Consider the following 72,089-nt stretch of genomic DNA (forward strand, 5'->3'; position numbering starts at 1 on the left):
ATCATCGAGCACATCAGAAGTAACAGGGCCTCCATCTGGACAGAGTCTCTATGACAAGCTGGAAAATCTGTTTTATATTAAACATGAGATAAACCATCTCTTCGAAGTCCAGCAAACTTTTATAGATACACTGAAGCTGATGAAACACTGATAAAGATACAAAGACATCAGTTGCCTACGGAGGATTGGTGGAAAGGAATGATAGAGACATTGCTCAGGTAATTTTGTTTATTAATTCTTTTAATCAGCCACAGGTCAGCCAATATAGAGGCACGGTCCACCTGTCAAAGGGAAGAGAACAACAAAAAAGAAAAAATTGAATGGTGACTATAGCTCGTTAATGTAAAGAAATCAAGCACCGATGATAAAGGCCAAGACAGTGACAAACAACATAGCAGCATCAAGGCAACAAAACGCAGAAATCAATGCATAGTGACCAGCCGACTCACTCAGCCCAGATAGTCAAAATACCTCTGACAAATTGGACAGCTAGCACATTCATATTTACTACAGTATTTATTCCCTCATTTACTACTTATCAAGAGTTGGTAAAGGAAGTTATGAGTTCAATACTTATCTTCATGATATTTTCTATCTTCTTTTTTGTATAAATACCCCCCCATAATATGTATTTGAGGTTGGTGATTTTCTTTCTAGACTGCGCTATAATTTTTGAGACTTTCTAATACAAATGGCTGTTGAAGTTCATGGTTCTGCACCGTCTGAATGTGAAAATGATGTTCTGGGACCTGCTACAGAATTCCTGCGTCATTCAATGGAACAATAAGTTATTCTAAACTGTGTTTTATGTTTTCTGTGTTGGCAAATTTCATATGTATTCCATAATCTTAGTAACAAAGAAGAAGAATAGCCCAGGATTTGTTTAAATCCAGCCTGTGTTCAATCTCTGCTATTAACTATGTTTTCTTCAGAATTAGCCATAAATATGAATTCTTAACTGCTCATGTTTGCACTAATTCCTTCATTTTGAATACTGTTTAGGAATTCTTAATTTCTCCTGGATAATATTCATACACTTTCCCTCTGCCAGCATAATGAAAGATTCTTGATTGCCTTTCATTCCCTGACTTCATTCCATCAATCTCCATATTTGAAAATTGTTCCATAACTGCCTATCTCGCTCTGTAGCATTACCATTTATTCAAGAAACAATTTCAGCAGTACACCATCATTGACTCCATTGCCCAATGGAACAGACTGTGTTAGACTTTCACCCCAACTCTGCCTGAAATCACCATCCAACAAACTTAAAACAAAACCTTGCACATCATAACTATCCCAAAATAGTTCAAAACAAAGCTAAATTACAAAGAGAGAGCCCTCTCTGGTTGCAGGTAGGCTAGGACCTGCAGCTAAAAGATTGGTTAGTGGTTACCTCAGCCATATTCCCTTTAGGAGGCAGGGAACAACCTGAGTGATAGCAAATAGTACGCAACTTGAAAGGAACATGTGAGTAGAATGGCATCACAAGCTAAAACGCAGAATAGTCCACAAATTAAATTTATAAGTTAATCCAACAACACATATTCAACATGATTCGTACAAATGCATACAAAGTAGTTCATAAGCATATGCGTAAATTAAATAACATACATTTCTAAAGAATCTAGAATAGTCCAACTGCATTAACAACATATGCATGAAAGCGCGTTGGCTCTGATATTATTATTATATGTGAAAGTTCCATCCATACATACACCATTGATGACCAATAGCCCAAATAGTGGAAAATTACAATCAGGAACACCTTCTCCTCTAAAGAAGTATACTCGCTCTACACTATGGAGAAGCCAAGGCTCTTCACAATACTCCCAAGCCTTCTCTGAGCCTAAGCCTAGCCAAAAGCCCATTCTATGAGTTATGAGGTTCTATTTATAACAAAGGGCGGGGTGACCCTTGACATTCCCCTTTGTGACTCTTTGACTACCCTCATGACTCTTCAACTTCCTTACAAGTAACTCATTACATAACATGATGACCTTTCACATTCCACTAATGACACTTGGAATTTCACTTACAACATATTTACAAATAATATTACATTTTCCATATGTACCCATGTAAGACAAAATAGGCTAGAGACAACCTAACAAGGAAAAACACTATGATTCCTAGGTTTGGGGAAATACAAACTCAACAACCTCCACTTGAGGCTTCTCGGTCACATATTGATGCCAAGCTTGGTACTATATGATGGTGTCCCCAAACCATTTGATGGTGTCTTTCTGAAAGCATACCCTTGCCTCCACGACATCCATGTATATGGTCTTGGAACCTATATCCAATTCATTTAGAAGCATGTGCAGCATGGTGTTGACCTTGATAGGACCACTGATGTACTTCTGCATGTTGTGTGCATTCAACTCCAAGTTTTCCCTGGTGGTCTCTCGTCTTAGCTGCTCCATGTATTCATTGATATCTAGTTGGACTTGGTTCTTCGGTTTAACATCGGTGAGGGAATCGATTGATGGGATCCTGTGCTTTCTCACCATGACATCCAAAATATTATACAACAACACATATGAGGCATGTATGCTACTGATGAAAGGGGTGAGCTGCTCACAGTTCTGGATTAACATTCAGACCTTTGCCCTCTCTATCTCTTCTTGTGGCTTCATATTCTTTACTAAGTCAAGTGGAATGTGGTACACTCTTGTACATGGGAGATGGAAATATGTATGTTATTGAGAGTTTGAACAAATTCTTTTCTCCACTGCTATAGGTCATGCACACGGACAACTGCTTTATACACAGTGACAAATCCATCATAGAGCTTCTACATGGTACCCTTAAGTGTTGATACTTCAGTGAGTATCACTTTCCTCATTTCTCCTAATGCGGAAACTGCATTCTACGTTGATGCTCGAAGTTGTTATACCTCTTTCTTGGAAGCTTGCAAGTTATTTTCAAGTTGTTCATTCTCAGCTGTAAGGTACTTAACATTTGAGCTTGTTTCTCTTGCATAGGCCAAACTGGCTTTGACAAGAGTAATTGGATGCTTCCTGGTGTCTGACGTTATCACCCTTTCCTTGATGAATGCAGGTGATTTGTGATCCTCCGAAAAGTTCTTCCTTCATGCCTGTACAATATTCTTTTGCAACTCATCAAATGATAGATTGTACACACCCATGATCGGATCATCATCAAGGAGAATAATATCTCCTTGCTCACTTGGGATAGGTTCTGACAATGAAGGTGGCGGAGACTGAGAGATTACTTCTAGTGCTCTCGGCATAAGGTCAGTGTCTTCATTCTATGGCTCCTATTCTAACTCCATGTCTGTCACTTCAATCAGTTGCTCAATCTACTGAGCAAGCTCCCGATCTTGCATCTGTTCACCCTCTTCCTCCGCTGTTGGTTGTTCTCACTCATCAACCCGTACGAGAGATGTTTGCTCCATCATCATGCCTTGCCTTTTTTCTTCTTACTATTTCTTCTTCTCTTATCTTTCTCTCCTCCTCAGCTCCTGTTCTTCCTTCAACTTCTTTTCTGTTTCCTGCATATTGAGTTTTTCTTCCTACAACCTCTGCTTTTCTCTCTTCGTTCACTCTACTATCTTCTTCCGCTACTCCCTCTTTACTTTCACTGCCAAAGACGCCTTCTCCAAGATAGGATATACCTTCATCTTACAACTTTTCTCTCCCCCTAGGTCCTCAACAATCTTCCTCTTTCCCTTGTCTTGCACTAGATTACTACCTATTGTTGTTGTTGTTGTTTCTTTTGAAGTTGTTGCTGTCTACAGAGGAACCTTCCAAGTTGTTGTTATACTGATCGACTCATGGAGTTTGGAGGCATTGTAATTGATGAGCTAACAAATATGACTAGTTGAATGGTTTCCCATCACTCACCAAATGGTATAGAACAAATACCCACCCTTCAGGAAAGGTTTCTGTGTTATCTTGACCATATATTCTACAAGAAAAGATGATCAAGAAATGATAAGCCTTCCACAGGGACTCTTTCACCCAAATATTAACAATGTCTCTAGTGTTCACATGGCTATGGGTGGAATATAAAAGTGAGTTCATGCGCTTCTTTGGCTCAGGCAAGTGATACATATGCTGAAAGTTTTCTTCCCTAAAGGTGGCAAGCTCTCTCCCACTAGCATTTCTCAATGTCATAATTTGTTCATTTGTGTGTGAGACAATCCGACTGATGATGTCCGCACATGGGAAGGCGGGGTACCTGTATGCAACCTTGTATAAGCTTAACTGCTGGATACTAAGATAAACTTGTCGTTCCTCTAAGTCTTCCTTGAAGTTATCTACAAAAGTATCTTTGATTTGCTGCCATGTTAGTTTTGAGCCCTTCTCAATGGACAACTAAGTATTTGCATAAAATGTCAAATCAACTAATATCTACTCAATTGCTTCCTCAATACTGCTCTCGACAGTTTCCTTTGATGCAACTCTCTTGGATGTGATGTTAACTATAAATGCTAGAGAGATGCTCAACAACTACTATACTCGTGGGACAGAAAGGCCACTCATGGCAAGCAAATGTCCGCTTAAAAACCAAAGAAAATTCAAGACAAGATCAAGCAACAATCCAAGCTCATGAAGGGAAGGATTGCTCAATTATCGCTAACAAAGGTCACTGGCTGACTGTGGGAACTACTTATTTTGCAGTCATAACAGTTAGTTGGGAAGCTTGATGACTGGAACTATGCAATGCGTAGTTTAGTATGGGCCAAGGCCGAAGAGACTACACATTGTGCAATCTCACTGGCCATGCTAGGAGGCTAGCTCCTGGAACTGCTCAGTTGGATCCAACCCAGGACAGGCTCTGCACAATTATAGAAGCCAAGGAAGAGGCCTTGACCTCCCAGATTGTGCAGTGCATGCGGTGAAGTGTGAGATCTGGGCAAGGGGACTCAGATATTCCCATGGAGAGTGTGAAAATAAGAAAATATGAAGGATGATGTGATGTTGAGTGTATATATTACTAAGTGTTGATGCATGCATGTGAAACAAGTTCAGGAATGAATTAAACTAAAGGAAAATGAAGTATGTGAAGAGAGTCACTGCAACGACGAATGTTGGTACAAAAACGAGAAAACACATGCGACACATGGGGAAGGTAATCTAAAACTCGAAACAACACTTCTACAAGATAAAACAAGTTAAAACACCAACAGTCATCCAAAGACTAGAAAAGAAAAACTTATTGGAAAAGCGATGACGATCGCACCGAAGGCTCCTTGATCTCCTCGGGAACGTTAGAGCTCCAAGATTGAGTGTACAAATGAGTTATAGTAGCGCCCATTAAAAATATTTGGTTAAGTTAGGATTTAGGACCCGCATGCCTAAAATCAAGGAAAAAGTGACACTTGGTGGAAGTTTCCAAAATAACTCAAGTGCCTCCTTCGGGTTGCTAAAAATATATCCCTATTTTTAAGGATGCTTTTTGCTTTTTTATTTTTATTTTTTTTAATTTTTCGGGAAAAACTACCATGCATTTCTTGGAAGGATTGCTCAGTTCTAGGAAGGACCAGGCAACTCTCTGGTTCATGCACTAAGCAGTTTTTGAGCACAGTGGGTTTTGCGCAATTTCTAGGCTGAGTGGATTTGGGCTGCCTCTCCTGTCTGCCCAATTTCCTGGCTAAGGCTGGATGCCATCTAGTACTGCACATTTCTTGAGCTCAAGGCTCACTGGTAGTCATGACTACACAATTCCCAAGAGAAAGATTAGTTACCTTCAAGAATTGCGTAGTTCTCTAAGGAAAGCCTGGAACTGTCAAAGACCAAGTCAAGATATCAACTTGTGGGTTAGAAAAAGAACTAATTGAGCAACCGCAATCCATGATGAAAAGAATACATCTCATTTGAAGCACAAGTACTTGGATCAGTGCAAGATGAGCTGTTGTGGTTTAAAATGGAGTCTCCAAAATGAAGCATAGGAAAAATTTTGGCAGGTGGTTGTAGCTGCTACAACATTGGCAACACACTAGTAGAACTCCAACTCTCTGTATAGACCTTGTCTCATGCAAAGTGACTCTAACTCTTTCAGAAGTATTGTTCAATTCTTCGATTATCATAGCTTCTTCACTTAGATTTAGTTTAAGATGTAGTCCCTACCATTCTCTTTATCGAAAACACACATACGAAGCCAAGCCAAACTGAGTTGTTTCAATTGGGGATGAGGGGTATATAGATGCACAAGTAAAATAGACCGTCAAAGTTTTAGTTTCATCTTTGGTGTTGCTCCACTGACAGCAGACCTAGACAGTACCCCGACGGAGTCACTTCAGGAACACAAGCATTTCTCCACTACCAACGAGCCTGGACAATACCCCGGTGGAGTTACTTGCTTCACCTGTCTACGCAGGAAGCCTTTCTCTTATTTCACTCTTTTTATTTTTTTCATTTTCATTTTTCAAAGAACTGTGCATAGGCACTTATTTACTTCATTAGGAAAAAGAGGGATCTCAACTCATTGAGAGCATAAGAGGTTGTCCCTTCAAACAAGGATATATATATATATATATATATACATATGACATACTTGCTAAGGTTTCCCCCCTCTCCTTACTCTACTTGAGTGAGTTGACAAGGGTTAACCGAATATAGAAACCTATTAGAGTAGGTAGTAGTAGTTAAGAGTGCAAGCACCATGATTTCACCATGAATATCTCTAAAAGGAACATATTTTCCCTAAGGGTATCATCGACTAGAAGAAATGAAATATCAACATAAATAGAGGGAATATACAGATAACCAAGTGTTGATAGCTATACAAGTTCCTCTTGGATTTCCCATTTCTTGTCCAAGAAGCCAAACACCATTTCATGTGGAAACTAACCTATAGGTGCAAAAGAAAACAGACAAAGGAAAGAAGCAAGAAAAAGTAAAACAAATTAAGAAAACTAGGACACAACAAGAAAATAAAACACTACACCTACTCCTAACCTAAGTAGAACATATGCCAAATCACGTAAAGTGTTACATCCAATGCAACCATTGGTGCATTGGTTGGCCCATGTAGGTGAGAGCATGATCACCAAGAAATATATGCAAGCAAACCAACAGACAAAAAAGACAAAACGATGCAAACCAATATTTTCAAATCTTGAATGCGTCCATAGAAAAGAAGAAAATAAAAGTACATGAAAGGAGATCTGCATATGTAGATCACCTAAAGAGATTCGTTAGGTTATTTTCACAATTTTATTTATTTTTTTAAGGGCTTTACAGTCATAAAGAATGAAAGCACGACATAATTATCTAAACAGGTGATCAAAAGAGTGTATAGAGGTTGCAGGAAATGTGTGACACCATTGCTTTGCACACCCTTCGAATGTGAAAGTGAACGACCCATAGGCAATATCATCAGACGGTACATCATGCCTATCATAGAAGCCAGCAAAAGCAACTGTGTGCCTAAACAAGGTTGTTCCATCATCGCCATTGAACTTATATTTAGATAAGTCATCTACAATGCTCGCCGACACTTCAAAATCAACAACGTGAGAAAAACATGTCAGTATTATGAATTGGACATAAGTCATGAAATATGTGCATAAATTCAAAACAAAATTCAAGGGCTTATCTTGTCAATTGGCCCTCCTTCTAGTGCCAAAAATGTTGACAGTGTTGGATCCACCAACATTCATGGGATCTCCCCTATATGAATTCCCAACTAGACCTCAAACCATTTGGAGTAAGAGTCCCAACAGTGGGTGGTAGTGTAATGCCTTCACTATGGTAGTGTGTAGAGATAAGTATGATAACTTTGGGTGAGAGCAAGTGTGTGACCCTGCGAAGAGTCAAGTGAGATGCATGAAGGTTCTAAAACATAGAGGGGAAAAGGAAGTGCACCCCTTAGAAGCCTGTAATAGTATACATCTTAAAAGGAGCACACAAGCGGAATGGAATCACAAGCTAAAATGTAGAATAGTCCAAAAATTAAATTGATGAGTTAATCCAACAACACGCATTCAAATGGATTCGTACAAATGCATACAAAGTAGTTCATAAGAATATGTGTAAGTTAAATAACATACATTGCTAAATCAACCATAATAGTCCAACTACATTAAAAACATATACATGAAAGCGTGCTAGCTCTGATATTATTATTATAAGTGAAAGTGCCATCCATACATACACCATTGACGACCACTATCCCCAATAGTGGAACATTACAGTCAAGAACACCTACTCCTCCAAATAAGTATACTTGCTCTACGCTATGGAGAAACCAAGGCTCTTCACAATACTCCCAAACCTTCTCTAAGTGTAAGCCTAGCCAAAATCTTGGCTCCCAAAAGCCCATTCTATGTGTTATGAGGTTCTATTTATAACAAAGGGTGGGGTGACCCTTGACCTTCCCCTTTGTGACTCTTTGACTACCCTCATGACTCTTCAACTTCCTTACAAATACCTCATTACATAACATGATTACCTTTCACATTCCACTAATGACTCTTGGAGTTTTCCTAACAACATATTTACAAATAATACTACATTTTCCACATGTACCAATGTAATACAAAATAGGTTAGAGACAACCTAACAAGACAAAACACTATGATTCCGAGCTTTGGGAAAAGACCAACTCAAAAACCTCCACTTGATGCTTCTTGGTCACATATTGATGCCAAGCCTGGTACTGTATGATGGTGTCCCAAAACTGTTTGATGTTGTATTTATGAAAGCAGACTCTTGCCCCCACGACATCCATGTATATGGATTTGGAACCTGTATCCAATATTTTCTGAAGCATGTGAAACATGGTGTTGACCTTGATAGGACCACCGATGTAATTCTACATGTTATGTGCATTCAAATCCAAATCTTCCTTGGTGGCCTCCTGTCCTAGCTGCTCCATGTACTCATCGATCTCTAGCCATACTTGGTTCTTGGGTTTAGCATATGTGAGGGAACCGATTAATGGGATCCTGTGCTTTCTCACCATGACATCCAATTTATTGTACAACCACACATATGAGGCCTGTATGCTGTTGATGAATGGGGTGTGATGCTCGTAGCTCTGGATCAACATTCAAACCTTTGCCTTCTCTAGCTCTGCCCGTGGCTTCATATTCTTTACTAAGTCAAGTGGGGCACCTTTGTACCACATTGTCCACTCTTGTACATGGGCGATGGGAACATGTATGTTCTTGAGAGTTTGAATAAACTCTTTGCTCCGCTGCTGTAGATCATGCAAACAGAAAAATGCTTTATGAACTATGACAACTCCATCATAGATCTTCTGCATGTTACCCTCAAGTGTTGATACTTTAGTGAGTATCACTTTCCTCATTTCCCTCAATGCAGAAACTACATTCTACGTTAATGCTCGAAGTTATTCTGCCTCTTGCTTGGTAGCCTACAAGTTCTTTACTAGTTGTTCATTCTCGACTGTCAGGTACTTAACATTTGAGCTTGTTGTTCCTGCATAGGCTAAGATGGCTATGACAAGAGAATTTGGATGCTTCTTGGTGAATGACACTATCACGCTTCCCTTGATGAATGTAGGTGATGCGTGATCACCTAGAAAGTGCTTCCTCCCTGTCTATACAATATCCTTCTGCAACTCATAAAATGATATATTGTACACATACATGATTAGATCATCATCAAGGAGAACAATATATCCTTGTTTGCTCGGGACAGGTTCTAACACTAGAGGTGGTGGATATTGCTGGTTGTTCTAGCTCATCAACCTGTATGGGCACTGTTTGCTCCATCATCATGCCTTACCTTTGTTCTTCTTCATATTTACACTTCTCTTCTCTTTCTCTCCTCCTCAGCTCCTGTTCTTCCTTCAACTTCTTTTCCGTCTCCTTCAACTTCAATTTTTCTTCTTGCAGCCTTTGCTTTTCTCTCTTCCTTTGCTCTACTCCCTTCATCCATGAGCCCTCTTTGCTTGCGCTGCCAAAGCTGCCTTCTCCAACCTTCATCTTACAACTTTTCTCTCCCTCTGGGTCCTCAACAATCTTCCTCTTTCCCTTGTACTGCATTGGATTGCTGCCTATTGTTGTTGTTGTTGTTGCTTCCGGAGTTACTGTTGTTTGCAGAGAAGCCTTCCAAGTTGTTGCTATACTAATTGGCTCATGGAGTTTGGAGGCATTTAAATAATACCGCCAAGGGTCCTCCTCTGGACAAAGACATGCCCCATGGATCCATGGAAAGTACACTCTCGCACAATGGTCCTTGCAATACCATGGGGATCTGTTGAAGGTGCTAGACCTGCCAACATTCAGGGGATCTCCCAGATAAGAAGTCCCAACTAGAACTCAGACCATTTGGAGTAGGAGTCCCAACAATGGGTGGTAGTGTAATGCCTTGATGTGGTAGTGCGTAGAGGTAAGTAATATAAATTTGGGTGAGAGCAAGTGTGTGCCCGTGCAGAGAGTCAAGTGTGATGCATGAAGGTTCTAACGCACAAAGGGGAAAAGGAAGTGTGTCCCCTAGAAGCCTATAATAGTACACAGTGTGAAAGGAACACACGAGAGAAATGACATCACAAGCTAAAATGTGGAATACTCCACAAATTAAAGTGAAAGGCTAATCCAACAACACACATCCAACAAGATTCATACAATTGAATACAAAGTAGTTCATAAGAAAAATGTGTAAGTTAAACAACATACATTGCTAAAGCAACCAGAATAGTCCAATTACAATAACAACATATGCATGAAAGCGTGTTGGCTCTGCTATTATTAGTATAAGTGAAAGTTCCATCCACACATACACCATTAACGACCACTAGCCCTAACAGCGGAACATTACAGTCAAGAGTACCTGATCCTCCAAAGAAGTATACTCTCTCTATGCTATGGAGAAGCCAAGGCTCGTCACAATACTCCCAATCATTTTCTAAGCTTAAGCCTAGCTAAAAGATTGGCTCCCAAAAGCCCCTTCTATGAGTTATGAGGTTCTATTTATAACAGAGGGTGGGGTGACCCTTGAGATTCCCCTTTGTGACTCTTTGACTACCCTCATGACTCTTTAACTTATTTACAAATAACTTATTACATAATATGATGACCTTTCACATTTCACTAATGACACTTGGACTTTCAGTTACAAATATTTATAAATAATATTACATTTTCCACAAGTACCCATGTGAGACAAAATTGGTTAGAGACAACCTAACAAGACAAAACACTATGACTCTGAAGTTTGGGGAAAGACCAACTCAACAACCTCCACTTGGTGCTTCTCAGTCACATATTAATGCCAAGCTTGGTATTGTGTGATGATGTCCCCAAACTGCTTGATGGTGTCTTTATGATAGCAAAATCTTACCTCTATAGCATTTGGGTATATGGTCTTGGAACCTGTATCCAACTTGTCCTAAAGCATGTGCAACATGGTGTTGACCATGATAGGACCACCAATGTACTTCTGCATGTTATGTTCCCTCAACTCCAAGTCATCCTTGGTGGCTTCTCGCCTTAGCTTCTCCATGTACCCATCGATCTCTAGCCGGACTTGGCTCTTGGGTCCAGCCTCGGTGAGGGAGCCGATTTACGGGGTACTGTGAGTTCTAAGCATAATATCCAAACTCTTGTACAACTGTGCATATGAGGCATGTATGCTAATGATGAATGGGATGAGTTGCTCATAGTTCTGGATTACCATCCAGACCTTTGATTTCTCTAGTTCTACTTATGGCTTCATCTTCTTTGGAAAGTGAAGCGGGGCCCCTTTGTACCACATTGTCCAATCTTGCACATGGGCGATGCCAGCATGTATGTTCCTGAGAGTTTTAACAAACTCTTTACTCTGCTACTTTAAGCTATGCACACAGAAAAATGCTTTATGAATGGTGAAAAATCATCAAAGAGCTTCTGCATGGTAGTCTCAAGTGTCGATACATCAACACGTATCACTTTCATCATCTCTGCCATTGCAGAAATTGTGCTCTGTGCTCTGAGTTGTTCTGCCTCTTGCCTGGAAACTGACAAGTTCTTTGCCATTTGTTCATTCTTTACCAATAAGAACTTGACATTTGAGCTCATTGCTCTTCAATAAGCCAAGGCGACATCAGCAAGGGCAACTGAATGCTTTATGCTATATGACACTATCCCCCTTTCTGTCATGAATGCAGGTGGCATGTGATCATCCAAAAAGTGCTTCCTCTGCACCTGTACAATATTTTTCTGCAACTCATCAAATGATAGATTGTACACATCCATAACCAGATCATCATTAAGGAGAACAACTTCTCCTTTCTCGCTCGGGACTAGTTTTAACGTTGGAGGTGGTGGAGACAGAGAGGCGACCTCTGGTGCTCATGGCATAAGGTCAATGTCTTCATTCAATGGCTCCTACCCCAACTCCATGTCTGTCACTTCAATCGGTTTCTCAATCTCCTGAGCAAGCTCCCGATCCTACATCTATTCACCCTCTTCTTCAGTTGCTGGCTATTTCGACTCCTCGATCTGTATGGGTGTTGTTTTCTTTGTCATCATGCCTTGGCTTTATTCTTCCTCCTCTTTCTACTTCTCTTCTATTTCTCTCCTCAACTCCTTCTCTTCCTTCAACTTCTTCTTTGTCTCCTATAACTTTAGTTCTACTTCCTGCAACCTCTGCTTTTATTTCTTCCTTCACTCTGCCCTCTTTATCCACTGATCCCTCTTTTCCTCCACTACAAAATCTACTTAGTGATAATATCTACTCTCATATTGTAGCTTTGCTCTGCCTCTGGGTTCTCAACAATCTTCCTCTTGTCAATGTCTCACACTGGATTGTTTCTTATTGTTGTTGTTGTTGTTGTTTCCTGTGCTGCTACTACTTGTAGAGCAACCTTGTAAGTTGTGGCTATACTGACCAGATCATGGAGCTTGGATTCATTGTAATATTACTTCCAAGTGTCCTCCTTGTGCCAATGAAATGTCCATTGGATCCATGGATAATACACCTTCGCACAATGGTTCTTGCAAATATTGTGGGGATAATACAGATTAAAGTCTTTAGTGCCAAACTCGAACTTCAATATCTTCTTAGCTTCGAAATCTGCATCCTTCATGCTCTTAATCTCATATAACCCAATCCGCAAAGGAAGAGTGGGCCATGGTGCTTTCTTATTCCTATGCAGTCTTGCTGATAACCGCATGGAGAGGTGATATTGTTACGGATCCATTTGGTCACATCAACTCCTAATTACAGATCGATACTATTAGGGCCCATCAACCCCTAGTGTAGTTGTTATATTCCCTAAATAAGTTAGTCATCAGAATGCCTCACTTCCCAAGAAGTTCCATCACTAAAAACATCCAAAAACTACCTCTAAGAAGATCAGCGCAGGTAGGCCTTCATTTGGGTGTGCTGCAATGCAAACCACACACTGAAAGGGTGCTATGCAGCGCACTTGGTCCCTCTTTGGCTTGCGCTGAGCAAATTTGAGCAAAATTCCGTGAGGGTTTAAAGATTCCTTGTCCATTGGAAGCCTATAGAAGTTTCTCAATGCCACCTACACCTTTGAGTTCGCATTTGAATGAGGAAGGGAATGAGGAAACATCAATCCCCTATCCCTTCTTCCATGGAATTGATTTATAAATTTGGAAAGGCATTCATTATCACCATTGATGGCATAACCTCCTTCACTCACCTATAAAAAGATCACTCATCTAAGAGATCAAGGGCTGAAAAATATTGAGTTGTAAGGAGATGTTGGTGATATGAGATTAGAATTGAGTGCAAGTATTGTAATAGTGTTGGAGTGTCTTGCTTGTCATGAGGTGAAGAGGGATTGAATTGGAAGAGTGTCACTGGATCGAGCACATATGGGTTGTAATCTTTCCTCTTATCAATAAAGTTTTCAAGACTTTTTCCTTATGCTTGTGTTATATGTTAATGCTTTCATATGTATATCATGTTCTTGATTCCATGTTATTGATAAATAATAGATCATTATCATTTGCCTTGATGGGTTTTTGTTTCTGTGTTTGTGCAGGTACTTTCCAAGTGGCTTAAGTACGGAAAGGAGCAGCAAGATCGGTCAAGGGAGACAAGGAGCTAGCGAAAACTACAAGTAGGTTTCTCTTCTCTCTTGTTTTATCTGTTGATTATAGGAAAGTTTGAGATTACTTTGTTCGTTGTTTCTAGACCTGCTACTAGATCTAGAGGGTTAGGCGTTTGTCCAAGAACACTAAATATTCCCGAAACAAATTGGTGACTCCACTGGGGATCGTTTATCCTTCTTAGTAGCCTATCAGCCTCTTAAGACATTCTTCCATACTGTACTTGTGGTCGTTTATTAATTTCAGTCCTCTTTCATTGAAAATTGAGTCGAAACTGTGACAAAATTGCCTTCAGAATATCTTACTTTCATCAACGCAGTTTGATGAAGGACACAGTGTGCTGCAGTGCACTTCCCACATAGGTTCAGTGCAATTCATCGCATTGTCTCTAACTGCTGCCTACGCTGATCTGTTCAGGGTCAGTTTTCCATCTAGGAACATAAAGTTTTTGCCAATTTTCTCTTGTTTGAATGAGTTGTTGAATGTCAATGATGTTTTGTCTCTGAAAACAATTTTTATCTCCTTATTCGGCCCTATTTAGACTGGATTGTTGGATGTTTTTTTATGTATTTGTTTTATCATTTGCAATCCACTATCGAAAGGTAGTTTTGATCGATTGTTTTGTCGATAGAAAAGTGTCGTAAAATCGTCATTTTCTTCGAAAAATGAAGTGTCGTAAAGTATTCCTTCATAAATAATTGATTAATTCATTTGTGCATTTGATTTGTATTTTCATTTAAAGTGTCGAAAATATTCATTTCTTTAAAATCGAAAGTGTCGTACAGTCTTCCTTTCCCTTTTAAAAGAAATTGTCACAAATCATCATTTTTTATGAAAAGAGTTCTGAATCGTTTGTGCATTAGTTTTTCTTATTGCATCATTCACATTAAGAGAAACTGAAAAGAAATACATGCAATTTGCATTTTAGAGTTTGAGTTTGTGTGTTCAAAAGGAATGGTTTAGGGAATTGCATTAGTTTGTGCTCTTTGTTGCTTGTTCAAAAAGTACTTGTATGCTCTATCCCTCATAGCTAGGATTTTCATTGCTGAAATTAAATGGAAAGAGTGCTTCTCATTCTAGTTTAATTCTTAAGAATTTCAGAAAACATCTCGTGGTGAACCTTCAAAGGAAATTTTTAAGCAAGATCAACCTAAAATTTACATCAATTAATCTAATAACACATTGGAACTTAACGAAAAACATCTAGAGGTCTAGGCTAGAGACGTGTTCCGACGTCTTTAAACCTAGTGGCTGTCGTTTTCACTGAGGTTGGGTGATTCCTCCTCTCTGATTCGATAAGTGCTAGTATGGACTTGTGCTCCCTGTACCGTCGAGTATATGGTGGGAGACCCCAATAGGTTGAAATCCTTTATCCCTAGGAAGCCGAGTCTGCCGCCTTACCAATCGCAACGCACTGAACACAACATTCGAGAAGATTGACTACCGTACGTAAAGTCCTTGGTCATTTCTCTTTCATTTATCACCAAGGTGTATATTGCAGTTTTGCGATTTGTCTGGTAAACCCTCTTGTCTAGAATCTCCAGAGCAGTCACTTTCGTTCCTTTTCAACTCTTTAAAAGTAAAAGGATCATCTGAGCACTTGTCCTTTCAGGCTCATTAAACATCGAAGGCAACTAGAGTCATCTTTTCCTTTTTATCGAATCTTTAAAAATGAAAAAGTGAAGTTGTGTTCCAGTGTCGTAAAAATTAATTGACCACGAATAACATCCTCATTCCTTAGTTGATTTTAGGTTGATATAATCAATCAGTAATTGTGCAGGAACATCAACCCAAACCCCGTCGTTTTGAGAGAAAAACGAGCCAACCGCCTTTGCCTCTCGAAGCAACACCAATTCGGACAAAGTGGTCTCATTTAACTGAGTCTAGTACATCCAGAACTCCTAGTTCTTCATCTGGATTACCTGAAGCATTTGTTTCAGTAGCTACAGAGACTCCAGTTACTCTGACTATTTCTAGTACATCCATTCCTAAAGAAGAAGTTTCACAATTACCTGAGGACATTAGCACTGATCCTAGTGAAACGGTAACCGAGGTTGTCCAACAACAAGTTGATACTCAACTTGAAATTGTTCAACAAGAAAGTGCTTCTAAACTTGAAACAACTCAACCAGAATTTATTCCAGAATCTATTCCAGTTCAAATAGAAGTTACATCTGAACCTGAAATTGTTCAGGAACCTCCCTTTGAAACTGTTGTTCATTTACATGAACATCTGGACTTTGAATTTCAACATTCAGAATTTGTTACCCCTCAGACATCAGTTGTTGTTGAAACTACACTTCCATCAACACCAGAAATCTTTTACGGACCTGACGGTCAAGTTCTTCCACCAAATTTGATTTCCATAGAGGAGGAATTAGTAGAAGATTCCACACTTGGAACCCCGTTTCATTTTGGAATTGGGCTTAATCTTTATCCTACTACTCCTGATTATTCTACTTCATCTGATCTTGCTTCTCTTCAAGTACCTGTCGAATCTTTAGGACAACTGTTGGGCCAGTTAACTATGGCTGAACAACCGTTAACATCTAAGACTGTATCATTTTATGCAGCTGCAGCAGAATCTTCTGTTGTGACTCCTTCGATGTTTTCTACCACACCTGAGTCACACCCGTATGGTGAATCTTCCGTCCCGATTGGTAACTAATCATTGTCTGGAACCCACTCGGGGGTTGCTTCTGCGCCATGGTCATCACCCATGTCCTCAACCAGAATTATACCTAGTTCTTCTCTAATGGGAACTCAACAGTTTGATCCTGCACATCAGTATCATGCTGGGAAATCTGGTCAACAAAGACCTGTGTATCCATTAAATACTGGATTGCCACCATATGGAGAGAAATATGCTTATTCATCGTATCCTCCTTATTCCAGAGGACAACCATATGGTAATTTCCCACAATATTCAAGTCAAATTGGAATTAGAGTTTGTCAATGGCAACCAGTAATGCCAACTCAACCAAGGCTTGTGTATCCAACACAACCAATGCAAATTGTGTCATCTATTCTTACTACACCTGTTGTTACTACTGTGCTATAGTCACAAGCTCAAACTATTGTATCTCAACCGGTACAAACTAATCCTTCTCTCTTGCAACCACAATTTTCAAATCAAGAGGTTCAAGTTTCTCAAGTTTTTATACAACAACCACTTGTTTCTGGAGCTCAGCAACAACCTCAAGTTAGTATACCTTTATTTGGACTGACCCAGACTTACACTGGTATAGTTGATTCACAACCTGGTCAACCTTTCATTGCTGGGAAACAACAGTTGGTTCAACAACTATGGCTGCCACAATTCCAACAACCCCAGTTCCAACAGTTCCAACCTCATTTTGGACTTGGTTCACAAGCTCAACCTGGTTTTGGTCAATATCAAGCTTACCAAGGTCCTGGGCAACAAGGCTTTGTAGGTTATGGAAAACCACAATTTCAATCTGGTTATCAACAACCACCTTATACTGGTTTTGTTCAACAACCATACCAAGGTTACCAAATGCAGATGCCCTATGATGGTTTGCAAAGACCTATTGTACAGACAATTCAATCATATCTTGGGTACGCACAACCTGACTTGAATCGACAGTTGCCATTCGTAGCAACTTTAGAATTACCAAATTTAAACCAGCTCACCAATGATCCAATCGCATATGTACCTTGGTGGCTGGTAATTCCGCACAAGTTACCATCTGATATTCCGAAGTTTAATGGAAATCCTGGAGAAGACCCATCGAATCATGTTATGACCTTTCATTTATGGTGTTCATCCAACACTTTGAATTTTGATTCAATCAGACTTCGTCTTTTCCAAAGAACACTTACTGGTCCAGCTGCTAAATGGTACATTGAATTACCAAGAGCTTCTTTCGGTAACTTCACCACTTTAGCCACTACCTTTTTGACCCACTTCCAGTTACCTATCAGATACGAGACTGGAATGAAAATCTTAACCAACTTTAGACATCTTAACCAACTCTTAGTATCCTGACTCAACAATCATCATAACATCTCTCAATACTTAGACACCCCTTCCCATGGTTGGACTTTAATGATCAAGGTGATGACTAGCCTCAAAATGACTTTCTAGACAATACAAGGTCAAACTTATAACAATGATAATGTTTATGAATTTGACCCCCTCCAAGACAACAAAATGATTGTTCGAAGACCTTCGACTAATCAATTAACCTACTCCAACACTACCAATTTGTCATCTAGTTCCATCATAATGGAGGTTGGTTTTAATGTTGTGATCCCAAATATCCCACAGGTTTCTACAGTCAATATGTTTATTTTAGCTCCTAAGTCCACTAAGGTATTTGGGAAGTTATGACCCTGAATTTGAACAGTAACAACTGGGTTTCCAAGGTCATCATATTTAATAGGTATTTTCTTCCCTAAAATAAGATTGGAAAGTGTCCCCAAAACATGGACTCTAGGAGAGTCTTTTGGTTTTTTCCCAATCTTTTTGACACACGTTTATTTGATAGTTTTAGCATATATCGGGACATCCCGAATAGCCTGGAGAAGAGGGATTTTAATACATAATTTTTTTAGTTCCCCTACGAGATCGAAATCAGAATAGACTACTGGTTTGATCACAGTAAGTCTCTCAGGGAATGGAGGAGCATCATTCATAGTTTTAGTAGACTCTTTTTGTTTGGTTGACTTGTCAGGTTCCTCTATTTCGGCAATAACTACGATGGGAGGAGGGTGTTTTGGTAAAGGCTACTATTTAATAATATTTTCATTTCCTACCTACTCTCGGTTTACTTTGCTATCTTCAGGAAATATATTCCGTCCAGATCTCGGCCACAACTCATTACATTCAAAGGAAGTAGAACCACAATATGAATTTTCAAAAATCTCTAAATATTGGATGGGTCTATTATTCAGATTAGGATTCGGTTGAGTAGGTAATTGAGGAAGCAATCAAGGTGGAACATTTGGGGGGATTGAAGTGGGGCTTGCAATGGTGGTTGTGACTGAGGAAACATTTTGAGAGATGGATTAACCAATCCCATGGGACACTGCCAATTTCGAGACCACATTGGTCCCTATGTAGATGAGTTTTCCCAATGTGAAGGGTATGGGTTATTTGATGGGTTTTGCCATGAATATGTAGGATACTATTGATTTGGCCATAAGGTTCTAGCGAATGGTTGATTTATCCAAGGTGGTGCAAAGTATGGCTGAGATTTCCAAGTGGTATTAAAAGGTTATTGGCCCTACCACATTGATTTAGGAATCTATTCTTGGAGAACTCTTGGAGGAGTGCGAATACTTGGACTTTTGGACTAAGAAGGAAAAGGAAGAGTAGGAAAGCACAAGTGGATATCGGGATCAACAACTACAATGGGTTTTTCTTGCAGGAACTGAGTTGCATGTATGTTTTCCTCACTAGTTTTGGCATACAAGGCATATTCATGTGGTTTATTGGTTATAATATGTCATTGGCATGAAGGATTTCCTAGATTGACAATGGATTTTAATAGGCCTGCCATTTCCTACATATCCATGGTGTTGTGGGTTCATTTATTTGTTTTTTTGGTTGGTTCTCATGTTTCATTTAGCTTGGGTTGAGTTACTAGTTCCTGGAAGCCCTGGTTGGACAAACACTCTGGAAGCCCTATAACAACTTGGGTTGAGTTACTAGTCCTCTAAAGTATTTGACACCAGCATAAACCAACCTTATAATAAAACCCCAAAGAAAGTCAAAATTTCACTACTTAACCAATGAGTGAGAAACATAAACAAACATGAGATAAAAGGGAGTCATGGTCACAATAATACATCAAGGATATGGGTCTTGAAACTCCATCATAAAAAACTAGGATATGTGACATGACTCTGGTATCCCTACACAACCCTAGACCAGATAAGACTCAACACATATTTCCTTCCTCTTCCATTGAAGACACATGGATGATTGATACAAGGCAGGGGATAAATCAAGTAAGCATTCTAATAGGCCAACACAAAGAATGATTGAACGAGAAATTCCAAAGATCATTCACCCCAAATGGTCCAAAGGCACCATAAAGGGGGATTATAATAAAGCTTCAATGAACATAATAGATTCACCATCAAGGCAATGGCTAAGAAAAACAAATTGAAAACTACATGAGACAATTAAGTGTTGTAATCATAAAAATATAACCAGTCTCAGGGGCCTGAGACTTCACCATTAAATAAAAAGTGAGTGGCTAGATACCGGGTCCTCCACAAGCCTCGGAACAACTTACACAACAACAAAAACTTCCTTCCTTGCGCATTATAGATGCTGACAACCCTACAAAAAGAGAAATGAAATATAACAAAACTAGAACTAAGAAAATAAAGGATATTACGTACAAGCTAGTGGTTTTGCACCCTGTGAAGAGAAAAGGCCACCCCACTAAACTAGAAAATTGGTTGTTTTGCCTCTGTCTCAACGTACTCATATCCCAAACTAGCACAATTGCACCACCACTAAAACATAATTGCATCTCCTTTCACGTTCACTGCCCACAGCAGGCTATGATAGGTAGGCAAGTGACAAGCCACAAGAAAGAATGTTTTGCATGGAATAAACCATGAGGGAGGTCTTGTTAACACCCTCTGCCACACAAGTTTCAGGGTTGAGAAACATGCGATACATCCACCATCTTTGTTCTTCTATATTTCACTTAGCCATATGATGTCCCATTAATCATAGGGTCCTACGAATCATCAATTTGCATTAAAATTTGTGGGGATGTGCTGCCATGTCCATCAGTTCTTCAGCAAAGTGGGATAGTGGTAGTTTAGTTCCCTCCCTTCCGCCACCGCCCCTTGAACTAGTGCAAATACATCGCCACCAAATCAAAATCACATCTAAGTTCACCTTCACTTTCCATGTTGAGCTCTGTAGGCATTTAAGTGGCAAGCCACAGGAAAGAATGTTGTGCATGGAATACACCATGAGGGAGGCCTTGTTAATTCCCTCTGCCACATGAGTTTCAAGATCAAGAAATGTGCAATACATCCAACACCTCCGCTCTTCTGTATTCCACTCAACCATATGATGTCCTATTAATGATATGGTCCCACAGACCATCAATATGCATTAAACTTCATGAGAATGTGTTGCCACATCCTCGGTTCTTCAATCAAGGGAGACAATGACAGTGTCTACCACCCCTATATGTCTTGAAAGTCACACCTTCTAGAACATTATTTTTATTTAATCAAATATATATAATTAATATTTAATCAAATATACATATAGTTAATATAAATTATTACTACAATATTTTTTAAGCACTTGTAAGATTAACCTATGATCTCAAAACTTGTGATATCTATTCTATTAAGAATGAAACCCTCAGATTTATTTATACAAAAGTTATAAAATGACTTAATATAGTTCAAAGTAGTGTCTTTACCTGTGTTAAAAAGTCAAATGTCTCCACCATTATATCTGTTCCTTAGTTATTTACACTAATTGATTTTTAGTTGAACGAATCTACAGTTTCTTAAATGTCAATTTAATTATTAAAAACCGAGTTGTGATTTTGATTATTAATCTTGCTTCGATTCGAAATTTGATAAACCAAAAATTGCTAATATGAAAACCCATTAGAATTTTCAGAAATCAAATTATGCCAACGTCAAAGACAAAACTTGCTTTAAGAAAATAAGATGCCTTACAGAACCTTTAATATAGTTCAAAGCAGTGTCTTTACCTATGTTAAAAGGTCAAAAGTCTCCACCATTACATCTCTTCCTTACTTATTTACACTAATTGATTTTTAGTTGAACGAATCTACAGTTTCTTAAAGGTCGATTTAATTACTAAAAACCGAGTTGTGATTTTGATGATTAATCTTGCTTCGATTCGAAATTTGATATACCAAAAATTGCTAAAATGAAAACCCATTAGAATCTTCATAAATCAGATTATGCCAACGTGAAAGACAAAACTTGCTTTAAAAAAATAAGATGTCTTACAGAACTCACTGTATATATCCCTTACACTGTTCACTGTATCTCCCTGTGGCAGAGTCAGATATAGAGAGAAACAAATAAATAGAGGATAATGACCTTATCTCGATCACTGCAAAAAAAAAAATCAAACTGCAAGCATTGTACGTCACTAAGGATAATGACCTTACCTCGATCACTTTGTGAAAAACCAAACCGCAAGAGTTGTAGGTTCATTATAAGAGAGTCCACTGGATCTTTTACAAATCTAACGGAGTTCCCGATGGTATTTAAAGGCCTAAAGGTTGAAGTCACCTTATGCTTCCTTAGGATACTCGCAATCTTGTAATTGGTCCCTTGGATAAAAGAAAGATGAACACTAGAAAATTGATCCTTGATATCTTTCTTAGTACTAGGACCTTTTTCAGCTCTAAGGAAAGCCTTAGTACATTGGTGTCTACTATATCCATTATTAAATAAAACACTTAGGAGATGTGCTTTCTCTTAATTGAGATGGTTGTCATCAGAAACACTTAAAGCTCTAGTCGCTAAGGTGTTGGGAACACCAAGATTTTGAGCTGGGAAATGATGAGAATTAGCATGAAGATATTGTTCCGTATGAGTTTTTTTACAAGATACTTGATGAGAAAAAGAGCCATCACCATTCCTTGAGAGGAAAATGTCAAGGAAGGGCAGACTACCATTACTTTCAAATTCCATGATGAACTTTATGAAACTAGATTGATTGTTAAGATGAAGGAAAAATAGTTCCAACTCTCCTTTACCATGGGACCAGAGGACACAAGTGTCATCCACAAACCTTATCCACATCTTAGGCAGAAGACGAGAAGAAGCCACCAAGGCCTTTGATTCAAAATCATCCATGAATAGATTAGCTACCACAGAGGAGAGGGGGGAACCCATGGCGACACCGCAAGTTTGCTCATAGAATTCCCCATTGAATGAAAATAAAGTAGAAGTAAGACAAATACCAACTAAATTAGTTGTGTCAAGATCCTTAATGCGCTTGGTGACTTCAGTTACCTCGTTGATAGGGATATTAGTGTAGAGGGAGACCACATCGAAGCTCAAAAGCTTGTCATCTAGATCAAGCTTGAAACTCTTCAACTCATTGACAAATGATGCAGAGTCCTTGACGAAGGATTCTGTATGGTCAACAAGGGGCTTAAGCTTCTGGGCTAAATATTTAGCAAGAAGATAAGTTGGCCCTCCTATTGTGTTAAAAATGGGTCTCAGAGGAGCCATTTGCTTATGAATCTTTGGCAGGCCATAGATTCTGGGGTAAGAGGGAAACTTTCTATAAGCTTATGATTGAATGAGTTGACCAAGCTACTAGCCGTTATAGCAAAAGCCACACTTTTGGAGATCTTCTTCAGGGGATCCTTGTAGGGTTTCCTGTAGCTCCCGCTATTATGGAGGTAGTCCAACATCTTCCGACGGTAATCATCTTTAACAAGAATAACCACAGCACCACCTTTGTCAGTTTTGAGAACAACAATATTCTTATTATTGTTTAACGATTTGAGAGCGTTAAACATAGGTTTGTTGATGTTATTCTTGGGGGGTTGTCTTTCTAAGGACAACCGCACAATGTTGACGAATGATATCTTTAGTGATGTCTGGTAAGTGTCTAATAACATATTCAATGTCAAAGATGATATCATCGACCACGATATTTCTAGGAACAAGAGAAAAATTTAAACCTTTCTCCAAAAGACTAAAAACGGGAGGATCAAAAGAAAAGCTAGAAAGATTGACAACACTATTACTAAAAGAGGAAATAAAATTGGGACAAACATTATTATCCAAACCTAGAGCCTTATTACCAATCCTAATATTATTACAATTATCAAAATTGAAAAAAATCACTAACCTCATTCTTATTATTATGCGAAATAATATTATTATTATTATTATTACCCAAACATAAATTATTATTTATATCCTTAATATTAATATTTCTATTCAAATTGAAAATAAAGTTATTTATTAGTATTTTATAAGTGAGCACAACTTTTTCACTTAATTCAATTTGGAAATAATGTTTTTTTTTTAATTAATTTATTTATTTAGAAAAACATAAGTTTTTTTTTTTTTTTAATTTTAGGAATTATATATTTTGCTTATAAAATTTTGAATTTATTTATATATTACATTCTAAACCATAAAAAATTACAATATCCATAACATTTATATTAATTAGACAAGTGTCATACTTACTTAGATTAATAGTAGATTGATTTCACAAAATCATTACAAAAATTATATTAGTTAAACAACGCCCATAATTATTTAGATTAATGATGATAGATTGATTCCACAAAATCATTACAATAGAGAACTCAAAGCTGTTAATATTTGGACAATAGAGAACTCAAAGCTGTTACAATGAAAATAGGCTGATACTGATTAATATTTGGACAGAAAAATACAAAGTTACTGTTCTGTCTACATGATATCTAACAGAATCCCAAAAGACGGAGTTGATTATAAGACTTGCTTTCTTATCACTGGTATCTTTTTACACTAGAAGCTTATGAGTAATACCTTTAGAAATTTGACACACGGTACAAATTAGAACATGTAAAGAAAGCATCGGTTGCGAAAATAAGAAAGCGGCACACGGTACAACTTAGAACATGTAAAGAAAGCATTGGTTGCGAAAATAAGAAAGCGGCAGGGTGCAGCCTTGTCACTCCTCGGCTTCATAGAACAACTGTTCTAGAGTGGAAAGCTTACCCTCAATGTTGGATAAGCAATCAGCGGAACTTGCCTTGGAATCGAGGACCCACGCACTTCCGTCATATCGAGCTGGGACGGATCACCTTCAACTCTCCAGTTAAAAATGTGCAGCAGCTGAGCCAATATAATTTCAATGGTTGGAATAGCCATGAGTGCCCCTGGGCATCCTCTCCTTCCTGCACTAAACGGAATCATACTGAAGTCTGATTGATCTGCTGAATTGACATGTTCATCCTTCATGAATCTCTCCGGCTTGTATTCGCAAGCATCTGCCCCCCACACATTGGGATCCCTTCCTATAGCCCACACATTCACAAGCAACATTGTTTTCTTAGGGATATGGTATCTTCCGACTGTCACAGCCTCTACAGATTCATGAGGAACCGCTATCACCGCAGATGGGTATAATCTGAGCGTCTCTTTCACCACGCAATGGAGGTATTTCATGCTTGCTACATCAGATTCATTAACTTTTCGATCTTTGCCAACCACACATTCGATTTCTTCTTGCAAACTCTTCATCACATGGGGATGTCTGAGCAGCTCACTCATTGCCCATTCTAACGTAGTCGATATCGTCTCCAAACCAGCTGCCGCCATGTCCTGCACAAATACGAATTTAATCAATGCAAAATATTGAAAGATTCAAGGATCATAAATGAGGATAGAATGGCCGAGACATATATACAAGCACGACAGCCTTCACAATTTCCCGCGTCATTTTGGAGTCGGCCTCAGCTTTCTCGAGCAACACATCGACGAAATCTTTTACATAGGGCGCTTCCTCTTTCTGCTGATTCGAGGTCGACGACGCCATGTGATGAGCAACGTGGTCGTCTAATATTTGCTCTGCAAATGCATTGAATGCGTTATGCATCTTCTTCATGCGCCCTTTGATACCTTGCAGATCAAGCCAATCCAGACGAGGAATAAAGTCTCCGATGTTAAAAGCTCCTACTGTAGATATCAGCTCTACTATTAAATCCTTAAAACTTTCGAAATCGCCACCCAAATCATCGTCACTAAATTTCCTCCCGGCCAGCACCCGCCAAATTATGTCGGAGTTGAGAGTAGCGATGGCCTTGCTGACATCCACGCCTTTTATTCCGCTCTCACTCTCCTTCCAGATTGAACGGATCACCGCAGACAACTCTTCCTCTCGCACGGGCCTGAAGGACTCGATTCTTTTGGCATTCAGGAGTTCTGATACGCATATTTTTCTCATTTCCCTCCAGTGATCTCCATACTGAGCGAAGATCACATCCTGATAGTTGAAAAATATATATTTCCCGGAGGATGTTAGAGGCCGGCCGGAAAACACCAGGTCATGGGTTAAAAGAAAGAGTTTGGCCATCTCAGAAGAAGAAACGACGATAGTAGGGACAGAACCTAAACGCAGAGAGAAAATGGGGCCATATTTGTCAGCAAGGGCTTTAAGAGTACGGTGAGCGGGCTGTACCAATTGGTGGAGATTTCCGATTATTGGCCATGGAAAGGGTCCTGGAGGCAGTCTCGCCCTAATTCTTCTCTCCTGCAATAGCCATATGAAGACCAAACAGAAAAATAAACCAACAATTGCTGCTGTGACAGATGTTACGGGCAGACGGAGAGACAGAATAGTGTTGGAATATTAATTCCAACTGCACAGCGGCAGGCGGACGTGGGCAGCCAACTTAGCCAGCACGCTGCACCCGAAACCGCCAGAACGAAACCACCCTCTTGTTCGCACCACCTTTGGCAAAAGGCTGTATCCGCCGGAGGGGCTCCGAACACATTCACTTGCCGCCACGCGTCCCATGTACGAGCACTGAAAAACCACTTTCCCCGGACGGTAAAAGTCGTGCTGGTTGCGGAAGAGTGGTGTGCGAATTGTGTTGGATCGGGTCTGCAGGCTCAGATCTCCGAGAAGCTACGCAGACTTTATCGACTGGGCCCGATGCACTGTGGTGGCGACACGTGGCACCGGCCCGCGTCAAATCAAGAATTTACGTGGAGTGTTAGTCTTCTTGGTTTGACCGCCGTATGGAAGAGTTAATGAGTTTAATGTCTTTACGTATATTTTTGGTGGAGGCCCTTTTAAATGGTGATGGGCATATATTATTATATATGTTTTTTTTTATATACGTTTTATATATGTTGTAAAAACAAGAAAGTGTGTTATAGTTTTTTTTATGTATAGTAGTGGCTGCGCGTGCGTTGTTTTTTTTATGGTATGGTATTGTATTGCACACGAGAGGAGATAAAACAAGTGGTGCGCTGCAGTGAAATAAAATCAGAGGGTGTATGCACAGCAGTGCAAAGATATGTATTTTTGTATTTTGTAATGTTTTGGTTTTTGTAGTGTTGACCATTGTAAAAAGGAACGATGGAGCAGTAAAATAGTGTGCTCTGTATTGTGTTAGTTACACATGGGAGGTATGTAAGTGTGAAGCAGAAAAAGAGCAAGGAGCAGCGAAAAGCTAAGAATGATTGCACAACAGTGCATATGAAAAGTGTGGAGCACATATGAATGTGTAATGTTATTGTTGCATTGTAAAACGAAGATGCAGTAAAAGCCAAAAACCATGTGTGGTTTTGCACAGGAGTGCATAAAGAAAATGGTTGAGCGAATTTTTGTAAGTTTGTGTAAGTTTTGTTTTTACAGCAGTGTGTAAAAATTTGTTTTACAACAGTAATGTAAAAATGGGTTTTACAGCAGTAAACCCAGCGCAGTGAACTCTCAGGTGGAGAGAAAAGACAGAGTTTTTTTTTGTTTTTGATGGGTGAATGTAAGTTTTGGTAAATCCCTCTCAGCAAAGAGGATGAATGTTGTTTCAGGCTTTATATGTTAATCAATAGAAATATTTTATGGATGTGTAATGGACTGTTCTGAGTTAATTTATTTAAAAGGGCTTCCATGTGCAAAAGATCCTGGAACATTGGAACAGTGGAAACAGAGCATTGGCTCTGTGGTGTTTGTGTGTTTGGTTTTTGGTATTTTCTCCATTTAAAAATACCCAACAAATAGCAGTAAACGTATGAAATTCCATATCGAACACACTAAGAGAAACAATGGTTGGAAGGAAGAACCGTATGGTATTTAAAGCCACCCGAGATTTATGAAAGCTCACTTTAACCCGACAATTTCAAATTTAATATAAATCGACACAGAATAACAATAATAAAGAAACGATAATAATCTGCATTATGGGAGAATACAAATAGTGTAACAGAGTGCGGATATGGGATTATTGAGTGGAGAGGTTATTTTATAGTTTAGTATGATGTGTAAATTTGTTTGTCTGTAGTCAATATGATAGTGGGTATCTTATTTTACAGTTGTGTAAAATTGTATTGAAATTTTTATCATATTCGTTAAAATAAATTTTTAGAAAAATCTAAAAAAAATAAAAATTAAATAACTATTCAAAACATTTAAAAATTTAAATAACTATACAAAATATTTAAATAATGTCTCAGCTCATATTAGATCCATATTTAAGATGGATCTATGCTAGTTGTAGTAATGACCAGTGTTGTTATTAAAACCCCTTAAATGTTTGGCCATATTTTGTATTCTCTCATTTTTAAGATTACATTGAGTCGGTTGGATTCCTTTCCGAATGATCCTACGGATAAGTGTGAGCTAGCTCAAGTTTATTGCTAATTAGTTGTTGGGAGAAATTGAGGTGTTGCACTCCTCATTATGTCACCTTCAATTTCATTTAGCAATATAACATCGTTTAGTTGACTAAGACAGGGCATCAATTGATGCAACTCTTATAGCCATTCTCAATATAAATGTTGCCACCTAAGGCAACTTGTAACCTACTAATTTAGTTGAAGGATTTCATATTTTCTTGTACTTGTTGCTTTATAATTCTCATATCAGGTATCCCCATAATTGGTGTCTTCCTTTAACAGCCCCCACAACCATGATATCCACTCATTGCTAACATCTCAGTGATAGTGATTATTAATAGGGACATGTATCTTAGTTTCAAGACAAACTCATTTACTCTCTGATTTATGCTAAAATCAAGGGAATTTCACCCTACTCACATCTATTATTAAGTCATGCCTTCATTATGCAGAGTCCTCTTAATGGTGGTGGCATTAAAAGATGTCAAGGTGGTTTCTCTATCAAGCTTTTTTTGGCGAGTTTCTACTTTTGTTCTTGGTTTTTTCTATTTCATTAGCCTTGTCCTTTGTTATTCCTACATGCAATTAGTCTTTCCCTTTTCCATGCTACTATAATTCCTTATTGGGTGAGGCTTCTCCCTTTAGCTTTCCCCTATTTTTGTCTTCTCTTGTCAAGCCTCCTGAACCTTCTTTTGATGTTGTCTTCCTTCTCTTCACTTGCAGCCTTCCCTTGTTGTTTCCAAGTGCTCTATATTGATTATCTGCTTCTTCCTACACCTTAATTTCCTTTCGTCTAGTTCCTCTTTCCTCCAAGTCATAATGCTAAGGTTTAGATCCCCCTCCAATCATTGAGGATTACAGGGAAGGAGTGAGCTAGCACACTCTAGAGAAAAGTGAAGTGTGAAAAGGTTTGAAGCCTCCTTTTGGGAGAATACCTTCCAAGCCATTTGACATGAAATTCACATTGTTCAATAGGGAGCTTAGGGTGAACATCATTTCATCTTAGAAATATATGTGAAATGTGAAATTCAACATTAGGCTTTAGAGATTGGTAACACTAGCATTATGTGCACTTGGTACCTCCAAACTATTGATATATACTGGCAAATCAAAATAATAATGGGCAAGGTGTTAGTGGAGGGGTGTGAAACACAACGAAAGATTTTCCCACACTTATACGAATTGCAACTCTAGCTTATGAAAATGTACATTCAATTCTCACTAACAATGAATAAAATGATTTATTTGGAGTTCTCCAATTTGGGGGAAGACACATTCTACCCTAATCCTATCTAGGTGGACTCCCCCATTTGAAGGTTCATGATTTTATTTTCCATTTTTTGCTTTTAGATCAATAGTTAACATGGTACACATGATAGTAGTAGACTCATTAGCCTTTGGATGTCGTTATTATCTATCCTAATTTTTAATTTGTTTAACTATGTTATAAAATTTGGACTTATTATCTAGTCCAAAGCCACATTCCAATTTGTATAACTATGTTATCAGATTTGGACTTATTAGCTAGTCCAAGCCACATTCCTATTCTACTCCTTTAGTTTCCAATAACACATTCATAGGCATTTGTATAACTATGTTATCAAATTTTAACTTGTTATCTTGTCCAAGCCACATTCCTATTCTACTCCTTTAGTTTCCAAGGACACACTGGTAGCCATTTGTATAACCATGTTATCAAATTTGGACTTATTATCTAGTCCAAGCCACATTCCTATGCTACTCCTTTGGTTTCCAATGACACACTCGTAGCCGTAAGTAAGACTCATCCCATGCCTTTTAAATTTAGCCCATATTACAAAAAATTTAACTTAGCTTACAAAAAAAAAATAACAATAATAAAATAATCTCAAATTAAATATCCTTTGTTGGGCCTAGGAAACTAGTTTTTGTTGAAATATATATATTCTTTTTAAAGAATTTTTAGGAAAACCACTCAAACTAAGTATTTTGGTGGCTACAAATTTTTATGTAATTTTGTTACATCTTAAGGATGCAAATTTTGCTCATATAATATCTCCAATTTCCATAAAAATAAATAGATGTTCAAAAAATATATATTATATACAAAAAAAAATGGTAGAATATTTCTAGTTATATATAATTATTTAACCAATTGGGTTAAATCATTGAGAGATAAAGGAGGATATGTTCAGCATGTCAACAGAGAGGATATGTTCAGCATGTCAACAGAGCACAAAATTCACAGGCTGATATATTATCAAAGAAAGGACTCCTTTCACAAATGGGTTACTGGAATATGGATACTATTTAGCTTGCGCCTTATAGTATATTATGTATATCTTCTCATAGGTGGTAGAAGAGGCCACTTATCGGGGTTTTTGGACTTTTTCTAGATTAGCTATTTGCTATTTGTTTTAAGTTTTATCTCCCCTTCTGGTTGTTTGCTTTTCGGCAGCACATATACTTCTTTTTCTTCACTAGTTATGGAGGAATTTTAGCTACATGTCATATTGGAATTAGTTTTCTCTCCTCTACAGTATTGTACAGGTTTGGTTATATCTCATATCAGGCTATATCAAGATGTATTTTGGATTTTTATGATTATCGAGTAAATACAATCAAGCTTTTTTAGTTCTTAAAAAAAAAAAGGAAGATATCATTATACAAATTAAATGTGATATTAAAAATAATATTACTTCGTCAATTGCTCTTAGTTCCAGTAATTGGGATTGTGAGTTGCCATTCCATCTACCTAGGTTGAAATGCTTTATCCTATATTGATTAGACTCAAATGAGCTTCATATTTTCAAGCTTCATATTTTCAAACTATATTGATTAGACTGAAATAAGCTTCTTATTGTTTATCTTATATATGGCCATAAAAATCAAATATTAAAAAATGAGAAGTAGCTTCTTTAAAAACGTTTGTTTTATATATCCTGTAACACCGCCATATATATCCCCGCATGCGTACCATTGTTATTACAAAATCTAATATGAGCTACCCGAAGAGTCGCAAGCTGCGGATATATATCAATTTGTCTGTTATTAATGATTTAAAATTAAATTTTAAAAAAACAATAATATAATTAAATATTATTATAAATAAATTATACGAAATAATATAATTTTTAATATATATAATATAATTAAATATCTTAAAACCAGTCATAAAAAAGGATCACGTTAAATTGTTCTCATTTTATATAATTTAGATATAACCATCAATATTTCCACCCTGAACTTCTTGTTAGTTTCCCGCGTCCTTACGATTATTATTACAAAATCTCCACAAAATCTAATATGAGCTACCCGAAAAGTCGTAAGTTGCGAATATATATCAATTTGTCTGTTATTAATCATTCAAAATTAAATTTAAAGAAAATAATAATATAATTAAATGTTATTATAAATAAATTATACAAAATAATATAATTTTTAATATATATAATATAATTAAATATCTTAAAGCCAGTCATAAAAAGGGATCACGTTAAATTGTTCTCATTTTATATAATTTAGATATAACCATCAATATTTCCACCCTGAACTTCTTGTTAGATTCCCGCGCACGTACGATTATTATTACAAAATCTAATATGAGCTACCCGTTCCACTAAAAGTCGCAAGTTTCCCGTGTCCTTACGATTATTATTACAAAATCTCCACAAAATCTAATATGAGCTACTCGTTCCACTAAAAGTCGCAAGTTGCGAATATATATTGCTCCGGCCTCACAATATAATCGGTTAAGTTGCGTGTTCAACTAACATGTTAAAATGGGATAAATTATTCAAGAAGCTGATTAAATTTTAAAATGAATTATTTAGTAAAATGTATGCTATAACATCAATTTTGTGTTTCAAAAAAAAATCTTTTAAGTTAAGATTTATTATTTATTATTAATTTGAATTATATAAAATTTAGTGGTCATATGATAATAGTGAAATGTTCTCCATGGAGTTTTAGATAGATTGTGATCACATGCAGTGTTAAGTCACTCAAAGATGTTAAGTCATAAAAAGAATGTTTTATTCAACTATGTATAAGGAATTGCTTTTTAGCAAATGAAATGATGTATTTAGGTAAGGGTGCATGTTGCGGACTTGGTGGTCATGGAATAACTGTGGATGGTAATACAACGAGAGTTGGGTCTGCCATATTTGAGTGGGATGCTAATCTGCAGAGGGTATGTTGTGTGTGAGAATTTAACATTGAAGCTTGATGGTCTAACTTTGGAGCTTGGGGGGTCAAGGAAATTGGTATGTCGACCTAACAAAAGCGCTACTAGGACCCTAACATAAGGAGCCTATTTTTTAAAACTTATCGAGGGACCATCGGGTTAGTAGTGTTGATGTGATTTTGTTTGGTGGAACATCATTCGATTTCATCTAAGGAACTCCCGCCCAGAGGAAGGTATAAAATCTTGATCCCTCTACATGGTTCTCTTCCATAATAGGTAAATATTTTGGCTATTACAATTTACCTCCACTTTGGGGAGCTCTAGATTCTTCTTGTTAGTTCAAGTAGGATTTTGCAACATTGTTGAGGCTAGGTTATTGAGGTTTAGTTGTTTTACTAGTGTTCCAGGGGGTTTGGCCGAAAAGGTCTGTGTCTATTCTCTCCCTCGATTGACTAAGCTAATTGTTTGGTTCTTAGAACAACAGATTCTTCATGAATATGGTGGGGTTTGAGGTCTCCCATTGTTTTTTTTTCTCAATCATGTACATAGATGAGTCCGCTCTTAGGAATTTCAACATGTTTACTAGACATTATTGAGACTTTGAGGTTTTTTGTAGACTCTAGGGTTGAATTGGGGGTTCAGGGGTCATGGCCTATTACTCGTGGCATGTGGCTTGGCACTAGGGTTGGATACATTTATTTTCCTTCTTAGTGGTGTTCGTTCAGTGGCCAAAATGTCTTTTGGTGGGTTCTGGTAATTTTCTCAAGGGATTTGAGAACACCATGTGCCTTGTTGTCACTCACTGCTTTACGAGTTGTCAGTTGTCCAGAATGCCTAACAACAGTGAAGTTGAAGCCATTTCTAATGTCACAAAGCTCTAAGAAATAAATCAAACCCTCTCCATTGCCTAGTGCTCGGAAAGAGATTTCAAACAGTATATGGAAGTCCAAAAATAGACTCCTGGAGCAAAAGTTACAACATGTTGAAGTTACCATTGTAAAGCCCGGAAAACAAAGAGAAATGACCAAGTATGAAGGAAAATCACAATATCGGGGACCCAGGAGCCTATCGCAATCGTAAATCGGCTATTGAAGGGGTCCCGGGCACAGGATTATGGTTTATCGACAGGTTATGGTACTGATTGCCAATATCGTTGTCCCGCCCTGCTGATATCACAGTCCTGCCCCCGCAGTGCCGCATCATCGGCACATCTGCGTATCGATGATCGGTAGGGTTCTAACTTTAAAGCCTCACAATGTTGCGATTTGCTATAAAGTGTAACATCGTTGGAGGAGGCCACAATGAGTTTATAAAGGAAATGAGGGAAAAAACAAAGGCTTGGTCACCCCCTTCTCTCTCCTCCATGTGGCGGTACGGCTTATCGGCGATCGGCGGTGGGCAATCCTGCATCCCACAGTCCCGCATATCGGCCATGTCGCATTCCCGTAGCATCGCGATCCCACAGTCCCGTTGTCCCGCAGTCCCTCTATCCCATAGTATTGTAGTCCCGCGATCCCGCAGTCCGCAGTCCCGTAGTCCTGCTGTCACGCAGTCCCACATGGCCCCCGCAATACCCAACGGGCCATCCTTAAGGAATTGCTGGGGGGAAACACGTTGATAATGTTAAAGCGTTGGGGAGGGTAGAGGTTGATTTACACTGTAAATCACTGAAAAACCAAGGGCAGGTGGACCCCCCCTTTTTCTCTCCTCTAGGGGGGCACGTGGCAAACTACTTGCAGTATCGCAGTCCCGCGGTCCCACAACATCAGGTGATATCGCTGATTTTTGATCTGGTGTAAAAGTGTCACGGGAGGCCAAAAAATATTAACTAAGGAAATGCCGAAAAATATTTACTAAGGAAATGCATGGAAAAATCAAGGTCAGGCAAAACCTTTCTCTCTCCTCCACTTGGCAGTACGAAAGGTGATGCGGCATGTACGAAGGACACATGTCACTTAGGATCGACATTTTCAGGTGTCCTACGGGGGCATTTCCAGGTGACACATGTCACCACTCACAGGGTGACACGTGATAGTGATAACATCACCCCCCATAGATCGGCGCTCGTCGATCACACAGGTTAAACCACTCCTACACCAAAGTCTCCCCTGGCTTGCGATTGCAATATGCGGGGCTTTTTTCTCGGATGCGATATTTCATGTGCTCCACCCTATAAGGATTTCACGTCCCGACACATCAGCCCACACTATGAAAATAAGTGAAAGGGTCTTCCTCTCTCGGGTTGTGATATCTTTGGTGGGGATGATCCCGGCGATTGACGATCGCCATGTCAAGGGGAAGCGCCAAAGCTAAAGTTTATCAAGCGTCGGGATGTGGTATTTGAATTAACAAAGGAAAAATCTCCTTGAACAGGAGCTTGAAGGCCTTAGCACCCGAGGGCTAAGCCGTTGGTTATAGCCCCCAGTCATATGATAAGAAAAGCAGAAAGGGGCTAAACCAAAGGGGGCCAGGGAGCATCAGAGCTCGTCGTTCTGCAACGCTTTCAAGAGTAAACATCTCATTGCCCTACAGCCCCGATAGTAGGGTACGAGACTCTTAAGGTGAATGGGTCAGCAACTGAAGTGTAAAATGAAAGTGTGGCGCAGCGGTAGACTAGTAAGGGTGGCTCAGGAAAACTTAATGGCATGGCATGGAGCTCCACTTCGATACCCGGTAAAGTACTGATGAGACAGGCCCCATTTCTACTCTGCAATAAGCACTTATAGTCGACTCACTCCCTACTCCAGAGAACGATTCAATCATGCAGTAAAGGCAGAAGCGACATGGAACCAGCTGAACAACTAGAAGGATGCACGATGATAGAGACGTGGCTGGATTAGAGGCCTTCACAGGAATCGCAAAGGACCTCTTCCTCCATCTTCCTCCTGTTTCCTATTATTTTATGTAGTTTCATATTTCCATGAAAAGGAGTAGATCTTGATTGTAATCTTTGGGCAACAGAACCTTACATTGGCCGAGACATCTAGTCTAGCAGACAGCTGGAGCTCAGGCCAATATTTTTTTTTAATTGTAACCCAAGCTCTTCTGCTCTTCTTATAAATAGGGGAAAGAAACATTATACAAAGGTTACAGAATTTCTCACCCGATGGGTCTGAACTCTATGATACCAATTTGGTTCATAAATCTGTAAGAAAATGACTTGTGTTTCAGACTGTATTACTTTACACAGGCAGATATTTTAGTAATAGTGTCGGGGCCTCCCTAGTGAAAAGCGAAAAACCTCCACCATAACCGAAACAACGACAACAAAGACATGGTGGTGATTTCCCCTTCTAGGGATTACAATATGTTATCCTCCTGTTTAATTCCATTATGTTCATATTCTTCTCCGCATTCATGATATAATAGCTGCTAGAAATGATTCCATGCTTCCTTGCAGATCCATGTGTGTTGATTTATTAATGAATATGCCTAAATCAAGGGCTGAAAATATATATTTAAACTACTCTACATGAATCATAGCACCCATCCTCTCTTTAGTCCATTATCTCTTCTTGTAACTCAAACAAGTGTAGAATTTCCTATTGCTCACAACTTTATGTGTTCACTATAGAATTCTAGATGTTTTGGGCTCTATATGATGAGTTATGTTTTCTCCTAATCCTCTCTCATTTAATCAACAAAGCCTATTAAGTTTTAATCCCATTTGAAGTAATCGACCTTTGATGTTCTATGTGATACTTCTGGGAACTCTGTGTGTGAGGAAGTACCTGAAATACATAACTCATACCTTTAGAGGAATGAACCAAGCCCCCTTATTATCTTTCATTATGTCACAATTGGAATGCTATAAACCCCTCACATATAAACTTTCGTGCACTCCTCTACTTAAGATTTCCTAGGCACTGGTCTACAATCAAACCAGAGGCTGTCTCTATGGGGATTTCTATCTCTCTTGCAATACTTGTCTTGTTGGTGCGATCTGAAGCGACAACATATTTCTGGCATCGTTGCCGAGGAATGGATTAGAATATTTTTCCCTGGGTATGACAAAAAATTACATTTGCTCTGTTAGGTGAGCAGGGGAAGTGTGGGTTGAAGATATCTCACCTTGGTGACTCCACTGTTTCATTCTATGGTAAACATCCTGGCGACTCCACTGTCCATTTCTCTAGTTGATCATCATGGATTTTGGGTAGCCCAATTCTTACTCTGATGCTACAGCAATCGAAGGTTTCCCCACTTTTGAAACTGAAATCACTCATATAGGGAGGTTTCCAAGATGGCCCTTCCTACATTTCTGGCCAACCAATTTGCCCCACTAGATTTCTCTTCTATTGTTGGTTATCCCAATCATGTCCTTGTGTTTCATGAGGAATACCTATTTTCCTAGATTCAGTGGGATCACAGAGAGAGGACCTGACCAGCACCTCAAATAATTTCATGAATTCATGGAGCAACAAGGTATTCTTCTTGAAGATGTACAAATGAAGTTGTGCAAATTGTTCTTAGATGGCGAAGCTAGAGTTTGGTACAGAACAATACCTTGTGGTAGCATATCTTCCCTAAGAAGTTTTCATACAACGTTCAATCACTATTAGAAAGGATTATATCCACTAAATGCTCTATTTGAATATTGCTACGCATAATTTAATGATGACGACATTCCCGAGGCTAATGACTCTACTGAAGATGTTTGTGGAGCTCCACTCCGGGAAAACATCTACTCGCATCAAGAAGCATCACCCACTAAGAGAGAAAGTGAAGAAGGAAACATCATTGAGCTGCCAACAAACCCTCTGGGGTCTGATTTGGAAGATTGTGATGTTTCTCCTTCCTATGATGAATACGACTCTGATGAAGAGTCAAGTGATGCAGAGCCACAACGCTTCCAATCAGGGGAAGCTACACAAGAAGAGGAAGTCCATCAGGAAGTCAGCGAAGAGCCTCCAGTTTGCAATGCTCATCTTTTGCCTGGAGAACAAGATCAAGACCCTCCTCCAAAGCATGATTCATATTATTCATAAGAGGAAGATATGGTCACTGGGGTCAAAAAGGGTTCATCTACCAGCAAGTGGGGAGAAGGCTCCCAACAATAAGTTTTTCAAGAAGAGCCCAAAGCTGAAAGACCACGTAGAGTCTACTGCTGCCTACTGTAGAAAGGTTCCTGTCAAGAATTTTCAACAGATTATCCAATATATGACTCTTACAGTTCATACAATGAAGAATATGTTGCATATTTCGAAGAGGGTTGGCCAATTGAAGAATGGGTAGTAAAATATTAGCAAAAAGTTTTCTTGAAAAAGCTAAAGTGGAGGAGCTGGACAGTGTTTGTGGTTTCCTTGGCCAAGAGGATATTGGTCAACAGATTGCTCATGAAAAAGAGGCATCTGCAAACTTTCCCTGTACATTCCATGACCCTGTGGCTGAGTACATGAGTCTATTCTTAAGCCAGCAATAGAGGTTATGCCAACAACATGCATCAATCATCCAGGTGGATATTGGTGACCACCCGCTAATTCCACTTGGATCCCCTCTAATGCTTCTTACAGTTTTTTTCAGTTTCCTTAATTATAGCACAATTTACTATTTTTAGCAGTTTTTCGGGTCCTAAACTTCCGGAGCCGTTTTGAGGCCATAAACGACGTTTTTTGGGAAATCCACCGCCAACGATTTCTCTAATAAAAATCGTCTTTTTCGTCGTAGTCCTCGGAGAGATCTTTCCAACGGGCTATCATGCACGTCAAACGGAGATAGTACGACCAATTTGCGACCCCGGGAAGTTGATGTACCAACTTACCCAAAAACGGGGCCCACAATTTGGCGTTTCATCTTCTAGGGTTAGGTTTTGGAATGTGAAGGGTTTTCCATTGTTTCTCAACAATAAATAGGCCTTCGAGCCTCATTGTAAGACAGTTCAGAGGCATGTAGCCACCACATCTCTTCTTAGAGATAAGCTACCATCGCCCTAGCTGGTTTATTTCCATTTCTGTTTGTAAGCATATTTCAGTATTTTACAGTAATGAATTGAGGTATTATTTCCGCTGCATATCTGTCTTTATGGTTATCTCTGTATTTTATTGCGTTCCAGTTTAAATCCGGATCAGTGGTATCAGAGCGGTCTGCTTTTCTTCTATGTTTTTCTTTGCATGTCCCTAACGAGGTCGGGATATAAGGAGTTAGGGCTTGAACTGGTCGAACCTTTGCAAGACCAGCCTCGCAAATCCCGACGGCCTCCCATGGCGAATGAAAAGAAAGATGAGGGGGCAGGAGATCCTATCAAAATCTTGCTCGAAGAAGCCCTCGAGCGACAAAGGAACGCGATGATGGACAACTTTGCCCAAATCCTTCAGCGGCTACCCAGGGGCGACGCATCGGCTTCCAACAACAACTCTAGAAACGCCACACCATTTAAGGTACAAGTTAATTTTGAAATCCCCATATTCGAGGGTCAGATAGACGCAGATGCCGTCGATAAATGGTTAAGTGTGCTAGAGGGTTATTTTTCTGTTCATGATTTTTCCAGTCGGGAAAAGATTATTTTCGCTCTTCTCAAAGCAGCCCCCACGTCAAGGATTGGTGGGAAACCTACTGCAAACAGAAATATGAAAGTACAGGCTCACTATTTTTAGTCGCACCGACTTGGGATTCATTCCGAGATGCCATCAAGGAGCAATACTACCCTGTTGGAAGCTATGAGGATCAATACATAAAGTGGACCACGCTACGGCAGGGAAGAGACCAAGACGTACCAGAGTTTACCAATATTTTCCATACCCTTCGCACAAAGTTGGGTATCAAGGATACAGAGCAACATTTGGTACTAAAATACCGTGGCTGCCTGCACAAGTACATCCAAGAAGAAATAGAATTTCTGAACATCTCCTCGCTCGGCATGGCATACCAATATGCCGTTAAGGTCGAGCAAAAGTTTAAATAGAAGAAGCGAGACTTTGGGTTTGCGAATCCGAAACAAGGGAAAGGTGCCCCCAAACCGTAGAACAAAGGACAAAGCCAAGGCAGGGCGGCCCAAGACAACCCGCCAAAGCTGCAAGCAAAGAACAATGCCGCAAAGCCGAAAAAGGACACCGAAAAGTGGTGTGAGTTCCATAAGAGCTCCACTCACTACACAAGTGAGTGTCAGGCCAAGCAGTCACTGGTGGCCGAGCTAAAGGTTTCAGAATCAGATGCATGTTCTGACTCTGAGTCAGAACTCGATAAGGGGAATGACAAAGGGAAGCAGATTATCGATGCGGAGCCCAACGCCACTGTTGCCACCACGAAGATCCAGAAGGAGGAACCTGAAGATCTAGAGGAGGAGGAGCGTCTCTTCCACTCCCAGATGTGGGTAAAGGGCTCCCCGCTACAGTTCATTGTCGACAGCGGGAGCCAAAAGAACCTCATTTCGGCAGAGGTCGTGAAACGACTGGGCTTACCGACCACAGCGCATCCACAACCATACACCATTGGGTGGCTGCACCAAGGACGAAATCTTCGCGTGAGCCAATAGTGTCGCCTTCCATACAACATCAAGCCCTTCACGGATGAGGTATTGTGTGACATTACACCCCTTGAAGTTTGTGATGTGTTATTAGGACAACCATACTTGTGGAAGCGACATGTTGTGTATGAGTCAAGGCCTCGTGCTGTTATTGTTACTTTGGGAAATAAGTTGTACAGGATACCACAGGTAGCACCACCTACCACCATCTCTTTAGTTACTGCAAAACAATGCAGTAAGCTCATTTCCAAAACCAGGAAGTTTGTTTTCCTGATGATACGCCCTCAAGAAAAGAAGAAGACGGTGGCCACGACCTCTAGACAGGGCCCCTCCGCACGACAACTATAGATGGACAAGGTCGTGGAGGAGTATGAGGACATCTTCACCTCCCCCGCAGGGGTTCCTCTGCACTGTCAGGTCAAGCAGTCCATTGATCTAACCCTAGGTTCACCGCTGCCCAATGGACCAATCTATCGGCGCTCTGTTCTGGAGAACGATGAAATCAAGAGGCAGATTCAGGAGCTGCTGCAAAAAGGTCACATCCGTCCGAGTTCATCGCCCTGTGGGAGCCCGATCGTGCTAGTACAAAAGAAGGATGGGACTTGGAGACTTTGTATTGACTATCGGGCGCTGAACAAGATCACCGTCCATAATAGGTACCCAATCCCACGGATTGATGACCTCCTGGACCAACTAAAGGGGGCAAAATATTTCAGCAAGATCGATTTGAAGTCAGGATATCACCAGGTACCAATCGAACCCTCCGATGTGTGGAAGACTGCCTTCAAAGCCAAGGAGGGCCTTTTCGAATGGTTGGTTATGCCTTTCGGATTGACGAATGCTCCTGCAACCTTCATGAGGCTAATGGACGACATATTGCGGCCATTGACCAACTCATTTGTAGTGGTATACTTGGATGACATCTTGATCTTTAGCAAGACTTGGGAAGAGCACCTCCACCACATCCGACAGGTTCTCCAAACACTGCGACAACACAAGTTATGTGCCAATTTGGATAAATGCACTTTTGGCATGACCCAGGTTCAGTATCTGGGATACATTATTGATGAACGGGGGGTGCATGTGGATCCAGCCAAGATCCAAGTCATTCGGGATTGGCCATCTCCAACAACTCTGACAGAGCTTCGCAGCTTTCTAGGCCTTGCCAACTTCTACCGCAGGTTCGTGTTGGGATTTTCTCATATCACTTGGCCCTTGAGTCAGGTCACCAAGGGAGGAGCGAAAGCAAAATTTTTTTGGTCCGAATCTCAACAGAAGGCATTCACAGAGTTGAAAGATCGACTCTGCACAGCACCAGTTCTTGCATTACCAGACTTGCAACAACCATTTAAGGTCGAGACAGATGCCTCTGACTATGCTATTGGGGCAGTCTTTACTCAACACGGGCATCCAGTGGCATATCACAGTGAGACACTTTCAGACACAGTCCGGAAGTATCCCACTTATGACAAAGAGATGTATTCCATTGTGCAGGACTGTCGACAATGGAAGCATTACATTTTGGGGAAGGAAACGGTCATCCACACAGACCACCGACCCCTGTAGTTCATACAGACCCAAGGGAAATTGCAGAATGATCGCCATCAGAAGTGGTCCACATACCTGCAACAGTTCCATTTGAATATCAAGTATAAGAAGGGCAGCACCAATAATGTCGCAGATTCCCTCAGTCGACCACCGATCATGGCATTAACCACCGTGCTCAACTCTTGTGGGCACGAGACTTCTGATTGGCCACTGCTCTACAAAAGCGACCCGGAATTCGGCCACACATACCAGACACTCTTGGAGGGTCAACATGTTCAAGATTTTCACCTCCAGGACGACCTGTTATGCCACCTGGGTCACCTTTGTGTTCCTTCAAGCGAGCGTGCCAAGATGATCTGGGAAGCACACTACAGTCAGGCCGTTGGGCATTTTGGGGTTGAAAAAACGGTGGCTGTACTGCAGAAATATTTCTATTGGCCGAATCTTCGACAGGATGTCGGGAAGTACATCAGATCATGCACTGCTTGCGCCATTGCCAAACCGACCATCAAGAAGCAAGGCCTCTATACCCCGCTGCCTACCCCTAGTCGACCTTGGGAATCCATCTCCATGGATTACATGTCAGGCCTCCCTTCCACTAGGCATGGAAATGACTGTGTTTTTGTGGTCGTCGACAGGTTCTCGAAGATGGCCATTATGGCGGCCTGCAAGAAGAATATCACAGCAGAAGCCACTGCTAAACTCTTCTTTGAACGAGTATGGGTACACTTTGGGATCCCACAGTCTATCATTTCGGATCGGGACAGTAGGTTCCTCAGTACATTTTGGTCTAGCCTCTGGTCGATACTGGACACCAAACTCACTAAGTCCACAACCTTCCATCCTCAAACTGATGGCCAGACTGAGGTCGTCAACAGGATGATCGTACACATTCTATGCATGTACAACTCAAAACATCCACGCACATGGGACGAGAGCCTCCCCTATGTTCAGCACAGCTACAACCGGGCTCTCCACACCTCGACTGGCCACATCCCTTTTCAGGTGGGATTGGGATTCCAGCCACTATGTCCCATCGATGTGGCCATGCCATTTGCAGCTACTCACGCAGATTCTGCTCATGTCCAGTCTGAAACAGATAAGGCAAACAACTTCATTGAGCACATCCAACATATTCGCCAGCAGGTCCATGACATTCTGGAGAAATCAAATGCCAAGTACAAGCAGCGACATGATCAACATCGGGTGCTACACAAGTTTCGAGTGGGCGACAAAGTCTGGTTGTATTTGCAAAAGGAACGCCTTACCGGAGCCTATCGGAAACTCAGACCACTCTGATATGGCCCTTACACCATTATCAAGGTTGTGGGAGAGAATGCATTTGAGCTCAGCATTCCCCCATTCCTTGGCTTGCACCCAGTGTTCAATGTCGACCGCCTTCGGCCATACTTTCCACCATTACTAGACACGTCCGACATTGCAGAACAACTCACACCCACAGAGTTAAATCCAGCTTGCATGGAACAAGCTGCAACTGATCGGATCATGGACACACAGATCAAGCACACTCGCCAGCAGAATATCCAATTGTATCGAGTTGTCAAAGCAGGACAACTCCTTCACCAGGGCAAGTGGCTCACCAAGGACCAAGTGCAGCAGAAGTTCCCTCATCTCATGGAGGAACTCAACACAATGGGGACCATTGCTTCCTAAGGGGGGAGGAATGATCCAGGTGGATATTGGTGGCCACCTGCTAATTCCACTTGGATCCCCTCTAATGCTTCTTACAGTTTTTTTCAGTTTCCTTAATTATAGCACAGTTTAATATTTTTAGCATTTTTTCGGGTCCTAAACTTCCGGAGCCGTTTTGAGGCCCTAAACAACGTTTTTTGGGAAATCCACCTGCAACAATTTTTTTGATAAAAATCGTCTTTTCCGTCGTAGTCCTCGGAGAGATCTTTCCAACGGGCTATCATGCACATCAAACGGAGATAGTACGGCCAATTCGCGACCCCGGGAAGTTGATGTACCAACTTACCCAAAAACGGGGCCCACAATTTGGCGTTTCATCTTCTAGGGTTAGGTTTTGGAATGTGAAGGGTTTTCCATTGTTTCTCAACAATAAATAGGCCTTCGAGCCTCATTGTAAGACAGTTCAGAGGCATGTAGCCACCACATCTCTTCTTAGAGATAAGCTACCATCGCCCTAGCTGGTTTATTTCCATTTCTGTTTGTAAGCATATTTCAGTATTTTACAGTAATGAATTGAGGTATTATTTCCGCTACATATCTGTCTTTATGGTTATCTCTGTATTTTATTGCGTTCCTGTTTAAATCCGGATCAATCAAACTTTTCATTTGCAGATTTTTCATGTTGCATGCCTGTTTTAATTTTTAATTTGCAGTAGTATGAAGGCATAGGTTCCAGTACTCAAATGTTGTCCTGGCTCCATTGGAGAGTTGAACTCACTTAGGTGAATTAAGCTCTCCTGCATAAGTAGGAATGTACATAAATAAGCTCACAAGCTAAGCATTTTCTTTTCAGTTATTAGATATTTTATTTCAACGTTTTTTGATGAGGAAAGTCCCATGGAGATTTTGCTGGTTACAAAGTTCATATATTACTGACTCCATGCCCAATAGTGAAGGATTCTGGTTTGCAGGTTCTCAGCACCTTGCTAGCAAGGCACTGTCCCCAGTTGGAGCCAATGTTGTCACTCACTACTTTACAAGTTGTCAGTTGTTCAGAATGCCTAACAACAGTTAATTTGAAGCCAATTCCAACACCAAAAAATATCTTAGAGATAAGTCAGACCCTCTCTATTGCCTAGTGCTCGAAAATAGCTTTCTAACGATATATGAAAGTCCAAAAATGGACTCCTGGAGCAGAAGTTACAGCATGTTGAAGTTACCATTCTAGTGCCCTGAAAACAAAGAGAAATGACAAAGTATGAAGGCAAATTGCAATATCGGGGACCCGAGCCTATCACAATCATAAATCGGCTATCGGAGGGGTCCTCGGCATAGGCTTATGGTTTATCGGTGGGTTATGGTACTGATTGCCGATATCGCAATCCCGCCCCTGCAGTCCCACATCATCGACACATCAGCATATCTATGTATCGACGATTAGCGGGGTCCTAACTTTAAAGCCTTGCAGTGTTGCGATTTTTGATATAGTGTAACATTGATAGAGGAGGCCGAAAAGAGTTTATAAAGGAAATAAGGGAAAAAACCAAGGTAGGGTCACCCCCTTCTCTCTCCTCCAAGTGGCGGTACAAATTATTAGCGATCAGCAGTGGGCAATCCCACATATCGGCCATGTCACATTCCCATAGTATTGCAATCCTGTAGTCCTGTAGTCTCGCTGTCCCGCGATCCCACAGTCTCGCATCTCGCAATCCTGCATGGCCCCCATAATACGTGATGGGCTATCATTAAGGAATTGCAGGGGGAAAATATGCTGATAGTGTTAAAGTGCCACGAAGGGAAGAGGCCAATTTACACTAAAAATCACTAAAAAAACAAGGGTAGGCAGACCCCCCTTTCTCTCTCCTCTAGGGAGCCACATGGTAGACTACCCATAGTCCCACGATCTTGTAGTCCCATAGTCCCACGGTCCCACAACATCACATGATATCATCGATTTGTGAGCTAGTGTAAAAGCATTGGGGGAGGCTGAAAAATATTAACAAAGGAAATGCATGGAAAATGGAAAAATCAAGGTCGGGCAAACCCTTTGTCTCTCCTCCACATAGCAGTACAGAAGGTGATGCAACAAGTAAGGAGGACACGTGTCACTCAGAATAGACATTTTTAGGGGTCCTATAGGGGCATTTCCGAGTGACACATGTCACCAATCATAGGGTGACATGTGAAAGGGGTGACGTCACCCCCCACAGATCGGTAATCGACAATCGAATAGGTTAAACTGCTCCTACACCAAAGTCTCCCCGACCTGTGATTGTGATATGTGGGGGTTTCTTCCCGGATGCAATATTTCATGTGTTCCATCCTATAAGGATTTCACATCTGGACAAGTTAGCCCACTTTATGAAAAGAAGTGAAAAGGTCTTCTTCTCCTGGGTTGCGATTGCTATATCTTCGGTGGGCCCAATCTCGACGATTGATGACCGCCATGTCAAGGGGAAGAGTATCAAGTACCGGGATGCGGTATTCGAAGTAACAAAAGAAAAATATCCTCGGACAAGAGCCTGAAGGCCTTAGCGCCTGAGGGTTAAGCCCCTAGTTATAGCCCCTAGTCGTATGATAAGAAAAGCATAAAGGGGCTAAACCAAAGGGGTTCAAGGAGCATTAGATCTCGTCGTTCTGCAATGCTTTCAAGAGTAAAAGTCTCAGTACCCTACAACCCCAATAGTATGGTACAAGACTCTTAAGGTAGATGAGTTGGAAGCTAAAGTGTTAAATGAAAGCATGGCACAACGATAGACTAGTAAGGGTAGCTCAGTAAAACTTAATGGCACAGCATGGAGCTCCACTCTAATGCTCAGTAAAGGACTGCTAAGACAGGCCCCCATTTCTACTTTGCGACAGGCGCTTACAGTCGACCCACTCCCTACTCCAAAGAATGTGTCAATCATGCAGTAAAGGTAGAAGTGACAAGGAACCAACTGAATAGCTGGAAGGACACACGATGACAGAGACGTGGCTTGATCAGAAGCCTTCACAGGAATCACAAAGGACCTCTTCCTCCATCTTCCTCTTGTTTCTTATTATTTTCTATAGTTTCTTATTTCCAAGAAAGGGAGCAGATCTCGATGTTAATCTTTGGGCAACATAACCTTACACTGGCTGAGATAGCTAGTCTAGCAGACAAATGGAGCTCAGGCCAAGATATTTGTTTTAACTGTAACCCAAGTTCTTCCCATCTTCTTATAAATAGGGGAAAGCAACATTATACAAAGGTTCCAGAATTTCTCACCCGATGAGTTTGAACTCTATGATACCAATTTGGCTCATAAATATGTAAGAGAATGACTTGTATTTCAGACTATATTACTTTACACAGGTAAATATTTCAGACTAAGAAAATAAATGGTGGTGATTCCCCCTTCTAAGTATTACAATATGTTATCCTCCTATTTAATTCCATTATATTCATATTCTTCTTTGCATTCATGTTATAATAGCTGCTAGAAATGATTTCATGCTTCCTTGCAGATCCATGTGTGTTGATTTAATAATGCATATGCCTGAATTAAGGGCTGAAATTATATCTTTAAACTGATCTATATCAATCAAATCACCCATCCTCTCTTTAGTCCATTATCACTGCTTGTAACTCAAACAAGTGTAGAATTTCCCATTGCTTGCAGCTCTATGTGTTCACTGTAGAATTCTAGATGTTTTGGTCTCTACATGATGAGTTATGTTTTCTCCTAATCCTCTCTCATTTACTCAACAAAGCGTATTAAGCTGTAATCCCCTTTGACGTAATTGGTCTCCGTTGTTCTGTGTGATACTTCTGGGGACTCTGTGTGTGAGGAAGTACCTGAAATACATAACTCATACCTTTGGAGGAATGAACCAAGCCCCCTTATTATCTTTCATTACATGACAATTGCAGTGCTGCAAACCCATCACATATAAACTTTCATGCACTCCTCTACTGAAGATGTCCTAGGCTACAATCAACCCAGAGGCTGTCTCTAGGGGGCTTTCTATCTCTCCTGCAATACTTGTGTTGCTAGTGTGATCTGAAGCGACAACATGCCTAAGTTCACTATTTTTTCCATTGTGCTTCTATTTGAGCAGGGGGACCAATGGTACAAGTTCTATTGATATTTGGTGGTATGTTGGGAACAAACTTGTTACAAGTGGTCCAGGCCAGAAGCCCACACTCCTGTAAGTGATTTTAATTAAGAGCTGACGTTATAAGGGGATGATAGATGGATGTGGGTCAGGCTGGAATCCCACAAGCTTGTAAGGTTTAAAGGACGCTATCTAAAAGAGTCTAGGCATCCGCACATCCGATCTCCACTCTAGTGAGAATATCTATATATATATATATATATATATATATATATATATATATATATATATATATCTATATACATACATATATATATATACATACATACATACATACATACATACATACATACATACATACATACATACATACATACATACATATATATATATATATATATATATATATATATATATATATATATATATACATACATACATACATACATACATATATATATATGTATATATATATATATATTGAAGGGAGTGGAGGTGTGTTGGCCGCAATTTATAGAAATGATCGATACACAATTGGGCTAAATTTTTATTTTGAGGTCTAAAATGGGCCTCAAAATAAAAATGTATAACCAAAATCAACTTTATAAGAATAAGTAGGGTTCAATATGATGATTTCAACCATGGGGGATGATTCACCATTTTTGGAGTAAAAAAGTAAAATGATTAAAAAAAAAAAAAAAAAAAACTTCTTTTTCATATCGTATTTTGAACTTATCTCCCTACAATTTTACTCAAATTTTGAGCAAGAGCACTCATTTGATTCATATTTTAATTCAAATAGTACCCATGTTGCATACTTTTTATGGACCCTGCTACGCGAAAAATGAGAAATACATGAAAAAACGTGATTGCAATCGTGTTTTTCATGTATTTCTCATTTTTGATGTAGCAACGTCCATCGAAAGAGTGAAACATGAGTACTCCTTGGATGAGGAATTTAATTCCACATCCAATGAGTACTTCTTCTTGAAATTTCAGTAAAACCATAGGGAGATAAGCTAAATATAAGAGTTGTAAAATAGTTTTTCTTTTTTTCCCTCTTAAATTTGATGATATCATCTAATCTTATTTTATTATTTCCACTATTATTTTATAATATTCCTTAGGAGGCCCATTTTAGATCTCAAAATTTCTCTAATGAGAGTTAGAACGTAAGAGAAGATTGCAGGCACCATTACAAAGGGCTAAATTAATATTAGGGCATATGTTTTAGTATATTGTGTGCCTATATTAGGTTAACATAAGGGCTGAGATAAGATAGAGGGGATTGTGTTGATTATAGAGGGAAAAGGTTGAATGTGTAACCCTTCCAGCTCATCCCACTACTTTTTAAATCCTCCCACCGATTGCTTAAAGTCTCCCACTTTATTATTTATAATTGCATAAAGTTACAATGTGCAACGATTGAAGGAAGCACTTGAAGAGAAACTAGGTAATATGGGTTGGAAGGTTTATATTATGCCTGCATCAAAGTGGTGTCAAATTTATTAATACCAGAGGAAAAGTGGTGATCAGATAAGTTCTTTAAGAGGGGGAAGTGGTATCAGAGCATTCAAAGTTATAACACCCTCCTCCCACACTTACCCAATTTTACTGGTCCACTCGGATAAATATGTGTTGAAGAGTTACTATGATATGATTCAACCACCTAAGGACAATTAAGGAAGTGGAATCAAAAAACCAAAAGTTTAATTTCCTCCCTTAGGTGCTAACTAGCCACTCCAAGTGCCCAACCTCTGAGTTAACTTAGTTTTTCATTGACCTGGCTCTCAGCCACTCCGATCACAAGGCAAGCCAATGACTAAGACCCTTCAGTCGCTCCCATAACCCTGTATCCCAATGACTGTAGACTAATTCACTTAGTTCTATGCCAGCGATCCCGAGATTTTAGCCACTTTTTAAGGGCTAGGATCCAGACCTTTGCCCAAATTAATGAAACTCTCAGGATGATAAATAACACAGAGGAAAGGCCTCTAATTCAAAACTTAAATAAGGACTTAACCTGACCCATCCCAACCATGAAAGCAATTTCATCAAACACATCATGAACATGTAATTTATAGGTCATAATTACATATTTGAACAAATGGGTCTCATACTTACCTGAGAATTTTCAAGAAGGTTTGATGCCCTCTCACAATAACTGTATTATCATTTATTAGGTCATAGATACATTAACCATTCATTTACTAATCAAAACATGGTGAGTGACATAACTAAAGTCTGTCATAAAATCGTTCCTATAAACAAGATATAACCAGAATAATAAAAATGATAGAACAACCATCAAAGCCACATAATAACAAGTACATTTATTCATGAAATACATGGGAAAAAGGAGCTCTTATTAACATATGAAAAAGCCAACCAAGTTAGGGACTTCCACGTACCACCCGACCATATATTGGGCTGAAACAAATCTTTCTTTCAGCCAATAACCCCCATACCATATTCCAAGCATGAATGTGGGATTCACAACAAAACCAACAAGGGATTCCTTGCACCCGACCATATATTGGGCTGAAACAAATCTTTCTTTCAGCCAATAACCCCCATACCATATTCCAAGCATGAATGTGGGATTCACAACAAAACCAACAAGGGCTTCCTTGGGCTTTACCACGTATTCCACCATTACCAGTCAAGGGATTTCTTGGTCCAAAACCCTCATCTATACAATCAGGCTTTACTGTGTATCCTACCATTACCTACAATTAATCTCGTTGTAAACGCTTGATCTAACTCTTCCTTACTTGATCTTTTCCTCCCTTTGCTTCTTTTTCCTTCCTTTTCCTACCTTTTCCCAATGCTAGAGTTCTCCAATAATTCTCTAAGTGTCAAAGAGTATGAGAGAGAGAGAGAGCTCCAAAACTAAACTAAAAAAGGTTGTGAAATCATCCTTAGAAGCCTTGTTATTAATGAGGCCTCTATTTTCTTCAATTTTCTCAACTTTCCTTCAATTTCATCCTCACATGCAACCTATGACCTTTCACCTTCCTTTTCTCCTATTTTCTATTATTTCATAAATAAAATGCCAATTAATGACTCTTTTCCTTTTAAAAGCCCTTTTCATTTCCTTTTCCAATTTCCCTTAGCCATAATAAACCAAATAAACACCCATTAGGATGTTTTGCCCAACATTCATCTTGGAATATGTCTCCCATGATCTTGGTCTTATTTTTTCCTTTATTAACTTTATTACATGAAAATTTGACCCAGGGTTATCACAACCCCCCCCCTAGGGGAACACTGTCCTTGGTGTTTTATGACACCTACAACCATCAAGACAGCTGAAAATTAAAATATACTTCCCATGGAGATTTATAACTTAGCTCGATACAATATTTATAATGATTAACCTATTGAAAAGAAAACCAAAATGACAAACATAACAACATGACACCCATAACGCTTATTGGAGATTTATAACATAGCTCATTGCGGTATTTACAATAACAAAAATACAAATATATGTACATATACCAAAACTAATTTTCCTTCATCGACAAATAATGAAGGATACATAGCCCACATTTGATCAGTCATTTCCCATGTAGCTTCATCGGGCACAAAGTTCTTCCATTGTAGTTTAACTTTATTGATTTCTTGGTTCCAGAGCATGAGTGTAACACCCTCCGGGGTAAATGTGCATATAACAATAATAGTCAGAACAGAAATACAATAAGCATAGCATCTATCAAAACCCATATATACATCAATACATTTGCACATGAAAATCAAAGGAATGAATTTTTCATTAATAATGCAATGAACCAACTGGTGATGGGACTACCACGTTCCACCCGACCATAGATTGGCTAAGCCAAGTCTCTCTTTAGCCAATCACCCCCGTGCCATATTCCAATCATGAAAGTGGGACTCATAGAACACATCAAAAACATCAATCAATGTGGATGCCACCGGAGTTCTCCGCCTACACTGTGAGGAATTTGAGTGCCTCCTAGTCTCTCAAGCTTTACTGTGCATCCGCATTCTGATCTAGGGATTACTAGGCCCTACACCGAGACATACTCTCTTATATTTATCGTGCATTCCATCCCAGAATCACTAGGCCCAACAGAGAGAAAATCCACCTCTTGGCTTTACCGTATATCTCGCCTTTCATCGGCAAGGATTCCTAGACCCACTAAGGCACACAATCTAGATTTACAGCAACCCATAGTCTGGTTCAGGGGTTACTAGGCCAGTGGCTTCATGCATCCGCAGTTTGGTTCAGGGACCACTACCACCATGTGTTTGTCAATTCGGAGATCCACCCCACTTAGATTCGAATCCAACCCAGCCATCCCCCACAAAATGCATGAGATTACCCATCTCATCAAAGCTATCAGGAAATGGCAAGGCTAGGCTGAAAATACTATCACACTTGGAAAAACCCATGCCATGCTAGAAAAGAAACACATGCAATCCCATGCATGCCAAATCTAGCAAGGAAAATACACATGCGAGTTGATACCTGCATTGAAGCTTGTTGTAGCTGCTTGATCCTGCCTTTCCCTGCTTGATCTTTTCTTCCTCTTGCCTTCTTTGCCTTTCTTGCTCCAATGCCAAAGTGCTCCAAGAAAACTCTAAGTGTCCAAGAGTATGAGAAAGAGAGAGAATAATGAGAGAGCTCCAAAGATGAACTAACCAAGTCTTGCCCACTGATCCTTAGAAGCCTATTTATTAATGAGGCCTCTATTTTCTTCATTTTCCATTATTTTCCTTTAATTTCCTCCTCAAATGAAACATGTGACCTTTCACCTTCCTTTTTCTCATAATTTCCATTATTTTCATAAATAAATGTGCCAAAATACCTTTTTTCCTCTTTAATGTCTCAGCCATTGCCTTTTCCAATTTCCTTAGCCATAAACAACCAAATGAACCCCACCTAGGATGTCTTGCCCACCATTCAACTTGGTATACATGTCCCATCATCCGTGGTATTTATAAATTTTTATATGGAATTTTCACGAGGGCTGTTACAGAACCCTCCCCCTTGGGGGAACACTGTCCTCGGTGTTCAATGACACCTATAACCAACATGACTTCTAAAAACAAAGCATACTTCCCATGGAGCTTTATAACATAGCTCGTTGTAATATTTACAATGAAAGATCTACTCAAAATGAAAACATCATGACAATATGACCAAATAAAAACCATATCATATATTGGAGATTTATAACATAGCTCATTACGGTATTTACAATGATATACACATACACATTTTCTTAACCAGCAAATAAAGGATACAATTCCCATATCAATCAACAAGGGAATCCAAAGGCTCACATCTCCACCCTCAAAGTAATACCAGGATTCACCTCCTTCTCAGGAAGTCTAGAATCCACTACAAAGTCAAATCTACATCCAATGTCTAGCGTTATATTCCTGTGCCACTTGTCCTCTCAGCGAATAGTTACCAACTCATTGTTCTAGGGCGCACTCCCAATGTGCATCTGATTCCATATGGAAATTCTAATGACAAAAAAAAATCCATCCGTGACCTTCCCTTCTCTGCTACATAGTCTGTCGGGACTTCGGTCACCCCTTCGTGCAGTCACTCACCTTCCAAGTTCCACTGGTACCCCCATCCCGGGTAGTCCATTCCTTGGCAAGGCTTCCTCACATCGAAAGATACAAAAACCAAACCGTATACCTGCCTAAACACATCATACCGGTCATAGGATGCTCATGGAAATCAATGGACACTATTGGGTACCAGTGTCCCATAATGGCCCTGCTCCTGAAGTGCTTTACCAACATACTACTGCATGTTTCAATTCCTTTGTTGTTGCTGCTAATTCTTGCAGTCGATTTCATCCACTCAAAAAGGGAATTTTCATGCATTCCTGTACCAAGCACATAACTTCCATTAGATTTAAAATAAACTGAAATAAATTCACATCATACCTCATTGGTAGCTCGTTAATAAGGTACATTTGAAATCATGTTCGCTTCCTGTCACAACAAGTCAAACTAGCATATTTGACCAAATCAACATATATAAATATATCACATTAGGTTAGCTCAAACACAACCATCATAGATCAAAATCATAAATCAACCAAAATCATAGATTAGATATAATCATCATATACCATAGTCATAAATCACATGCATAATAAAACTAAAATAAAATGTTGATTCTTATCCTTTCATCAATCCTTAGTTTCTACCTTCGTCTTCATTCCATATGCACTCTAGCTCAGTTTCTACAACTGACAAACACCCAATGCCTTCTCCTTAACCATGTGCATAGACACATAGTGTGCATCACACACATACAACCACACCTGACACACAACACCATGAAATACATGCACCTACACCTGACATATAACTCATACACCTACAACAAATGTACAATGGATTGCATCATCTATACCGGATGTGCAATACCACAATACCACACATAGTACAATACAATGAGTACACGTGCCACAATACCATGACTACATGATGCACATACATAATATTGGATGCCCATAACACAACATTGACGACATGCACACAATACCACACGTACACCAGTACCATATGTACAACATGTACACAGTACCACCAGTACACTAGACCACCAGCACAACGTGTGCACAACATCACATGTACATGGCACCACCTGCACAATGTGTACACAACACCACATGTACACTACACCATTAGACAATGCATACACAATACCACATGTACATAGTACCACATGCATGACATGTACGTGACACCACATGTACACAACGCCATATGCATGACATGTACATAGCACCACATGCACACAACACCACTTGTACAATGTGTAAACAACACCACACACACATGGCACCACTTGTACAATCATGCACACCACACCATATGTACATAGTACCAATGTACCACATGCATGTAACACCACTTGTACGTAGCACTGCATATCCAACACGTACATAACATCATCTATACACAACACTACATATCCAACATGTACATAGCACCATATGCACACACGTCACATATACGTAATGAAGACAATACAATATGTATACAACACCCCATATGCAATATTCTCACAACCCTATTTGTACCATCCTTACATAACATTGCATAAATAACATGTACATGTGCTATGTATACACAACACCGCATGTGCACACATCATATATGAAACATGTACAAAATATACAATATATGCACAACAATAATACCACACATCCAAAACCATATTGTCCTTACCAAGAAACCTTGCTTCCTGTGTCTTATCCATGCTTACCCTAGCATGTCGCAAACCACACTACTTTCACTTTGCTGATGTATCCTTTAACATTACCTATCATAAAATAAACATAGGCATAATACAAGTACAATATCAATCCTTGTCCATATGATATTTGACCTTATATATTTTTTGTGACTACTCTTCCCAGTTGATTCCTCGTAAGACCAGGAACCTCTTCAGGCCATTTGCCTGCATAAGAAATCGTTCTTCCACATAATGATCCCTGGCGACCTTGTAAAAAAATGACACCAATATATACATATATGCATATATAATAATTATCATAAAAAAATCATGGTCATGTCAAACAACGAAATTCATACATATATATTCTGTATACGTATATAAACATCACAAAATCATGATCATAACATAATTACCAGATAACATAAGGTCTAGGTTAAGAGAACTCCCTTATTTATGCACAAGCATTGAGAGCAACAATTCCCAACATAGCCAAAGCATATGACACCTCTAATCCATTTACTTTACCTTTTCTGGTTACATTTCTTGTGTCTGCATTGCTACTATCCATTTACCACAATGGACCAAACTAGTCCAACCGACTGTCATAGTCTTACCTTCTATTGCACTTACTCATGCACAGAGTTGCATCTGGGTATTATATCAGTGGTTGGGTACCACACATATCTCCCGATTTCCATCAAATTTCCTCTTTCACAACTAATTCCCAAGACTCAAAACATTAAAGGAAAGACAAGACATAAACAAGAAGAAGACCATAAAAACCAATAACAACATGAATCCTTAAACAAAGTGGTATGGCCATACACTAGACATAAACAAAGCCGCAAATCAAGATCAACAATTCATAAAAGACCACAAGCACAAGACTAACAACAAACAATGTGACTCAATCCCCATCATTCCCAAGGAAAACTCAAGCCAAGCCTTCTTCAATATTTCATGGCAACCTCTCTTGCCATGCAACTCCCTACGTCATGCTCACACATGTCAACCCCATGTTCCAAATATCAAGACAATCATATTTATCAATTTGAAATCAACTTTTACAAACAATCATGTCATAATCCATAGTCATTAGACAAAATTCTACAACTATCAACTACATTCAAGTTCATCTCAACTGTCTCAACACATAAGTGTTAGCATAATTATCTTAATACAATATCAATCCTTCATGGCACTCTATAGACTCATACTCATATCATGCAATAAATCAATCATTCCACAAACTATATAAATATACCATGTCAGATAATTCAACTAGGCGACATAATAGGCACCAAACACTCAAACACCAAATAGATGACATAATCAACAATGAAGCACCCAATATACTACATAAGCAAGCTCATACCTTAGTGTATTTCAAGGGAGGCTATTTTGTCTTCTCAATCAATCTAGGTTAGCAGGGTACAACTTCACAGCATATCAACTCAACCATAAATCATGATATCCATAATAGTAACTAACTAAAATGTTCACATCGTAAACTCATACACATATGCAAAGTCAATCTAGATTAGTATGACACCATCTCACAAATATGTCGGTTCATACCTGAATATCACAACCATAGCCATCTGCATAGGTCAAACCAAGTTAACAAAATACTAACATCAATATCTTCAAGGTAATGAACATAACCATCATGCATATGACCAATTCAAATTATAACATCAATATCTCAATGAAATGACCCTAGTCATCATGTTAATAGCATATAAAAAAAATAAGCTATATATCATGCTCATCAACAACATAAAACCGAATCATCAAGCTAACTGTCATATAACAATCAACAAGTTAACCTATAAAATACTCATCAACAACATATAGCATAATCGTCAGGTTATCTAATATAAAACAACAATAGCAATGCGTACAACTACATGTTACTATCATTTCATATAACCACACTAATCTTCTAACATCTATCATGAATGTAACCATAACATCAAAAACATGTTCATAAACCTAATGTATATAACCCTAATGCATATAATAATCCTTAACTTACATACCCACATGACAGACATACATTACCTGTATGACGATTTTCTCTTATCCCAAAGTTTATGTTGTAACCTCATTATGATGATTTGCATCCCTTGCTCTATCTCAACTAGTTCATTAGCATCATAACAACCAATAGCATCATGATGACCTAATTTTCATAGAATGACTTCACAAGGCATGTTTGACCTACTATACATGCATAATCATAGCCACGACCATACAAGCATAAAAAGAACCATTACTTCATTGTACACACTGCCACATGCAACCAAAAATATGCATAAGCAATGCCAAATCAACTACACCTATGCATAAATGCATGTAGTCAAACATAAGCAATTGATTCTTGTAATCAACCTACAAGACTGATACATGTAATAAAAATATTCAAAAAAGTAACTTAACATACAAGGATGTAAGTAGGTATCATGAAATCAACATGTAAATGACATATAATTCATACACAGTCAATCACATCTTCCAAAAATCAAGACATCGTATCTATTAATTTGAAATCAACTTTCACCAATGCTAACAACCATGCCATAGTGCTATGAAACCAGCTCACGTAAAGATAGAAAAGATAGATCAATGCCTTAGAAATAAGCCTCTTCAAGGGGGCAACCTCCTTTACATTACACAAATGAACAATTCTTAGATGATTCAAATGACAAAACCTCATTTCTATATATAGGAGTCTAAGGGGTCACAATATAACCAAGCCGACCTAAAAATAATAATATAAAGGCACAAAAATAACAATAGAGGGATTCTATGGGGCACAATAATAACAATATGGGGATAATAGGGGCACAAAAATAATAATAATGGATGAAACAACAATAGTAATGGGGGAATCACTAGTGTTATAGGGTCCTAACATGCCCCTATCCTTCAAAAAAGTGTTTTCCTCAACACTTAAGTAGTTCTGGATGCTTCTGTATAAAATTCTCATCCTCCCATGTGGAATCTTCAGCGGATAAGTTCTTCCACTTGATGAGATACTCTGAAATTGATCAATTTAGTAGCGGTCGAGTTCTTGTTTCTGTGACTGCTTCTAGTTCCAATATAATTTTTCCTTCCTCATCAAGTTCTGGCAATATTGTTTGAACTGGGAGCTTGTTGCCTATAACCTTTTTTAAACATGAAACATGGAAAATTGGGTGCACTCGAGAAGTTGCAAGAAGCTCCAATTTGTATGCCATAGTACCAATATTTTGCAACACCTTGTATGGACCATAATACTTTGGTGATAATTTATTATCCTTCTTAGCTTTCTTGAGGGACATTTGTTTATATGGTTGTAGCTGTAGGAATACCCAGTCACCTACATCAAAAATTCTTTCATTGTGATGTTGATTTGCCTATTGTTTCATTCTATTCTGCACCAACGTGAGGTTATCCTTTAAGAGTTAGAGAACTTGTTGTTGATGCTCGATGTGATGTTCCATTGCTTGAACCTTAGAATTTTCTCTAAAATATGATGTGATGGATGATGATATCCATAAAGTGCCATAAATGGGGTCATTTTTGCTGCAGTATGGAAGGAAGTGTTATACCACCATTCATCCAGAGGCAACCATTTGACCCATTGTGTTTGTTTATCAAATACAAAGCAACAAAGATATCCTTCCAAACATTTGTTTACTATCTCAGTTTTCCCATCAGATTGAGGATGATAAGATGAGCTATGAGCTAACTAAGTACCAAGACAAGAAAATAATTTTGTCCAAAAATTTTCAGTGAAAATGGGATCTTTGTCGCTTATAATAATCTTTGGGTTTCCATGTATCTTTTGAATTGTTTCCATAAATGCAGTAGAAATTGTACTGGATTTAAATGGATGTGATAATGCAAAAAAGTGTGCATACTTGGTAAGTCTATCGACTACCACCATGATGACACTCTTTCCTTCAAACTTGGGTAAACCTATGATAAAATCCATTGAAACCTACTCCCATTGTTGGCTTGGAATGGATACAGGTTGTAATAGACCTGGCATCTTAATTGTTTCAGCTTTATTTTGTTGGCGAACCAAACATTCCGCCACAAAATTTTTAATATCCAATTTAAGGCCATCCCAAAAAAATTCCTTCTTAACCCTGTGGTAAGTTTTTAAAATCTTGAGTGCCCTCTTGAGGGAGAAGTGTGCAATTCCATAAGAATCTCTTGTTTGAATTAGGAATTCTTACATAGGTATAAGCGATCTTTGTACTGTTAGAATCGGTCTGGTCATCCCTCCGTCAGAGATCAAAGCTCTTGTGCATTTCAATTTTAGGTGTCCCGCTTCATCCACTCAGTTGCATTTTGCTAGGGACATGTCATGATCTGACGGGGAAAGTCATGCTACTCATTTTCCCTCATGTCTAGCCTCTGCTCATTAGGGTCTTTATCCAAAATCAATCAAATTCATGATAGTCAAGGTCTAGTCCTGTTACAGGACAGAGTCATTTTTTATGGTTTGGGTCTAGAAATTCGTCAGTTTGGTCTCTGAAAACATGTCCAAAACAAGCCATGCAGGCTAGAGGGAGACCTTATACACCTACAGTGCAGAAAGCTTCATCATCACCGCAAGAGACATCGACTCTTCTTCAAAACTCTGTTTTGAAGAACAATCAAACAAGGTCAACTACGACAAAATTTTCCAAAAATTGACAGTTGACATTTTCAGATGTAGTCATGGAATTCAAAGCCATAGGCCCAGTCACACAGTCCTCGCAAAGAAATGCCGAAAATTTTCATCAAGAGAGCCACAATTTCGAAGAAAAATGGAAAAGCAGAGTGTTTTAAAGTCAATAAAAAGTGCACAACTCAAACATTAGAAAAAGGGTTTCAAAGAAGAAAAAATTAAACCCAACTCTCGCAAAGACTATATATACATGTTTTAGCCCAAAACAAAAATCATTTGTGCTTTGGCAAGTTTGGAAATAAATTACAGAGGTAAAGGAGCAAATTCATGAGGGTTTGAGTGAGTTGGGAGGTGATTACAGAGAGCACGGCGCATACACCAGGGAGCGCAGCGCACACACAGTGCGCGGCGCACTGGCAGCCAGCCCGCAGTGGAAAATTTGCAAGGGTGCGACGCATATAAGGCACGCGGTGCATTGGGAATTGCGCGCGGTGCACACAGTTCAGCGGCCCAAAACAGTGCCAAACCATTTCAAATCTTTGCAAAAGCTATCAATCACGAGGTAGGCTTTGTAACACCTCTCCTCCATTCAATTTGGTCAATGTTTAGCTGTTTCTAAGACATCAAGTGAGATCCAAAACATATTGGCCATCCATGCCAATCATCCTCAAAGAAAAAATGATAATGGGGGTTCGTAAATTTGAAGAATCCACCAAGGTTTTGTTTCCCCTCTCCTTTTCCTCTCACTCCTCATCATTTTCACCTCCATATCCCCCATATCTCCTAAGAAAACCCCTTAAAAACATCCACTAAGACCCATCCACTATTTTTCCAAGCAAATTGTGTCGTTTGACCGTGCGAGGCGCACACATAATGTGGCACTGCGCACTCAGGGCGCATGGCGCACTGGGAGCCTGGCCACAATGTTAACTTTACTCTGGCACGACGCATACCTGGCGCGCAGTGCACTGGGCAAAGCACGCGGTGCACAGGCCTGTGAGCCTAAAAAAGCACCAAATCTCCCTAATTTTTGTAAATTGGCTATCAACATTGCAAAAATGCCCATAAATCTTTTCACCAATGATCCTAAACTCAAGGAAAAATATATCTTGGTGGCCATGAAATCAAAGGAAAACTTCTATCAAGTAGACACAAAATGGCACAAAGAATGGCAAAATAGCTAGGGTTTTGCTACAGTAACTTAATTATCAATTATGCTCCTACCCTACCTCTGTCAGCTAATTCCTTTGGAGCATTTTCCCCTAATGGTTACCCTAGCTACAGTGCAATCCTATCCCTTTGTCCCCTTTACTCATATATCTCAAAAGTGCCTTAACCCTACACCATCAAAACCACACCCCAAACACTCCCAAATCCCTAATAAATTTCCCCTTTAAACCCCTATCCCCCTTTTCATCATTCCCCTCACTCCCTTGTTTTATTGTCCGCTTGGTAACAGATTTTTAGAGCATTCATCAGTGTCATTGGATTCAGAGGGCAGCAAAGAAATTCAGGGTATAAACAGCAGTAATGGCATCAGAAGTTTCATCAGATTATGAGGGGGAAACTCATAGTGACACAGCTTCAGGAGAACAGGCTCCCCGGAGACCTAGGAGTGGCAGACATGTCAGGGATGAACCAAACACCCTCACTGAGTTGCAGGCATGCCCCCTCGCTATGTCTTGTTTCCAACACTTAGCATGTTTCGAATTTTGTCAGAGGGTGGAAAATGTCAGGATTCATCATGAGTTGGCCCGTCTTTTTGCACTTCACCTGCATGGAGGACAGTCTATCTTGGCAGGGGTCACTTTCACATTGACACCCGAAACCATATCAGTGGCAACAGGCATACCGAATGTTGGAGAACAGTGGCACAAGAAGATGAAGGTGGAGAGGGAACTTTATGAGCCTTACATTAAGGCTAGTTGTTTGAGTCATCTCACTAGAGTTTTCCCATTCAGATTTCTAAGAGATGAGTATGATCCACTCATGAAATACTTCAGTTGTGAGGGGAGGTTTTCTCGCCTTTATGCATATCACATCAGGTTGCTCATGCAATTTACCACAGTGCGTATGATGAGCCTCCCATTTTTCATTTGCGGGAACATAGAGAGGATGAGAAAATTCATGCAGCATAAGACCCCTCGGCAGCAGCTCAACAACGTATATCACTTTGCTCTTATCCAGATTTTGTTGGATCATCAGTTGGGATTGCAGGGCATTGCTTGGGAGGACTTCATCTCCCGTGACTTCTTCAGCGCCCCACAGGTAGTATCAGAGGCAAAACATGAGACAGGTGGTCCTTCTCATCAGCATGAGCGCCATGAGACCACTCTGGTGCCATTTTCCATCACTTATCAAAGAGGCTATCCGAAATGCACCAAGCCTTTGTTTGCAGCAGCAAAGCGAGTGTTATCTCCACCCAGGGTGGAAGGGGCCTCGCTTCCTACATCGGCAATACAGGTACAGGACAAGGGAAAGAAGCCCAAGCATGAGGAGGGACCTTCAGGTGTGCCACCAGGTGAACGAAAGACCAGACTCATTCTCCTTCGTGATGATGATGATACAGATACACGTCCACAAAGTGCACAACTGAAAGAGATCTTCCAGGAGCAAGAGACAGAGATTCACTCCTTGACACTCAAGTTGGAGATGGCCAAATAGAACATCAGGTATTTGGAGCAGAGGAACAAACAACTAGAAGACCAGGATGTGATCATCGATCTGCAGAACATCCCTGAGGATCGCCTAACTGCCCAACAGAGGAGGATTGAATTCACTTCATTAGAGCAACAGGTTATTGATGATCATGAGTCTGTTCTCGAGAGATTTAACATGCACCTGGACAACATGTTGAACAAGGCCGACGAAGACAACACACTGCTGAGACACATGGCTCGTATTACAGGGCACGGAACTTGAGTTTGGGAGCCCGAATAAAGAGTGTGAAAGCAAAACTGAGGAAAGCCACAAAAAGGGAAAAAAGGGAAAAAGAGCAAGATAGGCTCAGAATCTTGGCTGAGGCTTCCTTGGCTCAGCAAGGCACCCCATAGAGAACTTCCAGCCCAAATCTCAAAAAATTTGGGCAAATTTTGGTCACAGGGAAATTTTTTGGGCGAAAAACAAGGATTTTCTCCCTGTGTTATTGAACTCAGATCGAGGAACAACTTGCATTTTTGGATTCAGCATCGAAAAATACGTCTACTGGTGTTCGGGCTAGAAATTTTGATAAGTTTTGGGCCTCCTAAAGGTAAAAACACACCCAAAAATGGCCTCTCTGCCACTTTTCGGACACACAAAAAACACCCAAAAATGGCCTCTCTGCCACTTTTTGGACACACAGAACGCAATCTCGGGAGAATGAATTTTTGGAGGGGAAAATGAGCTTCAAATTCAGAAATTCTAGTTGGGTTGGAAAGTAGAAAGGCCAAGCTTTCCAACAAGCCCACTTGGGCACATTTTGGCCACCTGCAAGTGCCCCAAAATTGGCCCTAAAGCAGCGCGACACACAGAGAAAAGTGCGCGGCGCACAGAAGAAATTTTGCCCAGTTTGCTCCCGTTTCACGAAATTTCGGGTCGCGAATTCTCCAAGTGGGCCCGGTCATCCACTCTTCAGTTTTTTGGCACTGAAGGCGTCTTTTAAACAGTTTTCTCTCTAGGTGGGCATCTATCCAAGTGGCAAAGAATGCAAAGGGTCACCATAGCCAAATGTCACGCTTGAGAGCGCTACACCTGTAGTTGATGGTTGGCTCTCCATCTCCTTTTTGAAATGATTTCAGTAACTTACCAACCCCTGGGCATTCCATCTCTTCTATACACTTTCTATATATTGTAAGCAAGTTATTTGCAAAGGGTGGGCTGGCTTGTAACTTCTGAGAGACTGTGAGAAAGAAACTCTGTTTCTGCACTGTGTATTTTTGACAGAGAGTTTAATGAAAGGCAGCGGCTCTGTTTCATGAGATTCTTGTGGTTGTGAGTGTAGAAAATGTGTTCTTATGTTCCATATGTATCTTGTTATGTTTCATAATTCATTCCATGTTTCATTTCAGTGAAATTTTCTAAGTGAGATTAGGTAGAATTCAATTTATATTGCTCTGCCTGTGCGAAAATTTCATGTGCAGTGTTACTCTTTTGTTGAAAAGGATTCATGCGACCATGCCCTTTTCACTATCTTCGGCGATATTTCCATTCCGTGTCACCTTAAGTTAAAATTGCTGCGCTTCCCACCTACCTTGCCTCACGAAATAATCTGTGCCTTCATTCTCAATTCTCTGTTCTTTGCTAAGCGCTAGTCCCATATACATCTCAGAAGTTCAGTCACTTTCAAAAATATTTTCCAAAATCCTTTTTCACTTACTAGCCTAAGGTAAACATCGTATTGTAAGTCATCTCAGACTATTTTGCTTATCCATTTGCTGAGTGTGACTCGGAGAGAGCCCTCTCCTGCTCTCGTAGGGCTAGCTACAAGACTGAGCGTGGTTTGTGTTTACCCTAATTTTTGCCTTCTTCAGCCTAAGGCAGATTTAGGTGCTAACATAGTGGCGACCATACTGGGGAGTCTTAAGTTGAAAATCAAATCCCCTTGTTTCATAAGAATTCTAGGCTCCCGGATGATGGGCTTAGGATTGGAAAGGCTGAGTAAGTTGGTTGTGTCCCGTAATTCTTCTCAATAGCACGTTGGCTTCAAGACGATATACCAGAGCGAATCCAGACCCGGATCCTCCTCACATTTACGAAAATCCCAATTTGATCCCAAGACTCCTTCGTCAAGAAAGCACCATAACTCCCATGTTCAAATCCCCTTCATGTCCCGATATTTTTGAGTATCTTGAAGAGCTTGACTTTGACGAATGATTTGAGATATCACTGTTTGAATCTAAATCCGAAAAGGTTGTTGATTACACCGTCCCTGATCCGCAATTCCTTGTAGACCTTGAGACGAAAAGAGCTAATAGATTAATTGATAATTGCATTTCCACACAGCCCCAAACTCCAAGTGCAAGCCCCTTGCGGACTGTGCACACTCCTCCAACACCTCCAAGGCCAAATCCACCTAGAATGATGGCTGCCCATTTTTCTCCTCTTGTTCTGCCCCAAGTCCTAGATGACATGCCAAATGATTATCAAAGTAAAATTCCGTTTTTTGATGGCACTCCTAATGGTATTACAGCTCAACAACATGTGGATAAAATGGCAGATTTCTATGAACTTCATGAGATCGATGCGGAGAACGTGGCAATGAGGCTCTTTGTACAAACATTTGCAGGCGATGTGAGAAAATGGTTCAGAGGTTTGACGGTTGCAAGTATCACCACCTTGGCTGAGCTACAAAGACAATTTTTGAATAGGTGGGAAGTGAAAAAGAATCCCCTTCAAATTCTGGCCGAGTATGAGCAAATCAAAAGGAATGCAGGTGAGTCGGTCCAAGATTATTGTGTTAGATTTAATGCAGTCTACAACGTCATCCCAGACCATCTAAAGCCACCTATGGGACTAGCAATGATGAAGTTTCTGGATGGTTTCAATGCTGACACGGTGTACCAATTAAGAGAGAGGGAACCGGCTACAATGGAATACATGCAGAAGATCGTGGTCAGCGTTGAGGCAAATCTGCTGTCCAAAAGAGCAAGAGCGAAAGCAGAGAAGAAACCCACGGTGAAAGAAGAATCTTCTTCCATGGATCAGCTGCTCAAGAAGGTAGAACAGATGCTTGAAAGAGTGAAAATTGACAAGCCTGAGCCACAAGTTAGGAATCCTAACTTTTGTGGCCAGCAACAGTAGCCACAATCTAGGATAAGACAGAGAGATCAGTGGACTCAAGAGCAGACAGCGCAGCAGCCCATACAGACACCTTTGCAATAGAACTTTGTGCATGGACCGGAATCAGATGAGGAAGGGAATGTAATAGGCGAGGAAAATCACCTCTTCACTCCAGATGAGCTGCCTACTTACATCACCGAAGAAGAAGAATGTGCAGTAAATTTATCTACACACCGAGACACTGATTTTATTCTAGCTAATGAAATGGTGTTGGAAGAAGAGTCAGAAGAATACCAAAGAGGCTATATGAATGCTCTATTCGCCCAACAGCAGCGATATTCACTGAGGAATAGAGATGTGCCAGTCAAATCAATTCAGAAAAAGAAGGAGGATGAAACAACAAAGAAAGATCCATCAGCTACACAAAGAAAGGGAAAGGAGGTGGTTGTCCTGGAGAGCAGCAAATTGAAATCAGCAGAACAATCACAGCCATCAGCCACATCAAAAGAGAAGGAAAGAAAAGAGATCCTGGTCAAAGAGGTAGAAAAAACTCCCGCTTTCAGCCTAGAGAATGAGATTTCTAAGCTAAAGGTATCCATCCCTTTGACTAAAATCATGAAAAACAGCAGTTATAGAGGACATATTTCCAAAATGTTGAACTTGGACCCAACGTCCGACATGGTAAATGTGGAAGATGATCAGCCTGAAATGACTTTTGGGCCAACAACGAATGGCGAGTCTCCCAAGAGCGAGGTGCCACCCTTCTACATCAGTTTACGATTACATGACTTTGTGCTACACAACGCCATGTTCGATTCGAGAGCCTCTCACAGTCTCATGCCCAAGTCTATCATGGATAAGCTTGGTCTGGACATCACTCGGCAATATCATGATCTCTATTCATTCGATTCTAGTAGAGTAAGGTGTATAGGGCTCATCAAAGACTTAGTTGTGAGTTTAGACCAACTTCCTATGAAAAATGTTCTGATGGATGTAGTGGTAGTAGACATTCCTCCAAAGTTTGGCATGCTTCTTTCCAAGTCTTGGGTGGAAAAATTGAAGGGGACACTACAACTGGATTTCTCCTATGCAACAATCCCAGTGTTTGGACAAATGAGGAAACTATATCGGGAACAAAAGATTAAGTATATGATCACAAGCAAGGAGAAACTGATCAATCATCCTGTAAACTATGTACATACAGATTTAGAGTCTTTTGTTTTGTTTTCAGATAGTTTAAATGAAATAGATAGTCAGATAGTAGAAGAAGACGACATTCCAGAGATAAAATAAAATTTTAGAGAGATTTTGAAGAAAGAAAGACAAGAAAAGCAACAAAATATTGGGCAATCAGTTGAAAACAATGGACAACAAACAAGCAATGGACAACAAAAAGAGTTTCAGCACCTGCAAGAAGAAGAAGAAGGCTTATGGACCATGGATTTTGATGGAGCGGTAGGGAATGATGGAGCTGGTATTGGTATTTGGGTACGCAGTCCTTTCTCCGCCCCAAACAAAGTACCTAGCAGCGTGAGAGTTTGCTCCTACAAGCTAGCCTTCGAATGTTCCAATAATGAGGCTGAATATGAAGCTCTGATTACTGGCCTGAAAATTCTTAGAAAGCTGAATGCAAAGAGGATTTCAATATATGGCGACTCCGAGTTGGTAATAAAACAGGTCAGAGGTGAATATCAAGCAAAACATCTTAGGATGCGGGCCTATCATAATGCAGTTTTGGACATCTTGAAGCTATTTTCTGAATACACCTTGACATGTGTGCCACGAATACAAAATAGCATTGCTGATGCTCTTGCCAAGGCAGCGAGCAGCTTGAAGATCCCCATGAACTCCAGCAACAAATTTGAAATCCATGTCAAGCATCGTCCAACCATTCCAAACAATCAGCGGCATTGGCAAGTGTTCCAAGACGATGAAGAGATTAAGGATTTTCTGCTCAACCAAGGCAAGTTCAAAGAAACCTTAATTGATGCGGAAAATCATGAAAACAAAGGGAATGGTACAGAAGAAGTGCAGATCAATCAAATGGATGTATTACAGCTGAAGAATAACATCATTCCTAAAGGCTTGATACCCCTAGAAGAACTTTTCGATCAGGATGATGTAGCCCGCAAGCCAACATTGCAGCCAATGGAGAAGGGTGTGGAAGAAGTCAACATCGGTACAGCTGCAAATCCAAAATTGGTGAAATTGTCCAAAACATTACCACCAAAAATCAAGGACAAATATATCAGTTTGATGGCTTCATTTGCAGATGTATTTGCTTGGGATTATTCTGATCTGAAGACTTATGATACAAACATCATTCAGCACACCATACCTATCAAGCCTAATCAAAATCCATTTAGACAAAAGCTATAAAGGATCAATCCAAAGTTGCTGCCATCCATCGAAAAAGGGGTAAATAGGTTGTACATGTCAGGTATCATTGTGCCTATCAGATTTTCAGATTGGATATCTAACTTAGTGCCTGTACCAAAGAAGACCGGTGAGATCTGCCTTTGCATTGATTTCAGAAATCTAAACAAGGTCTCATTCAAGGACAACTATCCGCTGCCCAAGATGGACCATATACTTCAGCGAGTGGTAGGGGCATCTCATATGTCGCTTCTTGATGGTTATTCCAGATATAACCAAATTTCTGTCCATGAAGATGATAGAGATAAGACAACATTCACAACTCCATGGGGAACATTTCACTATGCCAAAATGCCATTCGGTTTGAAGAATTCAGGTGCCACATTTCAGCGTGCAATGGACTTGGCATTTGAAAATGAGAAGGATGTGTTTTTGGTGGTGTACTTGGATGACTTGACGGTGTTTTCAAAATCTGATGAAGAACACATGCATCATCTAAAAATTGTCTTTCAAAAATGCAGGAAATATGGTTTATCGCTGAATCCTAAGACGAGCTTGTTCGCCATGGAGGAAGGCAAATTACTTGGGCATATCATTTCAGAAAATGGCATCCACAAAGATCCATCATGTGTCCAAGCAATTTAGCTAATCGATCTGCCTAGGAACAAAAAGGAGATACATTCATTCAATGGTAAGATGAATTTTTTGCGTCGCTTTGTACCTAATCTTGTGGAACACTTGAAAGAAATGACCAACATGCTTAAAAAGGACAGCCAGGTGAAATGGACAGATGAGGCTGTAAAATCTTTCAACTTGGTCAAATTGGCCCTTTCTTCAGCTCCAATTCTAGTCAGCCCAAATTACACTCAAGATTTCATCTTGTTTTCATTCGCTTCTGAGCACACTATGGCAGTGGTACTATTGCAGAAGAGGGATGATCATGAAAGACCTATTGCATTCTTCAGCAGGGCTATAAGGGATGCAGCTTTGAAGTACAACATTATTGAGAAGCAAGCCCTGGCATTGGTGAAGGCACTGAAGGATTTCCGGGTGTATATCTTACATTCTCACATTCTAGCCTATGTTCCTAATACTGCTGTGAAAGATGTTTTAGTGCAGACTGATCCGGAAGGGAGAAGAGGCAAATGGATCATAGCCTTGCTAGAATACGATGTGGAGATAAAGCCTACAAAGCTGATCAAAGTACAGGGATTGGCGAAGCTAATGGCTGAGTCAAATTTGCATGCATTGGACATAAATCTGATCGCTGCCTTGTCCGATGAGAATGATGAAGAAACTTCAGTTCAGGTATCTGAAATGTTTGCTTTGTCCCCATGGTATTCTGATATAATATACGTGTTGAAAAATCTATCACCATCGCCCGACAGGGCTAGGAACAAGGCAAGAACACTTAAATTGAAAGCTGCCAAGTTTTGTATTTTGAATTCTGCATTCTATTGGAAAGATCCTGGTGGCATTTTGTTAAACTGTCTGGTGGAAGAGGAGGCAAAGAAAGCCATGGAAGATTTCCACGGAAGAGAGTGTGGTGGACATCTTTTTTGGAAGTCAACAACGAACAAAATCTTGAGAGCGGGGTACTACTGGCCTACTTTGTTTGCTGATGTGAATAAGATGGTAAAGTGCTGTCATAAGTGTCAAATTTTCGAAAGTAAACAGAAATTACAGCCTTTGCCACTTAAGCCTATCGAAGTGAGCGCTCCATTTCAGCAGTGGGGGTTGGATTTCATTGTGGAAATTCATCCTGCCTCTTCTGGATAGCATAGGTGGATCCTTACAGCCACAAACTACTTCAAAAAATGGATTGAGGCAACACCTAATAGACAAGCGACATACAAGGTAATCATCTCATTTCTTGAAAATAACATCTTGTCTTGCTTTGGTTGTCCAAACAAAATAATCAGTGATAATGCAGTAGCTTTTAAATCGAAAAGGATGGTAGAATTTTGTCATAGATATCATATAATTTTGGGTCATTCAACTGCCTATCATCCACAAGGCAATGGATTGGCGGAATCTTCGAATAAATCTTTGGTCAACATTTTCAAGAAGCTGCTGGAAATTAATAAGAAGAGCTGGAACAAGAGGCTGGTTCATGCACTTTGGGCAGATAGAATCAGTCAGAAAAAGTCTATTGGCATGTCTCTGTTTGAGCTGGTTTATGGTGTGGACACAGTATTTCCCGCTTCCCTTGCTGCCCCGGTGGTAAAACTTCTTCAGGAGGCCGACAGTGAGGAAGATCCCATGCAGAGAAGGCTGAATCAAATGATCCACTTACATCAAACAAGAGAGGAAGTTTTCCTAAACACATCCAAGTTGCAGGAGAAGATAAAGAAAATTTATGACAGAAAGCTAAAGTGGAAAAATTTTAGTTGGATGATGTGGTGCTGAAGTGGGATGCAAGGAATGAAGATAAAGGCAAGCACGGAAAGTTCGAAAACTTGTGGAAAGTTCCTTTCAAGATCGCAACATACAGGCGTCAAAACACCTTTCTTCTTAAAGAAATGAATGGGGAAGACTGTCCTGGAGGGCCGATCAATGGTCGGTTGCTCAAGCGGTATCATTGTTGATCTATTAACGTTACTTCCACTGTCATTGTAAATACCATTTTTATTTCACTTTGGTTTCAGTATGTACAGTCAATTTTTGAGCTATTCCAATTGTCAAGTTTGAGTCAATTTCTTGGTTACTCCAGTTTTGTAAATAAGTCATAGTCTTATGCTGTTTATCAAAATGACAACTCCATAGCCCAATGGACCAAGAGGCACTGTCTAGCTCCTCCAGAGATCTGCTGTTCTTGGCACCTCCAAGGAGCTACCATCCCCCCTTGGAGCCAATGTTAGAGTCGGTCTGGTCAGCCCTCTGTCAGAGATAAAAGCTCTTTGTGCATTTCAATTTTAGGTGTCCCACTTCATCCACTCAGTTGCATTTCACTAGGGACATGTCATGATCTGACGGAGAAAGTCATGCTACTCATTTTCCCTCATGTCTAGCCTCTGCTGGTTCAGGTCTTGGTCCAAAATCAATCAAATTCATGATAGTCAAGGTCTGGTCCTATTACAGGATAGAGTCATTTTTTATGGTTTGGGTCTAGAAATTCATCAGTTTGGTCTCTGAAAGCATGTCCATAACAAGCCATGCAGGCTAGAGGGAGACCTTATACACCTACAGTGTAGAAAGCTTCATCATCACCACAAGAGACATCTTCAAAACTCTGTTTTGAAGAACAGTCAAACAAGGTCAACTATGACAATTTTTTTTAAAAATAGAAAGTTGACATTTTCAGATGCAGTCCTCGCAAAGAAATGCCAAAAAATTTCATCAAGAGAGCCACAATTTCGAAGAAAAATGGAAAAGCAGAGTGTTTTAAAGTCAATAAAAAGTGCACAACTCAAACATTAGAAAGAGGGTTTCAAAGAAGAAAAAATTAAAACCAACTCTCCCAAAGCCTATATATACATGTTTTAGCCCAAAACAAAAATCATTTGTGCTTTGGCAAGCTTGGAAAGAAATTACAGAGGTAAAGGGGCAAATTCATGAGGGTTTGAGTGAGTTGGGAGGCGATTACAGAGAGCATGGCGCATACACCAAGGAGCACGGTGCACACACAACACGCGACGCACTGGCAGCCAGCCCGCAGTGGAAAATTTTCAAGGGCGCGACGCATATAAGGCGCGCGGCGCACTGGGAATTACACGCGGCGCACACAGTTCAGCAGCCCAAAACAGTGCCAAACCATTTCAAATATTTGCGAAAGCTATCAAATCACGAGGTAGGCTTTATAATACCTCTCCTCCAATCAATTTGGTCAATTTTTAGCTGTTTCTAAGACGTCAAGTGAGATACAAAACATATTGGCCATCCATGCCAATCATCCTCAAAGCAAAAATGATAATGGGGGTTTGTAAATTTGAAGAATCCACCAAGGTTTTGTTTCCCCTCTCCTTTTCCTCTCACTCCTCATCGTTTTCACCTCCATATCCCACATATAAAACCTCCACTAAGACCCATCCCTTGTTTTTCCAAGCAACTTGTGTCGTTTGACCACGCGCGGCGCACAAACAATGTGGCGCAGCGCACTCAGGGCGCGCGGCACACTGGGAGCCTAGCCACAGTGTTAACTTTACAATGGCGCGATGCACTGGGCAAAGCGCGTGGCGCACAGGCCTTTGAGCCTAAAAAAGCACAAAATCTCTCTAATTTTTGTAAATTGGCTATCAACATTGAAAAAATTCCCATAAATCTTTTCACCACTGATCCTAAACTCAAGGAAAAATATATCTTGGTGGCCATGAAATCAAAGGAAAACTTCTATCAAGAAGACACAAAAAATGGCACAAAGAATGGCAAAATAGCTAAGGATTTGATACAGTAACTTAATTATCAATTATGCTCCTACCCTACCTCTGTCAGCTAATTCCTCTGGAGCATTTTCCCCTAATGGTTACCCTAGCTACAGTGCAATCCTATCCCTTTGTCCCCTTTACTCATATAGCTCAAAAGTGCCTTAACCCTACCCCATAAAAACCACACCCCAAACACTCCCAAATCCCTGATAAATTTCCCCTTTAAACCCCTATCCCCCTTTTCATCATTCCCCTCCTAACACTCCCCTGTTTTATTGTCGCCTTGGTAACAAGATTTTCAGAGCATTCATCAGTGTCATTGGATTCAGAGGGTAGCAAAGAAATTCAGGGTATAAACCATAGTAATGGCATCAGAAGTTTCATCAGATTATGAGGGGGAAACTCACAGTGACACAACTTC

The 72,089-nt window shown here is 39.8% G+C and overlaps 1 protein-coding gene across 1 annotated transcript; it reads right to left on the reverse strand.

The window, feature by feature from the left end:
• Nucleotides 1-24,354: 24,354 nt before the first annotated feature.
• LOC149169860 (cytochrome P450 750A1-like) lies at nt 24,355-26,344 on the reverse strand. The gene is made up of 2 exons (XM_089428839.1): nt 25,419-26,344; nt 24,355-25,333 (listed from the first exon to the last, which is right to left on the reverse strand). The coding sequence occupies exons 1-2, from the start codon at nt 26,082-26,084 to the stop codon at nt 24,710-24,712; spliced, it is 1,290 nt and encodes a 429-aa protein (XP_089284965.1). The 5' UTR covers nt 26,085-26,344; the 3' UTR covers nt 24,355-24,709.
• Between the last annotated feature and the right edge of the window lie 45,745 nt (nt 26,345-72,089).

The sequence above is a fragment of the Pinus tabuliformis genome, chromosome 4_2 (assembly GCF_031772625.1).
Source record: "Pinus tabuliformis cultivar Carrire ecotype Pingquan chromosome 4_2, CPIR1, whole genome shotgun sequence".
Taxonomy (NCBI): Eukaryota; Viridiplantae; Streptophyta; class Pinopsida; order Pinales; family Pinaceae; genus Pinus; species Pinus tabuliformis.

Coding starts and splice junctions, on each gene's coding strand:
- LOC149169860 (XM_089428839.1), bottom strand. CDS start 26,084: ATGGCCAAACTCTTTCTTTTAACCCATGACCTGGTGTTTTCCGGCCGG. Junction 25,334..25,418: donor TTGTGAAGGCTGTCGTGCTT/GTATATATGTCT, acceptor GTATTTGTGCAG/GACATGGCGGCAGCTGGTTT.